Raw genomic sequence first — 60,948 nt, 5'->3', positions numbered from 1 at the left:
ATGAACTCCAGCAAGTCTATTTCTGTTTTCACAATGTCAAAGGGTGAGCACGCTGATTTTAAAGTGTATGAGGGGAGTCACTTACGTTATCTGGCAAGCCCTCCCGCAACGACAAATTGACAATTGTCAAATCATAATGGGTTGGAACAGGTAAGGTTAGATTTTTTTTTCAACAGAATGTTACATAGATAACACTGTTTGTACAATTAATACTGGTTTAGTGATTCACAAGAATGCTAAATCCTAATTAAATTACTCTAAATATTTGGGTTATTTTAGTTATTTTAAATTGTTATTAGGTGCGCTTTGCTGAATTTTGCTTGTTTTGTAATTATTTTTCATTTTATTTTGTTCTTGTATGTTTATTACAGTTTTTGTTTTTGTTTTGTTTTCATTCTTTTTCATGTTCAAATAAACTCAGCCCAATACTGAATTGTCTTCTTTTTTTGATAAAGGATCTAAAATATGGAAAAATGTATCTATGTTTTGATTTACTGTATATAATGCAATGTTTCCAACTGCTATTGTTTTGAACACTACGGCACCATTATTGCTTATGAACAAATGAGGTGGCGTGGAATGCATACGCTATGACACCACATCCCATGACACGGAAACAATCACATTTGTTCTCAAACTCTTATATGGAAAGTTCAGTACAAGTGCCTCAACGCTGAATCAGTGACCGTTGGGCATATTATGCATATACTATAACCACTATTTGTTTGTATTTTGACATTATTAATGTTGTTTTTACATACAACAGAGGCATAATAGGCAGTTTGAAGCAAGAAGGTTTTGTTTGGACGACCTTGGTCTGGGGTCATCCAATTTGAAATCAAAGGAAAACATTCAAGGAAAATATGCATCATATATTAGTTCTTCCAAGACCTTAGCTCAGTAAACATTACATGACTAATTCTAGGTGTGTGTTTTTCTTTTTCTTTGACTTCTTTTTGCAAAACTTCTCAGTATTCCAACTGTGTATCAACACAAGCTAGTTTTCATTTGTTGACAAAATTATGGCAGTGTGTTTTATTGTGCTTACATTTGATATTTGCTCAATCCTTTTTACACTTGTGTGGTTTGTGAGAATGCTAAACATAAAACAACAAAAACCTGAAAACTCACTTGAGAATGCTACCCCGTAAAAGAAAATAATTTGACTGACAGGAAAGAAAACTACATAATTAAAAAAAAGTCAGACACACCCTTTTTTTGAGACAAATATAATCAGCAAGAGCTGAGCAGAGCTGAAACATCCAAGAATTGGGGCGTTCGCGACACAGGGAAACCTGCTCTCCACAACTGCATCAAAATTATTCTTGTTTTTTCCAAAATAGAAAATTTACTCAATCAGACTGCAATCATGACTGCAATTTTTTCAATCATCATCCTACTGTCACTGATGGGCATTCATCCAGTAAGACCACAAAACATATTTTTTATTTATATTATTTTTGGCTTAAACGCCATTTTTTAAATCTTGTGTTAGAGAGAACAAAGATAATCTAATGAAATGCAATTTGTTTCAGATCACATCCCAGGACGAAGACGGCCTACGTAAGTAAAACCTTGCTGAAATTGACACACAATCTTGCTGTAAATACACAAAGGCAGAAATACTTGTTCTATTTTTATTTTAAGCAGCATTTGCTCCCCCAACAGAAAACCTAGGTGTCAGTCAAAGGATTGAAAAGGCAAATACTAACACAAGTAAGAGAACAATATACACACTTCAAATTGACTAATTAATCAAACTACAGTGTTGTTTAATAGATTTGGGCAATGTCTAGCTCATATATTAAAAGTGGACAAATCATCTGACACATTAAAGCGCCTATCATGAGTGTTTGCAATACATGTTTCATCCGGTGCCTGTTTGACAGCAACACGTCTGATACATGGTGACATTGCCCCAAACGTTCAAAGGAATGCAGATCCTTGCACAGCCACAGGATGCAAATGGGGAAAATATGGAAAACATGTCTATGTGCCCATCAGTATAGGCTCTGAATTCAGTAAGTTGCACATCCCTCTTTAAAAACTGTGTGTGCAAATGTTGTAAATTAGAGCATAAGAGAATTGTTCTTTTCATGTTTTTATACACAATCCCAAAAAGCTATATAATGCATACCTCAAGCTTTTTATAAAAGGTTTTACCCATCAACTGTGAGAATCTTAAAGGGACCCTGTACTCTGTTGAACATTGCCACTTACGGACAGTTCTGTACTTAAAAGTACAAAATACCCACAAGAAACGACACAGTAGGTATTTCAGGCTTGTTTTGTGTATCACAAACAATGTTATGAAGTTGTAAGTAGCACCAGCATACAGCAGTGCTTTAAGCTTCACGACAGGAGTCACAATTTGTTTTATTTAACCATTTATTTACCAAAATAGAAATGACATTTCAGCTCGTGTTTTTGTTGTTGTGGGTGAAAACGTCATTTTGTTTTGAATATTACTGACCTCAGTAGATGATTTTCATTTGAGTACCTCTGATATAGTCCATGTGCTGTTGTAAATAAAGTCAATTTTCCTATTAAATGTACAAACTGTAAATGTATGTACAGTAGACCTCTATGACTAAGACTGTGAATTGCATTATTTGTTTTCAGCAGTTCAATATTTGTCTTCTCAGACAGTCAAGAGCACACAATCATCATCCGTGCTTTACTGAGTTTCTACGAAAACACCTGCATTCGCTTTATGTGGAGGCGCTGGTGGCAAAGAAGCTACCTGCACTTCTTCTCTGGATCTGGGTAGGGTTATTCGCACAATACGTTTAAAGCTATAGACAGTATTCACTTATGTCACGGGATGACGGGATCTCACAAGTCAGCGCCATTTGGTGTGTCTAGTGTTACAGAGACTGCTGTTGTTTTTCCACCAAATGTTATTTTGTTTTTGCTAATGTCATCCTCTCACGCTACTTGTAGGCCAATAAACAAGGATAAAGTTTAGATCAGGAATGACGAAATCCGGTCCTTGAGGGCCCTGCAGGTTTAGGATATTTCCCTTCTTCATCACAGCTGAGTCATAATCAGCTCATCAGCAAGCTCTACATAAGCCCGATCATGATCCTGTTAATTGGAATCAGCTGCTGTTCGAGTAGGGAAACCTCTAAAACCTACAGAAATCGCGCTAACAACAAGCACCAGCATGTTTACAACAACAACATTCTTGACTCATCACTTATTTTCATACACTGACAACAGTTTCAACTTTTGGGCTTCTGGGAAACGAAAATAGAGACCTTAAGGAGCTCGTTTGGCGAAATCTCAAACTCGAAACTTTTGACCACTTGATTAGCCGGAGTGGGTCACATATATCACGATCGCATTACGGTGGGATACATTTTAACAATCTTACATTATTACTTACGATAAACAAAATGGTCAGAAGACACTTTGATAGACTTTGTCAGAAATCTTTTCGATATATCCTTGCAACCCATGTGTTTCTTCTCCGGGCATGCCTTTGTTCGTTTACATTCAACATTGGCACACAATGTATACTATCTACAGTATGTCTTCAAAATGGTGTACTTCATTGTTCTCAGTCTATGCACATTTTAAGCAGTTATCTTCAAAAATATTTAATGTATATGATACCAAGTATAGGATTTCACTGTGAAGGGACTTCAAACAAATGACTGCGGACGATCAGTTTGATCAAGTGATTTCCAAACCTCTTAAAAATCCTCTCCGCATGTACTAGGTGCTGGTCGTACCTTGGTCGTCAGTCGAGAGGACAGCCGGTCTCTTTGCAGAAAAATGGCTGTGTGAACCTTGGCACTGTGCAGCATGAAGTTCTTCATGCTCTTGGATTCCACCACGAGCAAGTCCGGTCTGACAGAGATGATCACGTCAACATTATGTTTGAGAACATCATTCCAGGTGAGCCGACCTTATATAACCTCTTAGAAGCTAATGTGGGAGAACTTCAAAGACAGTTTGTGTTCAGAGCGAGGCTTATTCAACTTTTTGATGCAACTTTTTATTCTCGTCTTATTTTATGTGCAGGACTTGAAAACAACTTTGAGAAGGTGGCGACAAACAACTTGGGTACTCCCTACGACTTTGACTCGATCATGCATTACACCAAGTGAGTGATTGGGGAATCTAAAATGAATGATGATAACAGACATTATTTAATACCCTGCATTCTTATTGGGTGATAATTCTATAATGTTAAGTCATTTTCTTCCAGCTCCGCCTTCTCCAAAAACAGACAACCAACCATTGTTGCTAAAAGTGATCCTGACCTCATGTTTGGTCTTTCAACGGAGATGAGCAGTAATGACATTGCACGTGTCAATGCTCTATATGAATGTGGTAGGTTTTAATGCTAAATTTGTGTCATGTGTGATATATACACCTTTACTTTTCATCTCATTTTCTTGTGGTAGTATTTGAGCTGTTAAATGTTTGATAATCAGGAATCTATTAATCTTTAAAAAATGAATCAAATTAAATGTTTAAATGTTGACAACGTTAATACATACACTATATGACTTTGTAATATTTTAATCAGAATAATATTTTTTCTTCCAGATGTATAAATAATGGAGGCGAATATATTGGCGGTTAGATTGCCCAACTCTCATTTCATCATGGTTACAGCATCGGAACAAGCATCGGAAAGGAAATACATGCCTGTTAATATTTGATGACGAGAGCTTAAGTCCCGCTACACTTTCTTAGCCATATCATGCAATTTGCTCTGTATACAACATAGAGAATATGACTGGTATAATAGAAGAGATATGACATCTAAATTATTTTTAGAGTGCTTATAAGACAACAATGCCAAATTAGAATTTTTTTCATCTATCCTCCCTGATAACCTTGCTCTGCAAGATGAATTCTCGCGGTATTTGTGAGTTCACAAACTCCTGAGAATACATCTTGTACCGAGCGACATTGTGACGAAACCAGGAATGCAGCACCGCTGCAATTCATTCTGTTCTTGCATAATTACTCACCGTTTTCTTGTTGAATGTTGTACAGCGAGAGGCGCTTCGTGCATTTTTAGCTGGTAAAGATGTCCCTGCTTTTTTCCCCCCTTCGACAAGAACGAAGACGACATTTTCATCCGTGGCCAAAACAAATGTGTACAATTCCAGCTCGAAGTATTGTACAGAATGTCCCACCTTTCCCGAGCAAATCACCGCGGAGCAGTCCCAGATTGATATTGTGGAGAACTCCCTCGAGTGAATCACAATATACAATACCCCCCTGATGGAATTTTGAGAGAATTACTGGAATTAAAGTCTGCAAAATTCAGCAAATAAACTTGATTATCTTTAAGTACTCAAATACCTTTGGAATGTCTGCTGTTTTCATCGGAAGAGATATTAATATTTAATTCGGGATACACACTTATAGACAATCGGGCTGTCTTTGTCGCCAAGAAATATTTTGTAAAGCAAGTCTTTTCTTGCCAATGTTCCATCTTACAACACTCCCGCCTCTTTACCCTTCGGAAACACTTGGTAAAAATGGGCGGCACACACGTTAGTCTGGTCATCGATGTTTTTGTGAGATCACATGTGATCATGCCAGATCTTTGCCTCAGAGGGCTTGTTTATAGATCTGTGGGTGGTTAAAAAAAGAAAAGAAAAGAATCTTAATGTGTGATGGATTTTTTTTATCTCCATGTGAGGCGTCTTTATCAGACAATTGGAAGAGGCAAAAATTCATTGACAGCACAGGCTGTGCGGAAACCCTTGCACAATGCACGTCATTTCTTAAGAATTGTTAATGTCATTGAAATCCATATAAACGATCAAATAAACTACCATCCATTTCCTGAACCGCTTATTCCTCACATGGGCCGCAGGGGTGCTGGAGCCTATCCCAGCTGGCTCTGGGCAGTAGGCGGGGTACACCCTGAACTTTTGATTAGAACATTTCTCACAACGGCTGATGCAACATGTAATCAACCAGTCGGGATGTGGGACCAGTCAGGCTACACTTGCACTTAAGGTGAGCAAATGTTTTTGCTCCCAATAAAAAAGAAAAAAATCCAATTAAAGTCATTAAACCAGCATACTGTGCTTATAACTGAATGCTTTTTTGGAAGCCTATCAATAAAAAGGGGGTGTGACCTATGTGCTCTTAATTTTTTTCATGCCAAAGACCAGTTTCACATATTGATGAAACGCCACAGCAGACTGGAGAAACAAATAATACAAATAAATAATTCAATGTCTCCATCACGCTATTATATTAAAGATAGTCATTGTTGCTTTTTTCTCTTTAACAGGCCAGCCCCGTCTTGAGTAATCTTATTTTCTTTCAAAAATCTCCAAAGGCAACCTTCAAAAGTTTCAAATATTTTAGTGATCATAGTAGCTATCATTACAGGCTGAAATAACTAGGTATTTTGTTCTGCTGGCTGTTTTGGAAAGGGGACTATTTTTTACCTATGCAATTTGAACATCGTGAACAGAACATGTAAATTTAAAACATTAGAACATGATCATAATTGAGTCTAGTGTCCAGAATCAATTATGGTATTCTGTTCTCCATCTCTTTATCCTCCTCCATGTCATCAGATTGTGGGGAGTCCGTAATTTAGTAGGCTACAAAGAAAGAACAATTAGTCTTAAACATGAGCACAATTGGTACTTTATTAACATATCAGGTCATATTCATGAATTTTGAAAACATACCCAGCGAACACATACAGTTGGGGCCCATATGGGCACTACTTGGTCTAGTTGGGCATTGGCTGGGCACTGGCTGAGAGTGGGCTTCTTTGTTGGGCCCCACTTGGGTGGGCAGTAGATGGGCGAAACTAAATATGGGCAATAAGTGGGCTCTGGCTGGGCTTCACTTTAAATTTTGCACAATAACAGCATGTGCGAGGGAGCTTACTACCTGGCCTATATTTCTTACTTCCTTTTTGAAAATAAATGCACAAAAATCTATATTTCAACTTATTATTGACACCTTCTTAAAATAATCGCCTAAGTCATTTATTTCCACCAACCATTTGCATCATGAGATTATTTAGGCAAAAATTAATAATTTTTGCACAAAGGCAATTCTTTTAGGAGGGTGATATTTTTTGGACTAATGGGTCTTTTCATACAAGTTTGATAGCTCAAGATTAATATTCAAATCTAAAAGAAAGTGCTGCACAGCGCTCCGAAAAGATATGGGAAAACACCTCCCAATCGAGCCAATTAAAGGAAGTCTGCCAACTAGCAACATTTTGCTACCTCAACGTAGTACTTCAGGCTCCAGGTTCATTTGAGTTGGAAAATGAAAAATTCGGTTTGACAGTGAAAGAACAGAACACTGACCATTTGTTGTTCTTTGGCGTTCAATAATAGTAAAAAGGTAATTAATCGTATTATTGGTTTCCTTGTTATTTAAGCTTGTAATAAAATAACTGTGGCATGAGTGCGAAAGAAGCCCTTATAAGTACAATCAGGAACACCATAATTAGCCCAGTGGGCCCCAGATGGGAGATAAATGGGTTGCCCATGTGGGTTTTAGCTAGGGCCCATATGAGGCCCAACTTGAGCCCATCTGAACAGCAAAAATTGGTTAAAGTTAGATGGTGATTGACAAAGAATACACCAAAATCATTATGGGATATTTCAAAAATGAAAAACAAATCTTGGACACACGTGTTGTACATACGGTACCTTCAAGTTTTTATTTCATGTTTTACAAATGCTCAATGTGGCCACCACCGGCAGCACGATATGAGAATTCCTCCCAAACCTCAGAATGTCGCAGCTCACCGTATTGTTGATTATAGCTGTTATTTGATCTTTCATGTCATCGATATTTGCTGGAAGTTTTGGAACATCAACTTTGTCTTTGTCTAACATATTCAGCACCTACAACCCCCCCCCCCCCCCCCCAACAACATGAAAAAGTCACATGCAGTGAGGTCCGGGTATCTGGCAGGCCATGAGTAGAGAGTGAGGTCTGTAGCACCTTACCTACCAATTCAGCGCTGATAAGCTTGAACCCCCAGATGTTAATGGGGCGGTGCTCCAACTTGTTGAAAAATGAATCATCCAATAACAGCTGCAGAATCAACATGGTGGACCATGACTTCCTGAGTCCCGTTTGAGAGGAATTCTCATATCGACTTGATGTTGTCTGTGCTGCCGGTGGTAGCCACATTGGCCACGTGTAAAGCATGAAATAAAAACTTGAAGGCACGTACAACAAGTGTCCAAGCTTAGAGTTTTCGATTGTTTTTAATTTTTTAAATATTGCGTGTTGATTTTTGGCGTATTCTTTTTTTAATCACCCTTGTAAGTAAAAAATTCAGGCTGAGATTTTTGGGAGCAGATTTAAACTCCTGAAGTGTAATTTTAATATTTTCAGATTTAAATGGTGCCCAAACTAGGTGTTATTTTACAGAGTTGCTGATTAGAGAAGTAATTAATTAAGCTCCAACTTCTTCGAATTGGCACTTCTCAGGTTTCCATTTCCTTTTCCTCGCTTGTCACAGGAAACACGGACATTCGAACTAAAGAAATTTGGGCACTGGAAGTAATTTTCATTTATAGAAGAGACTTCCCAAAAACTGGACTGTTAAATGTTGATCTTAAATGATAGGCTGATGTAACGTTAAATGTATTTAAAACATCAAACTTGTCATGTGGCTGTATAGCTAAGTGGTTAGGGCTTCTGACTTTGGTTCCATGGTACCCTATTTCAAAAGCCTCTCATGGTAATCATTTTTTAGGAGTCAACTTTTTGCTTTATTGATTGTTTGTTATAATGTATAGCTATGTTTGGCTTTTGAAACATGACATATTTGTTTGATGAAGCCATACAGTAAATAAATCATAACGAAAAGTCTGTATGTGCGGACACATTTGACTGTAAAATTGATACTCATGGGGTTTCATCTCACTTTCGCTCACATCAATTTTTACAGCCAATGTCAATCAATAAATCATTACTTTCACATCATAGGAAGCAGACACCATGGCTGAGAAGTCATTTTTCACATACCATCCAGAGTCATGGTTTCATGAACTAAAATTCACACATATGTATACCAGTCTTGTTCAACATTTAGAATTGTGAGGAATTAACAGATTTTTGTGTCATTGTGATTTTTAGAGGCGATTTCAATGAATGGACCATGAATTGCAATATATGCAAAGTGGTGTCGGCCGCCGGTGATAATTGATCACTGATTGGCTGTTATCTAGCCAATCAGTGATTGAGATAGAAGTAGATTATAAGGTAGTACACAACAGCAAAGCAATGAATAATAAATAACAATAGCTAGTAAATGAAGCGCCGCAAAAATGTGTTGTATTATGTGGTATATAGGTTTCTGGATATATGTGCATTTTATTTCATGAAACTTAAAAGACTGTGGATGATATGATAAACAATGACATGTCAGTGTCAGCGTGGATTGCGAGCAGATGAACATACACATGCATGCACGCATGAATGCCACTCAGTGAAATGTTGTGTCACCCTGGCCACCAACTTGAAACGTTTGTGGCTACACCCCTAACATCACGTCATCCTCGTTATTCTTAGGCAAGAAGAGAGACAAAGAGATTGTCATGTTTGGATTCTGTTTTCCTTGTGTGTCTTCCTTGGTCTTGTTAAGTGTGATCCAATCAGTGCCCTCAGCCACTTGTGTCTTGCCCCAGGTGTGTCTTGTTGTGTCGTTAGTGTCTGTGTATTTAGTCTGCTGTCTCCCCTCTGTCTGTGTTGGTTCATTGTCTTTTCCCCATGTCATGCTGCTCGTTTTTGCCTTGTTGTTTTCCCCATGTTTTGGTTCATGTTTTGGTTCTAGTTTTGGTTTAGCTTGTAATTTGGAAGATCACCTTTTGTTTGTATAGAAATGAAATCCTTCTTGTGACTGAACCTCGGCCTCCTCGCTCTGTCTTCCCGCATTTGGGTCCTCAAGCTCCCCCGGTCGTGACAGAATGAACCGACACAGACAGAGGGGAGACAGCAGACTACACAGAATACACAGACACTAACGACACAACAAGACACACCTGGGGCAAGACACAAGTGGCTGAGGGCATTGATTTGATCACACTTAACAAGACCAAGGAAGACACACAAGGAAAACAGAATCCAAACATGACAGAGATGATGTTATGTAATGCAAATCAAACCCAGACACAACTTTCCAACACCGGAATGACGCTAGCGCCTATTGTTTGCAAACATTGCAAAAATGTTAACTGCCACTACAATATTCAATTTTCTCGAGGTGATAATTGCCCAACTGCACAACACAGGAAAAAAATTAATTATAAGCCTTTCTTCAAATGACAAGTAAATTACACTTGACAGTAGAGCGCCAAATTCCTTTCAGTCCAAAACATTAGTCATCATTTTAGGTATCAATCTGGAACAGTAGAGTAGACGGAACTCTTTAATGCTGTTTTTTCCCTTTCAGTTTTTCAAATTCCCTTACAAATAAAAAATGCGTGGTGGCAGACAACCATAATTTTTCCACTTAGAAATTCGTAGTAATATGATAGATGGGAGATTCAATAGTAAATGGTCTTTCACTTGTATTGCGCTTTTCCACCTGTTCAGGCCCTCAAAGCACTGCACACTAACATCGCATTCACCTACTGGGTGTTCAGTATATTACTCAAGGATACTTCGAAATGGGCAAACTGAGCCATGCCGCCCCACAATGACTTGTACAATGGAGTTCATGGCATAATTAATTTACTACCCTTAATGACAAAAGACATTATCTGGCATTTAGAACCAATGACAACGCAGAGAATTCACCAATTCACAAAAATAATAATTGAAGAAAGAAAAGATCAATATATACGTATATACACAAGTATATATCATATATACACACACACACACACCCACGCACCCCCCTCCCCCACGCACGCACACACACACACACACACACACACACACACACACACGCACACACACTTTTAGTTGTTATTGTGTTGTTATTGTTATTGATTCATTCCAGCCTCAAGTGTCATTATTCCTTACAACAAATCATGGAAACTTCCATATCAGGTTTGAGGGGATGGAATACACAAGAGACACACCCTCTATCCAAACTATAAAATGAGATGAAGTACCAGTTACCAAAAGCACACCTGGCAGCACTGGTAAGACAAAATGACTCCTTTGTTACCTGCATTGTTTTGACTTCAAATTCTCTCTCACACATACTTACACACTTTTAACGATTTACCTTCAGTTTTTTCTTCATTTTTAGACAACAGCAACACCATGACGCCAATTGTTATCACTGTTCTGCTCCTGTCTGTTGCATCTGTTTCTCCAGTAAGATCAAGTTTACAAACCCATAATAAACAGTTTAACAGTAGATAATTATAGGATTTGGTGTTTTCAAAGTTTAAGTTAAACTTTTGGCATTGTATTTGCAATGTATGTATGGGTTGATTTCATATCATTTGTTCAATGATTGGATGTATGAATGCATTTAAATTATTGGCAGTTGTTATCATTGAAATCGTGTTGTTACTAAGACAAAATAAATATTAAGTACATTAATATTTTTCAAACTTTTAATGCCAAAAAGTATTTACTGTTATGTAATGAACATTCATGATTTACAACGTGTGAACGTTCTGAACATTCTAATTCCATTTTTGGATCTATAGGATTTTTCTCCTGATGCTTAATATGCCTTTACATAAAAATGAACGCAAAACCACTTAAGTGCCAAGAGAAATCCCTTTTTTTTCTTCTTTTTTTTTTAATCTTCTGCAACTGGTCCGTCTTTTTCACTCAAGCTGGTACCGGTAATGCCACTATTGAGACCCTCATTATGTTGTTACAATACACCAGAGGGATCTGTGAGCTGAAGAACTAGGATGAAACAGCCATGAAAACAAGATTTAAAAACTGATTTATCTTTTGTTTGTTTGTTTGTTTGTTTAAGGTCGCAATAAATACAAAAAGCAGAAAGACAACTGGTACGTAAAATCATATGGAACTGTACAACTGCTATAGTGCTTCTTTGTGACTGCATTTTGTTGTCGTTATTTTTCCAGAAGAATCTGGGACTTTTGTGAAAATTGAAAAGGCAAACGCAAATGTTACCTCAAGTAAGTATTTTCATTTGAAAAATCAAACATGTCAATGAAAGGCAGAATTTTGCAGACATATTATGGAAATATTGACCTAATGACAGTTTGAACGGCACTGTCTGTTAAACATGACATACCTCACTGTCTGAATATTTGTTGTCTGTCATTCTACAGCCGCCCACCTGATACACGGGGACATTATGGTTAACACAGACAACGATGATGGTATTTTGAGGAATGCTGTCCCCTGCACCAGTGCGGGATGTAAATGGGCTAAAACCGGAAGCAAAGTCAAAATCCCCTATGAAATCTCCAATGTGTTCAGTAAGTTAAAAATGAATCGTCATATTTTGACAATTGTTTTTATATAAGATATTCCATTGATGAGCTCAAATTTTGTCCAATGTAAGATTTGCTTTTATGTCAAATACATTTTAGTTTAGTGTCAAAGTGATTCATCCTTAAAGGGTTACTTTATGTAGCACTTTGATCAATGAGTGTGTGTGTGTGTGTGTGTGTGTGTGTGTGTGTGTGTGTGTGTGTGTGTGTGTGTGCAGCCAGAAGACAGAAGAGAACAATAAAAAAAGCCCTGAGAGAGTTCAAAAAAGGAGAGCACACAACCTGCATTCGCTTTGTCAAGAAAACTGAAAATGATGAAAACTTTATATCCTTCATATCTGACACTGGGTAAGAATTACATAAGTATTTAGCAACTCTATTACCTTGACTAAACTCGTTCATGAAAGTTTTTATTTTGTCAAAGCTATTGTTTTCCAGCTAAAGTGCACACATAAAAGTCCTCCACTTTGAGTTGATGGACTAGAATTGCTCAATTTGGCATTGAAAATCATGCAGTTAGGATGCTGATTTCCATCCCTCAACTTGATATTTATAGAACACTTTAAAACAACCACCGCTGTTTTTTCAAGATAGAGCCCAGGGGCAGCATATGCAATCAAAACAGCCGAGGCCTCAGAATTGAAACCTGCGGAACACTATACGTTGCATTAGACATGTGAAGTCATATTGCACATACCGATCACTTTCTTGTTTTGCTCAACAATATGAAGGGATTGCAATAATAAAGAAGTCACACATTTTACAATCACAACAGTTAATAGTGAGCAAACCAAATTCTCTGCAGCACAGACAGGGTTATTACAGTTTTGGAATTTTAGTTAGTATTTATTTCATTTCAAGTTTTGTTTTTTACATTTACTCGCAGTTAATTCTAATTCGTTTTCAGGGTGGTTTTGTTGGTTATCATTAGTTTTATTAATTTTTTTAAAAGTTGAGTTTTAGTTTAGTTGTAACTGTAGTTAGTTTCAGTATTAGTTTTCATCTTTTTTTTCATGTGTATTACTTTTGCGCAATATTTAATAAACATCATGGTAAAATGAAAAAAAGTAACACATTTCTTACCTAGCGTCGCATTTGGACTGAGTTAAATGAAAAAGCAGGTGAGCCGAGCCATCAAAAGTCAAGCAGGCAAAATTGGAGCGACGTCATCTGAAGGTGTTTTTCTATTGGCTGATGCTAGACGACATTACTTCTGTGTGACACACTTTCAAACGTCTTTATTCCAGTTAATATCGAAATAAATATACTTAAAATCACATTTGAAATCATCCCCAAAAGCTCATATATTAAATTAATTACCAAAGCCTAAAACTAAGGACATTTTTTGACTTAATTTTAGTTAGTTTTGTAAAGAAAATGTAGTTTCAGTTCATTTGCGTTTTTATAAGAAGCATTTTCATTTTCATTTTTATTTTATTAATGATATTGTTTTTGGAATTTTAGTTTTAGTTTTTTCGATAACTAAAATAACCTTGAGCACAGATAGGCCAAGCAATGTAGCGTGATCACCTGCAGTCAATGATGGCAATGACTGACTCACCAAACATCTGTGGCTCGAACAAACCCAAGTGAAGAACCATTGATTTAAATAGAGTATTTTCTACATCCCCCTCCATTTTGCTGAAACTTAAGAATTCAGATAAGTCAATGAGATCATGACATCACTTGATTTTGTTTGTTTGTGTGCCAGGTGTTGGTCCTACCTTGGTCGACAAGTAAATGGACAGCAAATCTCCTTGCAGCAAAACGGTTGTGTGTTCAAAGGCATTGTGCAGCACGAGGTTCTCCATGCACTTGGATTCCATCATGAGCACGTCCGATCCGACAGAGGCGACAACGTCATCATTAATTTTCAGAACATTCAACCAGGTCAGCTTGTCAACATATCTTGTACAGAACTAGTACTGGAAGCACTTGAGAGCATATTGTAAAATGGCTCCGGAAATTTGCTGGTGTAAAGTAACCACTTCACGCTTACTGTCAATTGGATGATGGATACTTTTTGTCAGAACGGCATTCACATTATCATGTGTCTTACGTCTTACTGAAAGAATTTTAAATGAAGTTCCATGTTTTGTTTTGCTTTATCCTTGTATGCAGGTGTGGAAAGAAACTTTCAGATTGCAAACACAAACAACTTGGGTACACCCTATGATTTTGACTCAGTGATGCATTACGGCAAGTGAGTAAATCTGTCCAACCATGATCCCATCCATTTCTATGTACACGCCTTTAACTTGCTGTTTTCTAACATCCACTCACAACAGATGTTTGATCCATAGATAATATGTACATGTAATATATATTGTAATTTGTTATGTAAAATTTCCAAAAACATGAATGGTCATCTGCAATGGGATGCTAACATTTATTTTATAATAATTTAATATTGTGGTGATGTAAATTGAAGACAAAACCCACACGTTAAATTGTGTTGTTTGTAGATATGACTTCAGCAAAAATGGCCAACCAACCATTGTTGCCAGAGATAGTTCTGTCACAAGTTTTGGCACTGCGACAGAGATGAGTGCCAATGATTATGCACGTGTCAACGAACTTTACGAGTGCTGTGAGTTAACACTTTGTCTGATACTTTATGAAGAAACACTTGCTGTAAAACACACGTCTGCTTTACTGGATAATGTAGCCTGTTAATTGCTTTTTTGTTTTTACCAATCAGAAACTTCATGACAGAGGTCCCATTGAGGTCACCAGTGATGCGTGCGTCACACGACAGCACATTGAAGGACTCAGCATATCATTTTAAACGCATTGGCACTTATTTATATAATGCAGTAATGTAAATATACTCGAATGAAAAAATAAATCAATACATTTTAAAGAAGTCATTGTGTGACTTTTGTCATTAAGGTTCCTTCTCATCATCCTTGTTTTTGTTTTACGTTTGTATTTGACTTTGTTTCATGTTGTGTCTTGTCTTGTTGTTCATGTCTTGTTCTGTTAAGTTTTTTGTTTCCACCTGTTCTCGTCAATCCGATCCCTTGTGTCTTTCAATCAGCTCCCTCAGCCACTTGTGTCTTGTCCAGATGTTCCTCGTTGTCTCATCAGTTTGCTTATATTTAGGCCCCGTCCGGCTTCGTTCCTCAAACAAATCTTGTGCACACAGAAGCGTTACAAGACTTGCGTGTGTCCAAAAGAAGAAGAATCAGCGAAGAAGACGAACACTTTTTTTTTCAACGTTATTGCAATCTACAGAACAAACATGGTTTTGTATGTATCGAAACAACATGAAGAAGACGAACACAGGAGAAGTGACAATGGCGGCTGATTCAAGTACAACACCGCTTGTTGAACGTGGGAATAAAGAAGCAAAATATTATGCTGCAAAAGCATAAGCAAGCAAAGGAGGCTGCGCAAAACGACTACGACACGGCTATCCGCCATTGTTGTTGACAGACTGACGGTTCGCGCGGTCACGCGAGAATTGACGCATAAGTCATCTATCTGCGACAATGTGTCGTCTTCGAGCTGCGACCATGTTTTGTGGAAAACACTACTTCACTTTTATATTTTTATGTAGGATCGTGAGTGGTCGGCGGCAACAATGAATACACAGAGACTGATATGCTTTGCTAGAATAATCGTGCCTTTTAGTCCCCGCAAACAGCAATCAACACCTGGGCTGTGCTAGAATAATTGTACCTTTTATTCCCCGCAAACTGCAATCAACACACTTCAACGGTAAGCAGCAGAATATGATCATCATCAGCGCTTACCTTGACACTAGACCGGAGAGCCCACAGTCCGGGTAAAACGAGCTGCAATAACGGCTGGGCAATGGTATGTATTCCACAGTTGACTCCGCCCGGACCGTGTGCCGCTCCGTCTTTTATTCGTTAACAAAAAGTTTGAGCGCGAGAAACTCCCAGACACTCTCGAAAACATGTTTGCGAAGCAGGGAAGGCTGTTATTTTGAAATAACATGTATGGATTATATATATGGGAAACAATCACTTTCCATACTGGTCGATTATGGGAGGGTCATCAAACAACAAAACTATAACAGGGGTATGGGTCTATAATGAACCCATTTTTGATTTGGACAAATGTGCCAGGTCCAATGCGTTTTCTGTAAATATTTTGAGGTTTCATGAGTCCAGGGGGTGGAATGAAGGGGAAAAAAAAACATGGTTTGATATGTCCTCATGTAACCTCTTATATAAGGATATGTTGTTGTCCTGAACTGTTGTACGAATCCAGGTGCCCAACAATTTGTAAATAAAGAGCGGGATCAGCCTGGGAACTCTTCCTTGTTTATACTATGTTAGAGTAGACAATATTTGTATTCTACTCTTTGCGTGTTCAATTAACTGAATGGTGAGATTCTGGTGAAGAAGTCCCTTTGCAAAGGTAATTAGTCAGAAGCTTCTGATCACACAATTGAAGTCACCCAAGCAGTGTTCTGTTCAAAAGTGTGCCCCTCCTTCAGCCCACAGTACATTTATTTGCAACTCAGTGAATACAAGAAAATCCCCCTTCTCCTCCCATCAGCAAGTTCAGCAAGTTCCCATAGGTATAAATCAGATTAGAGAAAAACAATAATACATCAGCCTGTCCTTGGATTCTTCAACCGACTGAGACCGGCACTAGGCTATACTCCCTTGTAGATAATAGTGGAAGAGAAACCCGTTGCCCTTCTTTTCTCATGAGAGAGACAGATAAGAATACAATACTATTCATTGAGCCATACTGAGTTAACATAATTATACCTACATCTACACAGTTATAACTAAATTCAAAATGGTTAAAATATAAAGTAAAACAGTAAAAATGTTAACAATGTCAACATTCCTTCAATTGGGCTCTAAAAAGAGCCCAAAACAAACATTTTTACAAAAAGATGCCAGCAGGATCCTCGTCCCTCTCATTGGATGCGATAGAAGACACGTATGGTTTAGCAGAAGCCACCATCATATGAGAGGACTTATTTTGTACATCATGTTTTTCAATAGCAGTGGTAATAAGTCTTTGGCAAAGAGAACGAATACATGGTATTAAACAACATCCACAAATCGTTAATAACGCAGTGAAAACAGCCGCAGATATCAAAATTGAGGAAATCAAAGCTTTATAGCGGCCAAACACATTCATCCAATTATCCCATACAGAAGTATCTATACCGGATTGCTCTTTCATTTTCTTATTGAGTGTTCGCAGCCCTTCAATTGCAATTGTCAGACTTCCATCTGGAGCAGTATTGTTAGGAATAAAAGTGCAACACTGATCTCCAAACATTGAGCAAACTCCGCCCTTTTCTGCCAGTAACATATCTAGTGCAATTCGATTTTGGAATGTCATCAAAGATGTAGCGGCTAACTGGCCGCGTACAGCCTCAAAGCCAGACTGAGTCCAATTTCCTAGCCTTTGTACATTATAATGTATATAATTAATTCTATCTACATTTTTGTTTATGGTGCACAACCAGCAAATTATAGATTCGAATCCTGAGAGTACTTGATCAGTTAATTTGTATTCATCTGGCACACCTCTTGGTACTCCAATTGCATCAATGTAGGTGGGAACATTCTGCTCTTGCCAAGAATGTCGTTTAGTCCTCTGAAAAGAAGGAGGTTTTGTTTCCCAATTATCAATCATTTGTAACAGGTTATCAATAGAGATGGGGTAGATTTGTACTGGCATGAGAAGGGTTATGAGGGCACAATATCCTTTTGTATTTAAAGGCAACTTATCAAATATTCTGTTATCACCGCACCACCAGTATATGTCCGCCCTGGATCGTGGTTGGAACTTCTGTCCCACATCTACTATTGACACGCACTGAGTGATGTAATTTAGTTCCCCCAACTGTTCTCCAATACCTGTCATTTTAATACATGAAAAATTACCATTTGCAACTGTGTTTGAAAATACTGGTTTAGTTTTCTGCCAATCGACGAGGGGATACACCTTATCCCATTGCGAGCATTTGACATTGGGGACAGTCTTATTCATTAGTTCCATTGCACAGTGATCATCTATTTTAGCCGGAATGATTCTCAATAAAGGACGCGGACCTACACATACCACACAGTTATTTTTATCAGAGGCTCGAGCCGCTTCGTTCGCCAATAATAGCCAATTGTTACTGCCCCCGGAAAATCCTTTTATTTTTTTTCTTCTTTTTCTGTAAGAGCTCAGTATTGTTCATTCGGAAATGTCATCATCATTGCTCTTTTTTTTAATTTTTATTTATTTTTATTTTTTATTATTATTTTTTTGTGTGTGTGTGTGGGGGAGAGTATGTGTGTGTGCGTGCGTGCGTGCGTGCGTGTATTTGTTACACACCAGAAAACCTATTAGAAAAAATCTCATACCGTTCACCTAAACCGAACACCAGGAGACCCGAGGGGACCAAAGAAAACCAAGGAAGGTGAAATCCAGCACCGACCAGACACCCCCCACCAGAACTTCTCCCCAGCCCAAGAAACATCCAGACCCCAACAAATCCAAAAAACATAAAATCAGGGAGGCCTCAAGAGACCAAAGGAGAGACCGAGAAAAGGAAGGAAGGACAGACGAAGCCGCGTGAGATCCGCAGACACCAGCCTCCACCGATTCAATAACCTGAGGAGGAAACAGATTGCGTCTGAGTTTCGGTAGATGCTGGTGTGGTGGATCTGGCATGCATGAAAATCTCCACCAAAGAGGGGAGCCGTCGACCCCCGCCGGAACAGAGCAAGCGCAACACCTCAGGGCCCCCCAGGCCGCGGCAGCGCCAAAGGACGACCCCCGGGCCCTGCCAGGGCCACCGGCCGGAGAGCAAACCCAGGAGCAGGAGCGCCCCCCGCCCCAACGCGGCCCGCGCCCCCGACCCAACGCAGCAGGACGGGGCACTGCAGGCCCGCCAGGCACCCCACCGGCCCCCAACCCCCGCCCCCCCACGACCCCCCGCCCCCACCCCCGCCACCCACCCCAACTCAGCCCCAGCCGCCCCCACGTCCCCAATCCCCCAGACACCCCCCACCCCCAGCACCCCCCCACCCCGCAACCACCACCACCGCCCCCCCAACAAAGCCGCCCCCCCCCGACCAACCGGCAGCCCCCCAACCCCCGACCCCCAGCCCCCGGGGACCACCCGCACCCAGGCACCGGCGCCGAAGAGGGGCCGGACAGCGGAGCGGAGAGGGCAGCCGCGCCCACCCCACCCCCCGCCGTGTGGAAGGACGGAACACCGGGGGCAGAAGGGGGAGATGGGGGCACCGGAGGGCGGCCGACACCCCCGAACCCCAGGCCCAGCGGGGGAAGGCCCCGGCCGTCACCCCAGCGTTCTTTGTGAAAATTAACCCCTGTTACTGAGTCCGCCAGCTCGCCGACTGGCGAACTCTACCCCTAAACCGTGAATGTGACCCCACCCAGTGTATATACAAGTGTGTGTGTGTGGTGCATTAAAATTAGGAGCAGGTGAACCGGAGCCGATGGAAATGATATTCCCACGTTCCGATCCACCCGCCACCCAAGCATGTTACTGAGTGTATGTGGTGCATTAAAAAAAATAGATAGGGCGGGGGGGGGGGGGGGGGCGGGGACACGGACAGGGGACCGCAGCACTGTTCTATACTGCGGCCCCCAACCGATGGCACCCCCACAAGCCCCCCCCCCCCCCCCCCCCCACAAGTTGTGTGGTGTATTAAAATTGGAGGGGAGTTGTAGGGTGAAGACGGTGTTTCCACCCTACCCCACCCCCCAAAGTGTGTTATGTGCCCTATATGTCTATAAAAGTGTATTGTGCAAACCTAGTGTAGTGAGTTAAGAGGAGTGACCAGCGGGGCCCTCCCCAACTGGGCGGGGGCAGGAGGCGCAACGGCCCACCAAGCCCCCACCCACCCCACCAGGACCCCGGCGGGCATATGGGACCCGTCCGGCGGGGCGATAGGGCTCGCCCCCCGGATACTGGGTCCCGCCCGAGGTGCCAGGACGCCCACTGGAGCGGGGCGGGCACGACATCAAACCCCAGCCACCCCCGCCGGCCCCCGTAGCACCAAGACCCGGGCCATGGATGGAGCCCCCGGCCCAGGGGAGGGGAAGGAAGGCGTACCGGGGAGGGGGGAAGGAGACGACAAGAAGGGCAGGGGGCAGCGGCAGGGACGCAGAGAGAGGGGGAGAGGAGGAGGAAGGGTGACGAGGGAGAAGGGACAGGGAGGCGGAGGACGGGCGGGGAGAGGCGAGGAGGGAGAGGCAGCAAGGGGGAGGAAGGGGGAGGGGAGAGGGAACCACCGGGCAACCCGGCGGCCCACAGACCCCGAACCGCGTCGCCGGGCCCAGAGCGACGGACCGCGCCGGAACGGCGCCGCCCCCGACACCAGGGAAAGCCCCGCAACGCAGCACCCCCCAAGAGACCCAGGGAACGGCCAAGACGCAGCCGCCACCCAGCAGCCAACAGAGGGGCAGACCCGCCCACGCCCAGCCAGGGGGGACAGCACCCACAGAATTAACCCACTGGCATGCCGTGAATCCAAATATCAACCCCTGGTGCCCGTCGGAGGTGAATCCGCTCGATCCCGCTGGCAACAGCCGGGTTCCTGACTATAGAAACACAACCATTAGTTACAAATTGCCTAATACAGAAACATCAATGCAAGTTATAACGCTGCTGTGGCTCTCGCTAACAGGCAGAATTAAAATCCAAGTTTAGGTTAAAAAATTCTATATACGTAGACCATGTTTCTTTAAATTTTGACATTTGGTTTTTATTTGAGGCAGATATTTTTTCCATTAAAATATGATTTATGAGGAGGTTAGACCATTGGTCGATATTCAAAGTTTGTTTATTCTTCCAGTTAACAAGAATTGTTTTTTTTGCGATAGTAAGGGCTACAAGTATAGATTGAAATTGTTTATGTGGTAAGTCAATTGTTGTTAAGTCACCTAGTAAACGCAAGTTTGGAGAGAACGGTATCCTACAGTCCAAGACAGCGGAAAGTTTGTCTAAGACTTTAGTCCAGAAACACATAACCGGAGTACATAACCATAAAGCATGAAAATAAGTGTCTGTAGTGTTTTGTAAACACTGGAGACAAATGTCGGAGTCTGAGAGTCCCATTTTCTTCATCATATATTGAGTAATGTATGTTCTGTGAATAATTTTATATTGGATAAGTTGTAAATTTGTGTGTTTTGTCATTTTAAAAACGTTTTCACAAACTTGAATCCAAAAGACAGATTCCGGAGCTATAGACAAGTCTGTTTCCCATTTTGAGATGGGTAAAGACGTTTTATCAGTATATGAAAGTAACTTATATATTTTTGAGAGTTTTTTTGTTGTTGAAAGCTTGGTAATATCTTTAGCTAAAACAGGCGGTTGGAGCGTACCCTGGAGTGTTGGAATTTGTTTCTTTATCATACTTTTAACTTGCAAATAATGTAAAAAGTTTCCGTTTTTTATTTTATATTTTTGGAGCAAGGATGTATATGATATAAACATATTATCTGAGAAGAGATGGTGGAGATGTGTAATTCCTTTCTGCTCCCACACATTCAAATAAAACGATTGGTTGTTAATTTGAAAGTCGGGGTTATGCCATAGGGGAGAAAGCCCGCTGGGCTCCACTTGGGCTTTTGTCATTTCTAGTGCCTTCCACCAGGCAGTCAGGGTGGCGGAAATCATTGGATTTTTAAAGCAGTTATGTCGCTTAATCGATGTTGTAATAAAGAGTAAATCTAGGAGTCTGAGGTTATTACAATCCTTCTGTTCTAGTTCCAGCCAACAGTTAGTATCTCTATTGGGTTGTGCCCATAAAATAATATATTGTAGCTGGTTGGCTATATAATAGTGCATAAAATTTGGTGCCTCTAGACCTCCTTTGGATTTATTTTTCTGAAGAGTAGATAGACTAATCTTTGCTTCTTTTTTTTTTCCAGTAAAATTTTGTAACGGCTGAGTCCAACAACTGGAACCAGTTAGCCGTAGGTTTAAATGGAATCATTGAGAAAAAATAGTTTATTTTGGGTAAAACTTTCATTTTAATAGTGGCTATTCGTCCTATTAGAGAAATAGGAAGATTATTCCAGCGCTCCAAGTCACTATCAATGCTATCCAGAAGTGGAGTGAAATTTAAATTACCTAAATCAGTTAATTTAGGTGAGATTTTTATGCCTAAGTATTTTAAATTACCTATAGGAAATGAGTAGTATGGGTCCTGGCTTGCAGGGTTCCATGAATTTTCTGTAATAGGTAGAAGTGTTGATTTTGTCCAGTTAATAGAATAGTCTGATAACTGTGAGAATTTAGTTATTAAGTTAAATACTTCCCCTAACGAAATAGCAGGCTTTTCTAAATAAAGTAAAATATCATCGGCATATAGATTAATTTTATGTTCTGTTACCCCAGAGTGAATTCCTTGAATCATTCTTTCCTGGCGTATGGCTAATGCAAGCGGTTCAATAAATATTGCAAATAATAAAGGCGACAGTGGGCATCCCTGTCTTGTGCCTCTCTGTAGAGTAAAACTCTTAGATATAATCCCATTAGTAGTAACAGTAGCTTTAGGAGAATCATATAATACTGACACCCAGTGAATAAATGACTTCCCAAAGCCAAATTTATTTAAAACAGCAAAGAGGAAGGACCAGTTAACTTTATCAAAAGCTTTTTCTGCATCCAATGATATAATAACTGCCTTTTTATCATGCCGCTGTGACATACTAATAAGGTTAAAGAGCCTTCTAATATTATTAGTAGAGTGACGCTCTTTAATAAAGCCTGTTTGGTCGCTATGAATGATTGTCGGGATTACTGTTTCTAATCTAGATGTAAAAGCCTTAGTGATAATTTTAATATCAGTGTTAATTAGTGAAATCGGACGGTAACTTGATGGAAGGGTGGGGTCTTTTTCTGGCTTTAATAAAAGTTTAATTGCTGCTGTATTCATGTGTGGGCGTATGTGACCATTAGTTTTAATTTCTGTTACTACTCTTAAGAATAGTGGAGCAAGCATTGACCAGAAGTGCTTTAAAAATATAGCCGGATAACCATCCGGGCCGGGTGCTTTGCCATTTGGCATACTATCTAGAGCACTGTACAACTCGTTTATAGTAAGTGGTGCATCTAAAATATCTTTATATTCAGTAGTTACCTGAGGTATATTTAAACTACTGAGGAATGCCTCAATATGCTCTGGGTTAGGTTTATTAGTTTCTGAGTATAGGTTGTGATAATAATTATAAAAAATTTGATTAATTTCTTCTGGTGATTGTGTACATTCACCAGTTGTCCCTTTAATAGCCGTTATAAGCGATTTTTCCCGATTACGTTGAAGTTGGTTTGCAAGAAATTTACCTGATTTGTTATTATATTCAAAGTTGTTGTATCTCAATTGTTGTATTATAAACTCTGTCTTTTTAGTTAACATATCGTCTAACTGTATTTTTGTATTTTGTAAGTCAGTCCATATTTGGTTATTTGGGTTTATTGCGTACTCATCCGTCAGTTGTTTAATTTTATCTTCCAAGTCTTTTTCTAATTTTTGATCCTGTTTCTTTTTATAAGATGAATATGATATAATTTTACCTCTAATTACTGCTTCCCCAGCTTCCCAGAGAAGAGCTGGAGATAGGTCTGGAGAGTCATTTATTTTCAAAAAGTCTGCCCATTCTTTTCTTATAATTTTGTCAAATTCTGCGTCGTTTAGTAGTGAGATGTTAAAACGCCATGTAGTTGGTGGTTTAAAGGTATAATCAACTTGTAGGGAAAGGGAGACTGGTGCATGGTCGCTAATAATAATAGGATGTATTTTTGTAACGGTTTTATCAGCAATAGAATTATTTGTAAGAAAAAAATCAATTCTTGAAAAGGACCGGTGCACAGCGGAAAAGAAGGTAAATTCCTTCTTATTTGGGTTTTTAAGTCTCCAGCTGTCGACGAGGCCAAAGTCATCCATATATTCCCCTATTACTTTTGTAGATTGTGATCGCCTTATACATGTTGTTTTATTAGAACGATCTATTAATGGATTTAAGGTTGTGTTAAAGTCTCCTCCAATAATAATAGTAGAGTTCGCTGCTAATTCAAACAGCTTAGAGAAAAATTCATGGAAAAAAGCCGGATCATCATTATTAGGGGCATATAAATTACCGAATGTATATATTTTATTAAATATAGTCACCTGAATAATAATGTATCGGCCCTCTGGGTCTGTTATTGTATTATTTAGAGTAAAGAGTAAATTCTTATGTATGAGTATACAGACTCCCCTTTGTCTACTGTTATAAGTACGCTTGGCTAAAATTTTTATCAATAAGTAATTTTTCTTCAGATTTTTGTAGGTGGGTTTCTTGTAGGAGGCAAATATCTGCTTTTAATTTTAAGAGATGGTCTAAAGTTTTTATTCTTTTTGCCTGTGAGCGAGCGCCACAAACATTCCAGGAAACCAGAACTAATTTATGCATACAAATAATATAAACTCAGTCCTATGTATATATCTGTATAGGCCATTTGCCACCACTGGCATGTTATAGGATAGAATCAAAGTGGTTAGGTGATTTATATAGTTTGTATAAAATATGAGGTAACGTATAAGGTAACGTGTAAGGTAATGTGTAAGGTAACGTGTAAGGTAACGTGTAAGGTAACGTGTAAGGTAACGTGTAAGTAAATAAAACAGTGCAAAAACGAGTAGGGAGGTGAAAGTGAAGGAAATTAACAGGGGATTAAACATAACAATACACCAGTAACCCAAGCGAGAGATTTTTTTTTTATTTAAATATACTTTAGATATAGTTGTGTATTAATATTATATTTATAATATAGCCTAAACATAATAAGTATTCATATTTTTGGTTTTATAACCACATATACAGTATATGTATACACCCAGTAATCAAACTAAGTTTAGTTCCACCAATGCTAATTAGAACAGCCAGGGAGTGGAATTGGGGTTCCGGAATAGTTGGCCATCGATATATAACTTATCAACGGCCATCGTAGTCCGTTTACCCTCCTGCCTGTTTTGTTTCATTATAGGAAACAGTACCTTTCGCCGCTCATTGATCTCTCTCGGGAATTGATCATTCATTCCAAATGAGGTCCCTTTAAGCTCCCGTCCTTTACTTTTAACAAATAATTTCTGTTTAAAATGCTCAAACTTGGCAATAATAGGACGGGGTTTGTTGCCTCTACGGGCTCCAAGCCGATGTACCCGGTCAAAAGAGATGTTATTTACCGTCTCCTGAGGAATTTTTAATGACGTCGTCATAAATTTTTTAATCTCAACCTCTGGGTTATCAGAGGTATTCTCAGATATACCTGAGAATATTAAATTCTCCCGCATACTACGGGATTGGACATCTAAAACTGTTTCTTTTAGCGTTTTATTTTCCTTTTTCATAGTTTCCAGCTCGGCTGAAACAGCCGTGAGTGAAGAATGTAGCTCGGCATTTTCCTGTTTAAGGACACTTACCTGCTGACTGACGAATTCCAGGCTTACCTTTAATTCTTTGACGTCCTCGAGGATGAGGCCGAGGACGTCAAGTTTTTTATTTATGGACTCCAGCACACTGACCGAAACGTCCGTAGTGGTTAGGTCGTCCGTGTCCGTCGCTGAGTCGTTTTTCTTCTTCTTCGAAGAAGGTTTCTTCGACGGTTTCTCGACGGAAGGATCCTCCATCGCGCAGTTGTAAAAATATCCGTCGATGAAACGTTCAAGGTCCTCCACGTTGGGTGGTATTTCAGATCTGCCGGATGAAAGAGAGAAGAGAAAAGCCAAGATATATGATGGTTAAATTTGGATTAGTTTAGTATAATAGAGCTAGTTCTATCTTAGCAGCAGGGCGCCGCCATGTTAGGGTTTCTGGTCTCGCTGTAGGAAAATCCTGTTGTAACACGGAACCTTTCAACTATTCCATCAGTCGGTACGCTGACCGCCTTCACTCCGCTCTCCATTGTGTAGTTAGTCATTTTTGGCTGTTCTAAATTACTCATTGTTTTATTTACGCATACTAAAATGGGGAAATATGGGTCATTATCCGGAGAACCAGGCCCACAACAGAAATCCAAAACAGGAGGCGTTATCAATTGTTGTGTTAGGCGACCGTAAATTTCCTTCTGGAAAAGTAAAGGTCATATAGAGTCGACCCCCCATATTACGCAATGTTATTCTTTTGCTAAAGAAGATTGCCTCCTCACTAGTTCCCGGACGCCAGTATCGTCCATCCTGTGTTGTTATTAGAGCATTCCAATCTCGTTGTACATGTCCTGTCAAATACCACCAGTAATTTATCCAATCCTCCCCCTTAGTCTGTCTCCCCCTACCAAATCCCTTTAAGGATTTAATAGGAATTTTAACAGAAGTGTTTGTATTTGGAGCAACTGTCACAGCAATTGATTTATTATAAATTCAGAATATGACCCAGGGATTATATGGAGAATTAATACTTCGCTTAATACGATACGTTGTAATTGCGTTCAAAGTTGTGTCAAAAGGCTGACAAAAATACCAAGTCAATATGAGAAGAAATGTCGCGATGCAGCAGACGGATATATGTTTCTGCTTTGAAGCCATCTCGTGATGAAGTTCTTTGTTGAATGAAAAAAGTGTCGCAATAGTTCGTCTCTTCTTTTAAGGTCTCGGGTAGACTGCCGAGACCTTCGATATGTCACCGGGATTATTCTGCCCGAAAATGTGACTCTTCGTAAAATGATTGCCCAGAAAAAGGCACTTGATTTGATCTTAGTTGACTGATGTCCTCAAACGGCAGCTCCGGAACCGGGCACGGATTCAGCTGACGTGGCTCCCAGGTCGGGACATCCGGTGATCGCAGGTCGGATTGCTGAGCCAGCAGGTGTCCCGGCCGGCCTGGTAGATGACAGGTGGTACCAGGTGTCCCCCTTCTTATGCAAGTGCAAAGGTAATTAGTCAGAAGCTTCTGATCACACAATTGAAGTCACCCAAGCAGTGTTCTGTTCAAAAGTGTGTCCCTCCTTCAGCCCACAGTACATTTATTTGCAACTCAGTGAATACAAGAAAATCCCCCTTCTCCTCCCATCAGCAAGTTCAGCAAGTTCCCATAGGTATAAATCAGATTAGAGAAAAACAATAATACATCAGCCTGTCCTTGGATTCTTCAACCGACTGAGACCGGCACTAGGCTATACTCCCTTGTAGATAATAGTGGAAGAGAAACCCGTTGCCCTTCTTTTCTCATGAGAGAGACAGATAAGAATACAATACTATTCATTGAGCCATACTGAGTTAACATAATTATACCTACATCTACACAGTTATAACTAAATTCAAAATGGTTAAAATATAAAGTAAAACAGTAAAAATGTTAACAATGTCAACAACTACAATCTTCCCTGCTTCGCAAACATGTTTTTCGAGAGTGTCTGGGAGAGGGCTTGGACAGCCCGGTTTCTCGCGCTCACAACATTTTGCTAACGAATAAAAGACGGAGCGGCACACGGTCCGGACGGAGTCCGCTGTGGAACACGTACGATTGCCCAGCCGTTGTTGCAGCTCGCTTCACCCGGACCGTAGGCTCCTCGGTCGAGTGCCAAGGTAAGCGCTGATGATGATCATATTATGCTGCTTAACATTGTAGTGTATTGATTGCTGTTTGCGGGGAATAAAAGGTACAATCATTCTAGCAAAGCAAGTTGTGATTATTGCTGTTTGCGGGGAATAAAAGGTACAGTCATTCTAGCAAAGCAAGTTGTGAATATTGCTGTTTGCGGGGAATGAAAGGTATAATCATTCGAGCACAGCGCAGGTGTTGATTACTGTTTGCGGGGGATAAAACGTACGATTATCCTAGCACTGTATAAATGTTGATTGCTGTTTGCGGGGAATAAAAGACACAGTTGTTCTAGCAAAGCATATCAAGTCTCTGTGTATTCATTGTTACCGCCGACCACTCACGATCCTGCATAAAAATATAAAGGTGAAGTAGTTTTCCACAAAACACATACTACTCAACAAAATAATATAATATTTTGTTAATATCAAAGCAGGGATCACTTCCCATTTTTAGCACTTTTTTTGTAATCCATTCAACAACTGCAACAAAGTCAGACTGTTCTAATAAGATGATTTTATCAAAATTTTTAACAGCAACCTGTTACGTCATGTTTCAGCATTTTAAAAATACGGCTGGAAAAAAGACACTGCACTCTCAAAAGAGAATTGTTGAATCAATTTAAGATTACGAATTGAATTGTTGACAACTTAAAAAAAAAACTTCAACTGGTAAAACATAATTGAATTATATTAGTCCAAAGTGAATATTGAGTTTAATTGTGTGTTATGTGTTCATTAAACTATTATATATTCACCTGAATTAAGTTAATCCAAAGTGACTCCAATCCAAATAATTAAACTTAATGAACTCATAATTAATTCAACTTAATATATTCACTTTAGACTAACTTAATTGAATCATGTGTTACCAATTGAAGCATTTTTTTTTAATTGGTCAACAATTCAATTTGTAATCTTTAATTGGTTCAACAATTCTCTTTTTAGAGTGTGAATGTGACACAAGATCTCCATGACAACACAACCTTTCATGCAGTGCATGGGCCAGGTTTGGGCCAGTAGCACATCTTAAAATTTGATATCAGTTTGTCATGTATGGGCCAGAGCTGGGCCAGCAGCAGAGTTTTCATTTGAAATTGGTATGTCGTGTATGAGCCAGAGGTGGACCAATTTATTATACGTAAAGTAAGACAGCATGTGGACCAGAAGTGAGCCTTTTTCTGTTGTCAAAAACACACTGGGCCTGTGAGTACACACTCACACACACGCACACATGCACACACATACTCATGCACATACTAAATAAATAAAAATAAAAATAAAATAAAAATAAAAAAGAGCAATGATGATGACATGTTGAATCGGTAAAATTACAGAATGAACAATACTGAGCTCTTAAAAAGAAAAAAACACACTGGGCCATGTCAGGCGCATTCATGTTTAACCGTAAAGTCATGCCGTGTGTGGGCCGGACTCGGCCCGTGGAAACAGCCAGAGGAAACACAAGCATGCGGCCCAAGTATGAGCCGAATGAATTTTTCTACCTGGGGCCCCCCTCGCTCCCCATTGGATGAGATGGCCCAAAAAAAATTGTCACTGCCATCTAATGGCCATAGTTAGTCATTACAGTACATGATCAGTTTCATACTGAGAGCACAGCTTGCCAAGACATTGCTCTGCAAATTCCCATTAAAAATGTAGTTTTCGGGAATTCCTGTTGGTGGCGCTATACGTTAGGGTTGTAGTGCTGGGAATTTCTGAATCCGGTAGACAAAGAGTTAACCTCTAAAGCCTGGTTCACACGGCAAGATTTTAAAATTGTTGGCTGACTTCCAAACTGTGAGAGACAACAGGTGAAGAGAAAAAATCACGGGAGTAACAGTTTTGAACGTACCGTGTGTGGTGTGCAGCCACACTGCACAATCAACAGACCACACACAAGCAGAGTTCATTCATGAAAGTGACGGGAAGACTCGCAAAACCTCTCGAGATTAAACGTGACTTCTGAGTCAACACACATGCAGGACCAGTCGCGATACTTCCTGGTTTTCAGCCGATAAAGCAGAATAAATAGAAAAGCCGTTGTTTAAAGGAGTTTAAATTGGCTCTGGGTGGCGAGGCATCACTTGCACTTGGTGCTGGCGGCAAGGGTTCGTGTCCTACCGGGAAACGGTACGTACGTTCATTTGTGCAGTATGTGTGTGCTTATATAAAAAATATAATGAAATAAAATTTTAAAAAGGAGTGTAATGGCTCAAGCACGGACTTTCTGTTGCGTCATGCTGTTTTTATTTTGGAATCCGCACCGGCTTTCTCGCTGGCTCGCTTTCTGATTGGCTTCGCATCACTGTCAACTGGCTGTGCATTGGTTTGTCCTTGGGGCACACCGCACATGGAGTGAAGTCGGGCCAAAACAATCTAACATGTTGAATATCCCCGATTTCAAGTCGGAGGTCCTTCGGAGCGCAGATATTGGGATGTGCCGTGTGTGGTATCAACACTTACGGCAAGATTATCTGTTAAGATTATCGTTTGCGAGTCGGCGAGTCCTTACGATTGTTGGGAGGGCCAATTCTCCTGTCGTGTGAACCAGGCTTAAGCTGAACAAAGAACTCACAAAATTGTTAAGGACTGGACTGTATTGTGCTATAAAAATTGTCAAGTATTGGCATAATTTATTCATACCCACTCAGGTTTCATCTATTCTTCCTTTGAGAAAGAATGAAAAAAATTGTCGCAGGCCTGAACAGGTGGAATAGCGCAATACAGGTGAAAAGACCATTTACTATTGAATCTGCCATCCATCATATTACTACGAATTGCTTGGTGGAAAAATGATGGTTGTCTGCCACCATGCATTTTTAATTTGTAAGTGAATTTGAAAAACTGAAAGGGAAAAAACATCATTAAAGAGTTCCGTCTACTCTATTGTTCCAGATTGATACCTAAAATGATGACTAATGTTTTGGGCTGAAAGGAATTTGGTGCTCTACTGTAAGGTGTAATTTACTTGTCATTTGGAGAAAGGCTTATTATTTAGTTTTTTTCCGCGTTGTGCAGTTGGGCAATTATCACCTCGAGAAAATATAATATCCCCTCAAATCAAGCCCTTATATGGAAGTTTCCATGGTTTGTTGTAATGAATAATGACACTTGAGGCTGGAATGAATCAATAACAATAACAACTAAAGGTGTGGGGGGGGGGGGGGGGGATGGGTGATTCAAGTTATTGCACTTTGCTCTAGTTGAGATGAATTATTCTGACGGGTTTATTGAACTTGTTTTATGCCTAATTGAAAATTAAACTTTATTATACTGTTATTTAGAGGTTAATATTGGCTAATTCAAGTCTGAATGGACAAGTGTAAATTATAATAAATCAGTTAAATCAACAAGGTGGTCTGAATGTTCATTTGCACTGAATGGAAAATAATTACATAAATGTCATGTATTTTGAATAATTATGTGTATTAGATAAGATAAATAAAATGTAATTCAAACAAGTATATGCTATTCATCTTGTATAGATAACCTGATTATTATGCAATTCAAACAATATACTTTATGTGTTTTAAATAAATACTCTCATTATTACTTAATTGGAGTAATTATACTTTATTAATACTAAATACATAAATCTGAGGATTATGCATTTCAAATAAATAGGCTTTAATACACTAATGAATATGTACCACAAACGGTTTATTTGCCAGGTTTGTGTTAAAATTATGTAAAAATGGTAAATGCTAATTTGTCATGTAATAAAATTAAATAAAACTTCAATGTTAGGCTTAAATATTTCTGTGAGTTACTTGGAACATAAACGTAAAATTATTGTGTAACAGTGAATTCTACGCATAATACAGGACAATTGCCGACCCAGTACAAGAGCCCAACACAATCTGTACAAGTCTGCTTACTAGTACCTCCTACTTCATTCGGTTCCTTCTCCTCCACCTCCTCCTTCAATGAGGCCAACACACCTTCCTCTTCCTTCTCCTCCAAGAACGGCACCACCTCCTCATCACCATGACTTGAGTCACTCAGTCCTTCAATACTTCCTCCACTAGTGGCCTTAACAGCTGATGTTTCTGTTGCTAATAATAAATGTATATGTAATCATAATAATGTTAACTATTGTCTTAAGACACACAGCAATTGATGTAAGAAAACCACACACACACACATAAATATCTCTCTCACACGCGACCCCCCTCTCCCACCACACACACACGCGTGCTTATGCGAAAGTAATTCAGCTAATTTGTCCACATATCAATTAAAATGGAAGCATTGCTTAACTGCTAACTGTGTTGTGATCAAATCACAGATGGAGGTCTTCTTGATGATTTCTTGATGCTGAGCATTGCAACAACAATCAATCAATGATGCTCCATTACCAAATCCTTTGCATTAAATGTATGGACTATTTGGTCTAATATTGAACCATATTAAATGTGCTTTCCACGGGGCCTACCTGTCGACGTGCTGCTGGAACCTGCCTCAGCATCTATGGGCCCCCTTCCTACACTAAAAAGCTCGGTCATTTTTGCACATTTGGTTGCACTTTCATGAAGTATTTATATTTTTTCCCATCTTATTTTTTCGGCACCACCCATTTCCTTCACTTACTACACATAAGAGAATCTCTATACAAAGTTATACAAAAAAATTATGCCGCGTGGATTTTTTTTTTTTTAACACTCAGTTTAGAAATATTAGTTGGAATAAAGCATGGCTTGTTCCTTTTACGTTCTTCATTACAAATAAAGTCAAGGAACTACATTTAAAAAATATTACATAATATTTACCCAACAAACATGTATGTTTCACATTTTGTAAATATTGATAACAAATGTTGTTTTTGTAAAGTTGTACCGGAAAGTGTAACACATTTATTTTTTGATTGCCCTATTAGTGCTGCTTTTTGGAAGGATATTGAAAAACAAGATTATTTTGAAAAGCAAAAACATTTTGAGTTTAAGAACAAAACATTGTCAGCTTTGGTTAACTTGTATGTTTTAAGGGGAAATTTTTTATATCCATAAATGTACATTTTTAAAATTGAAACCTTTGTTCAAATTGTTTCTGATTGAAATGGAAAATTTCTTTAAGTCTCTTAAATTTGTAACAAATAAGAAATATCATTTGATAATTAGTGATACTTAAATGTTTTTCTTTTTATGTTTTTTTTTTTAATTGTATTTTTTTTAATGTGATTCATGTAAATTGGATTGATTGATATTTGTATTCATTTTCTATGTTCAATAAATAGTTAAAAAATAGGATAGAGAAGCTCAAAGACAGGTTGGTGCTATGTCATTTAAAGATTTGAAAACAAATAGAAGAAAATGCACAGGCAGCCAGTGGAGGGAGGCTAAAATCGGGGTAATGTGGTCCCTCTTTCGTGCACCATTTTGAACCATCTGTAGACGTGCTATAGAAGACTTGCTAACTCCAAATTACAGTGCATTACAAGAATCCAGGTGACTCGTGATAAAATGCATGGATTAAAATTTGAAAGTGTTCATTTAAAAAAAAAAAAAGGCCTAACTTTAACAAGTTGCCTAAGTGATCAAAAGCTGGATTTTTACTACGGCACCAAAGTTCAACTGCTTTTAACCAAAATGGATGAATTCAGACGAAGAAAAGTGAGGTTGAGAGGAGGGAATCCATGTAGGACGAGCAGAAGATTGAGGTTGAGGAAGAACTGAAATAGGAGAACGTCCTCAAAGAAGAAGAGGACCAAATTTGTCAAATGCAACTTTGCCGTCCAACACTATTTGATAATGTCATCAACCTGCATTGATTGATGCTGAGAAAGGCCTTCCAACAAGACAATGGGTTTAAAAAAGAAAAAAGAAAAATAATCTAACGAGGATATTGCCTACGATGTTGATGAAATTTGCTGGTCAGATCTAACGAGGCTAGGGGTAAGGCAACCTCAGCCTTGCATGTTTTAGAGTTTTAGTGTTTTAGTTTTAGTTAGATGTTTTAGTCTCCTTTTCCAACACAGGTGATTCAAATGATCAACTCATCAGCAAGCTGTGGAGAAGCGTAGGAGAAGAATCCTCACCTTACTTGGAGGAAGGAGACATCTCAAAGACACAGGACTGCGGCTCTCTGGAAACAGAGACCTGAACTCTGCGATTTATTTAATTTATTTGTATTTTTTTTAGGAGTACAGTATTTTTATTTGTCTATTTTCTGGGCATACAGTGTTGGGACACATTTTGTTGTGATTGTCTAAACTGATTTTGGTTATATGAAGACAAATTAATCCTATTTTCAATGGTGTGTAGCATTGATCTTGTGTTTGACTAAGTTACCATATTGTGTTTTTTACTTTCTTTGTGTACTTCGCTGACTGTAACTTCTGAAAGTTGATTAAGTAAAGAATTGCAGTGTGTAACTGGTTCAAACAGAGTTCAACCTTATGACACGTGTGTATGTCATATGGCAACATAAGATGTTTTTTTTATACATGTGTTTAGAGTTTTGCACAGGATCTCAGATGTTCTGCATCTCATGTGCATGGTTCTGCTAATTGTGTGTAGTGTTTTTAAAATCTGAGCCCTGTTTTGGATTTCGTGCTTAAGCAATCGTAAAAAACTAATATCGTGGCATGACAACGACGATATATTGTGGCAGTTTTAATATTGCGATATCACAATATTGCCGTTATCGTTACACCCCTATGGATGAGCGGTGCTCCCTGAAACAACTTTTAGGGATCAAAACATGCATTGACAAGCGAGGGACAAGAGCATAAAATGGTTTTATAAATCTCACATTTTTTCTGCGTACGTAAAGTTTGGGTTTCGTTCGTAAGTACTTTAGTACTTTTGCTCACGCACAGTTTTATAAATGAGGTCCCTGGTGTTACTGTGATGAACAAATGTTGCTGTGACTGTCTTACTGACAGTGTACGCTAAATAAGCAAATACCCAGGCATAAAATGAAGGAAAAAAATGATATTATGCTTTGCAGGATGATAAACCTTCTAATGGTTCTAATCCCGCAGTAAGAGAGCTCGTACCAGCCTACTAACTAGCCCAGTAAGTTTCATAGTTCACAAAGCAAAGAAGTGGCTCTAAATGTTTATTTTTCTCCACCATAAAGATTTTATAGGCTTGCACAAAATTGTGAAGAAAAGCTTGTGATCTTCACAGGCATGCAAAAAATGCTCGTCCCTCTGTACTATGTTTTGTTTATTCTAAGAGATGTTCATATAACTCATTGTAGCTCAACAGTGCCACAATTTACAGCATCCGAATCAAACAGCACATCTTTCAAAGTGATAATCATCATCCTGTATCTCTGTCTACTTGTGTAGTCATGAAGTAAGTGTCGGATTGAGGAAGAGAAGGTGGCTTGATCTGCACTAGTGCACCACAGCCACTCTGCTCACTCTGCACACATGATATAATTGGACACAGAGGAGCTAAAAGATCCTCCAAATGCCTTCGGGCATTTCATTCTGCAGATTCAGTGCAGCATATCGTTGTAACTTCACATCACCAACTCAAGGCCTGCTTATAATGTATATGGACTAAGAAAAAAGGGTGAATTATAAGTTTATTTTAAGGGTTTGTTGTATTTTATGTCTGGAGGCATAATTACAGTAAAAAGAAAGAATAATACTAATAAGGACTTGTATTCGGCTGTTCGGCTGTAAACCTGTTAAAGTTTTAATTTATTATAAACAAATAATTAGGTCTCTGGAGTGTGTTAGATTATTAACATTGTTTTTCTGTTTCAATTTATATTTTAATTGTTTTTGATATTAGTTAGAGATGTGTAATAATAAGACAACAGTTCATTCAGATGTTAGTCAATCTATAGTCTTTGTTCTCTTCCCTGGGGAAGTAAGGTTTCTGATTCAATCTAAATGAGGGGATGTCTGTAAATGCAATCAGAGGTCTGTCCATAAAAGTTCCTGGTGCGAGGGGCCGCCGGGGGCCAAGTGTTTACCCACATCTGGAGTGGACTAAGATAGGAACTGAAGTAAGATAATCAAGTTGTATTTCACTCTGCTGACAGGACAAGATGAAAGGGGCGGAGTAAACTGTTTTTGTATAAGTAAGGGAGAAAGGAAAGAGGGGGCACACTTCTAGACCAGATGCTGTTTGAGCAAGGTTCTTAAGTGTCTTCAGAAATTCTGAAAATAAAGCTGACAAAAAACTTCTCCACGAGACTTCAACATTGAGTTTTATTTTGAACACGCAGAAATCAAAGAAACGATTTCCAACAATTGGTGAACCCGACGCTGTATTCTTGAAGGAATGGTGACGTTCTAGATGTTTGCGAGCTGCAGCGTTCACGGACGGGTGGAACTTCTAGGTCTAGATGAATAAGTACGGTAAGTGGAGACTTTTATCCACGTAGGGAAGTTCTGTCTATTTGGGACCGCTGCAACTGGTTTTCGTCTTCTAAATTGTCTAAATTTTTACATGAGGTTGTAGTTTGATGTCGTTCTATTAAGAGAGGGACGCGGAGTCCTTGATTTGGGATTTTTCCTACGACATTGAACTGTACACGTACGTGGGGTGGAGCATAGAAAGTGACGTATATGCTGGCCTGAAATGTTTTGCGCAGTTTGATACAGGAAGAAGCAGCGACTTATTAATTTGTTTTGTTTTATTGAGTCCCGCTGTCAAGGATCCGATAGACCATAATTGTTGTTTTTATGAATATTAAGAGATTATGGTAGCGCGCCTGCCTCTGCAGTTTTTGTCCATGAATGATGCCACAAACACCTAAATAGTGCTTTACTTCTATAAAACACTACCACCAAGAATGAAAAAGTGTTTTTTGATAGCAAAATACGTTTATTTACATTCAACAGTGTAACAATTTGACAACAATTTGGCAAACTGTTTACAAATGTGTGCAACTGTGGTACTATTTACAATTATGTGGATGTTTCAACGACAGTTTTTCTTTTTGTGAAACACTCCCTCCCCTGCGTGCAAGGAGACGCAACATGATTTGCACAACAGATTAGTTTCACTGCGATTGCCTCTTCGCGTGCAGAAGCTAAACTTTCTTGCAGGCCGTTTTTTCCGGGGAATAGCAAGTATATACTGCAGTGTGTGTTGCCATAAAGTCTAATATCAGGATCATGTTACGGTTACGTTACGGTGGTGTTACGTCTGGCTTCCTCATGTCCTTCAGTTGCTATACCGGGTGGTAAGAGATGTTCTGATCCATCTTATCCACTCCATTCATGGTGGCATCGTAGTCCAGAACCAGTGTCTTCTCCGTGATCAGACTGTACCCGCTCCTCCGATGAATATGCATTGGACTCGGGGTACTCTTCATTGTCCGACCGAATGTCCGCTTGTGCAGCTCTGGCGTTAGCAGCGCTAGCTGGTGAGGCTTTATGACGTAAGAATAAAGGCCGCGTCCAACTGTGGCGTCAACCTCGGGATTCACCATCATCATCATCATCAATGTGCATTGGTCGATGCTTTTCGACAACTCTCCATCGCCCGATCGAATCTCCGCTTGTGCAGAAGTACCCGGTCGGTTGTGCTGCGCGTTTTCCGGCGTTAGCAGCGCTAGCCGGTGAGGCTTACTACGTGATCATAACGGTCGCGTCAAGGCTTCCAACTTTGGCGTCAAGCTCGGAGTCATCATCATCGTCGACATCAATGCGCTTTTTAGTATTGATCGATGCTTTCCGTCTTTGAAAAAAATGCTCAAGCGTGAGCTGCTTGCAACCGGTCGTCATTGTTGCATCATCAGCCATTGTCTCCTCAACACTCTAGCTCCGCCTCACGTCTTCTACTGACGCCCACGGTGGGCGGCCCACCTAACCTTGTGCAAAGAGAGTCATCGCTGCCATCTAGGGGCCAGCACGAGTCATTAAACTAACTAGATCTGCTTGATACTTGATACACAGCTGCCCAAGGCTTTCCTCCACCCGTTTCCAAAAAAAAAAAAAAAAACCATAGTGAACGTCTTTTAACGTCCTCCGCACCCCTCCGTAGGTTTTTACTAAACGTTTTATAACGTTTATGGCGGTCAAAGAGTTAACTTGCAAATAATGTAAAAAAATTCCGTTTTTTATTTTGTATTTTTGGAGCCAGGATGTATATGATATAAACATATTATCTGAGAAGAGATGGTGGAGATGTGTAATTCCTTTCTGCTCCCACACACTCAAATAAAACAATTGGTTGTTAATTTGAGAGTCGGGGTTATGCCATAGGGGAGAAAGCCCACAGGGCTCCACTTGAGCTTTTGTAATTTCTAGTGCCTTCCACCAGGCAGTCAGGGTGGCGGAAATCATTGGATTTTTAAAACAGTTATGTCGCTTAATCGATGTTGTAATAAAGAGTAAATCTAGGAGTCTGAGGTTATTACAATCTTTCTGTTCTAGTTCCAGCCAACAGTTAGTATCTCTGTTGGGTTGTGCCCATAAAATAATATATTGTAGCTGGTTGGCTATATAGTAGTGCATAAAATTTGGTGCCTCTAGACCTCCTTTGGATTTATTTTTCTGAGTAGATAGACTAATCTTTGCTTTTTTTTTAATCCAGTAAAATTTTGTAACGGCTGAGTCCAACAACTGGAACCAGTTAGCCGTAGGTTTAAATGGAATCATTGAGAAAAAATAGTTTATTTTGAGTAAAACTTTCATTTTAATAGTGGCTATTCGTCCTATTAGAGAAATAGGAAGATTATTCCAGCGCTCCAAGTCACTATAAATGCTATCCAGAAGTGGAGTAAAGTTTAAATGAATTAAATCAGTTAATTTAGGTAAGATTTTTATGCCTAAGTATTTTAAATTACCTAAAGGAAATGAGTAGTGTGGGTCCTGGCTTGCAGGGTTCCATGAATTTTCTGTAATAGGTAGAAGTGTTGATTTTGTCCAGTTAATAGAATAATCTGACAACTGTGAGAATTTAGTTATTAAGTTAAATACTTCCCGTAACGAAATAGCAGGCTTTTCTAAATAAAGTAAAATATCTTCGGCATATAGATTAATTTTATGTTCTGTTAACCCAGAGTGAATTCCTTGAATCCTTCCTTCCTGGCGTATGGCTAATGCAAGCGGTTCAATAAATATTGCAAATAATAAAGGCGACAGTGGGCATCCCTGTCTTGTGCCTCTCTGTAGAGTAAAACTCTGAGATATAATCCCATTAGTAGTAACAGTAGCTTTAGGAGAATCATATAATACTGACACCCAGTGAATAAATGACTTCCCAAAGCCAAATTTATTTAAAACAGCAAAGAGGAAGGACCAGTTAACTTTGTCAAAAGCTTTTTCTGCATCCAATGATATAATAACTGCCTTTTTATCATACCCTGTGACATGCTAATAAGGTTAAAGAGCCTTCTAATATTATTAGTAGAGTGACGCTCTTTAATAAAGCCTGTTTGGTCGCTATGAATGATTGTCGGGATTACTGTTTCTAATCTAGATGTAAAAGCCTTAGTGATAATTTTAATATCAGTGTTAATTAGTGAAATCGGACAGTAACTTGATGGAAGGGTGGGGTCTTTTTCTGGCTTTAATAAAAGTTTAATTGCTGCTGTATTCATGTGTGGGCGTATGTGACCATTAGTTTTAATTTCTGTTACTACTCTTAAGTATAGTGGAGCAAGCATTGACCAGAAGTGCTTTAAAAATATAGCCGGATAACCATCCGGGACAGGTGCTTTGCCATTTGGCATACTATCTAGACTATTGTACAACTCGTTTAGAGTAAGTGGTGCATCTAACATATCTTTATATTCAGTAGTTAACTGAGGTATATTTAAGCTACTGAGGAATGCCTCAATATGCTCTGGGTTAGGCTTGTTAGTTTCTGAGTAGAGGTTGTGATAATAATTGTAAAAAAATTGATTAATTTCTTCTGGTGATTGTGTACATTCACCAGTTGTCCCTTTAATAGCCGTTATAAGCGATTTTTCCCGATTACGTTGAAGTTGGTTTGCAAGAAATTTACCTGATTTGTTATCATATTCAAAGTTGTTGTATCGCAATTGTTTTGGATTTAGTGTATTTTAGCATCCTGAAGATGATTCCAGCATTTATTTCATTGTGCGCAAGCTCATTTAGAAAATGTTTACAGTTTCACCTGAAGTGTACAATAAGGAGGCTGAAAACGCGTTTTAAACTATAAAAAGTGAATCTTGACTCTCACACCTAAACCAAACTTTTATTTAGTACATATATACATATATATATGTATATATATACTAAATAAAAGTTTAAATATATATTTTTATGTAGGTAATTTAATTAATTACACATTTATTTAATTATTGGTTTATTTAATTCCATATTTAAATAATAAATGACACATAAAAAAAATTCATGACACATTTTTTAAATTATTTAATGATTTATTCATTTATTTAATTTTGGCACTTTTGGTCCTCCATAGTTTTGGTCCTCCATATAACTGCAGCCTCTGTGTTATGCTCATGCACGGTGACTGTGCTAGTACGTCCATATATTTGGTACTGCTAACAACATTCAATAACATTTTCTCGACACGCTGAATGGAAAATTAAGCTGCCAGAAAATTTTACTGCTGGCAAAATCAGAACATAAAAGCAATGCCAGGTGCACTTATGGGGATTGCACAAAACATAATTATAAAACATTGAATACGCTCACGTCATTCTTTTATGCTTCAGTTTGAAGGTGGATGTCAAACAGCTGTGACCTGCTTGACTGGAAATATTACAGGATCTTCAGATGAAAAGCGTATGTTCCAAATCTTAAAACCAGGTCAATTACAGGTGGCAGTGACTCGGTCCATAAACATTACAGGGTAAAGTTTATGGTCACTGTGGGATTGAGTGAGTTGCTTGAGATGGTGTTAACCGACCAGAGGTGGGCGCGCCACTAAATTTTGAGCGTCCGTCATTTGGCAATCGTCAACAGTCGGGACACACTTCCGTCATCGTCAATCCGTCATTCGTTGATTGCTCAGCAAAATGAGCAAACATCAATGTTTCCGTCATTCGTCAATCCCTCAGCAAAATGGGACGTCCGTCATTGACGGATTGCCGAATGTATTAACGGATGGACAATTACATTGACGGGCCGTCAATGCTTAGTTCGTTAATCTTTCGAAGTTTCCCGTCAATCGTCAACAAATTGTCTGTCATTGACAGATTGAGGGACCTTCCGGCTTCCATCAATATAGACGGGAAACCGACGTCTGTAACCAACATTGAAATTTGGTTCCAAAAACACACAGAGGCACCTTAAGCAATGCATTAAGTTTGGTCCATATTGAAGTGTTTGTGAAGGGTCCGTTCTACCGCCAGTTCATATCTTATTCACATATTTATTTTAAACCTGTCCTGTTTAGGTGCTAGGTCATGCAGATTAGGGAGGGGATTTGATTACCTTTTAATGTCTGAAAAACTGTTTTTGTGTGCAAAAAAGGGTGCTTGATATACTCTGGTACATGCAGTTGCACCAAATGAGGTTTGAGAGGGGGCAGACAGAAAGAACAGAGAGCACATGGCGAAACACATACAGTTGCACACAAAAGACAGCACAATAGCACTATACTGTAATTTAGGACGGAAGACTGTAGAACAGGACAGCATGGGACATGACAGGGCAAGGCAGGTATAGTCAACCAGTCAGTGCTACTAGTGTGTGGTGGTTATGGGTATGCAGAACCACTACACCTATAGAAACTGAGCGCAAGAAATAAAGAGACCAGGTGTTACGAAAGTAAGAAGTGGCCCCACACCAATTAACTCAAACCCAGAGGCTTGAATCAACACCGTCATTCATGCTAGTCATCAGCGGTGCCCTGAAGTTGCCATGCAGGCACAATGAGGACAGGTGGACTCCGTCCTCACCCATCCAAGAAGGCGGACAGGGCAGGGCAGGGCAGAATCGGGGTAGAGATCCAGATAGGGCTACTGGTCTATGAATCAACACAGTCACAGATGTATGTTCTTCAGCAGTGGTGTCCTGGAGTTTCTGTGCAGGCAAAATGAGGACAGGCAGACTCGGACCTGTCAATCACTCATGATGCACTCATGCGCATACGCTGTTTCAGATTACAAAATGCAGCTTCCTTCAGAGCAGTTTAGACAACTACTACTCTCACAGATGCTAAATTTTAAACCAAAATATTACAGCCCACACTGAGATATACTAAAGACAGTGCACTCAAAGAAAGAGAACATTAGATTTAACTAGGCGTGCAATTTCTGGAGAAATTGCGTGCGAATGCTGAAAGCTGCATGCGAATATTTGAGTGCATGTTGAATGCTTTATTATAACAATAATGTCAGCTGTCATTAAATAAAATGGATGTTAAATAATTGGACAATGATTATTATATGAAGTTGTATTGTAATGTGCTCCGAGTGGGATTTGAACCTTTCCCCCACTTTTTTTTTTAATTTTAATTTTAACTCTCCAAAGTCAGTTGAGGGCTGAGAGATGCAATCATAATAAGCTATATTTTATTTAAAATATGCAACTTTTAAAATTGTCTCATTAGATGCATACCTTTCAAAACGTGTTGACAACGCCACCGTGTAGTGTAACCTGTTTGTATCCCCTTATTCTTACATGTATCAGATTCACACAGTAACAATTGCATTTGTGAACCCATTTTACCGATGCAGTTAAAACTATAATTCTAATTTTGAGGAAACTTTGATGTAAGAAGAAAAATATTTTCTTTATGTTTGAATTGAAGTTTTGTCCACAAATAACAAAAATATACTGTAATTAGGTATAGTACTGTCGAACATCTGTTAAAACGGACTTCAGGTAACTACCTTTTGAAGCTCATCGGGAGAATGCCAAGAATGTGCAAAAAAGTAATCAGTGAAAAGGGTGGCTATTTATTTATATATTTATTTAATTATTTTCAACTTTTTTTTGTTTGGTACATAACTCTAAATGTGTTTGTTAGTTGTCATAGTTGTCATCATAGTTTTGATGCCTTCAGTGAGAATCTACAATGTACAGTCATGAAAATAAAGCAAATGTATTGAATGAGAAGGTGTGTCAAAACTTTTGGCCTGTACTGTACATATAGTTCATACAGTAGTCTGGTCGCTAAATGGGAGTGATAAGATGGCCGCCGTCCAGCTTCCGCCCTGTGGCTAACGTCTTTGATTGGCAATGGAAAGAAAGCATTTTGGTTGGCTAATGACAATGGACGAGGAGGCAGTGGAACGAAATGAAAAGAAGGCAGTTTGATGGGCTAATGACAATGCAACGAAATTGAACCACACCACACAGGACACGGTCGAACGCCTTCTCCAAATCCTCAAAAAAAATGTAGACTGGTTGGGCAAACTCCCATGCACCCTCGAGGACCCTGCCGAGGGTGTAGAGCTGGTCCACTCTTCCACGACCGGGACGAAAACCACCCTGCTCCTCCTGAATCCGAGATTCGACGTCCCGACGGACCCTCCTCTCCAGTACCCCTGAATAGAGTTTGATCCCTCTATAGTTGGAACACACCCTCCGGTCCCCCTTCTTAAAAAGTGGGAACACCACCATGATCTGCCAATCCAGAGGCACTGTCCCCGATGTCCACGTGATGTTGTAGAGGCGTGTCAACCCCGACAGCCCCACAACATCAAGAGCCTTTAGGATCTACGGGCGGATCTCATCCACCGCCGGGGGCTTGCCAACGAGGATTTTTCCAACCACCTAAGTGACTTTGACGTTTCTAGCTGACCCTCACAATTCGTTTAGGTCTGCCAGGTCTGATCGGCATCTTTCCTCACCATCGGAGCCGACCCCACCAGGTGGTGATCAGTTGACAGCTCCTCCCCTCTCTTCACCCGAGTGTCCAAATCCAATGACACGACTACAAAGTCGATCATCGAACTGCGGCCTAGGGTGTCCTGGTGCCAAGTGCACATATGGACACCCCTATGTGTGAACATGGTGTTTGTTATGGACAATTTGTGACGAGAAGAAAGAAGTCCAATAACAGAACACCACTCTAGTTCAGATTGGGGGGCTGTTTCTCCCAATCACGCCCCTCCAGGTCTCACTGTCATTACCCATGTGAACGTTGAAGTCCTCCAGCAGAACGAGGGAGTCCACAGAGGGTGCGCTCTCTAGCATACCCTCCAAGGACTCCAAAAAGGGGGGGGGGGGGGGTACTCCGAACTGCTGTTTGGTGCATATGCACAAACAACAGTCAGGATCCCTCCCACCCCACCTGAAGGCGGAGGGAGGCTACCCTCTGATCTACCGGGTGAACCCCAATGTACAGGCAGGCGTCAAGCCGGGGGGCAATAAGTATGCCCACACCTGCTCTGCGCCTCTCACCGTGGGCAACTCCAGAGTGGAAGAGAGTCCAACCTCTCTCTCGGAGGATTGGTACCAGAGCCCAAGCCGTGTGTAGAGGAGAGTCCGACTATATCTAGTCAAAATTTCTCTGCCTCACACACCAGCTCGGGCTCCATCCCCACCAGAGAGGTGACATTCCATGTCCAAAGAGCTTGCTTCTGTAGCCGGAGATCGGACCACCAAAGTTCCCGCCTTTGGCCGCCACACAGCTCGCTACGCACCCGACTCCTTTGGCCCCTCCTACAGGTGATGATCCATTAGGAAGGGGGACCCACGTTGCCTTTTCGGGCTTTGCCCAGCCGGGCCCCATGGGTGAAGGCCCGGCCACCAGATGCTCGCCTTCAAGCCCCGCCCCCAGGCCTGGCTCCAGAAGGGGCCCCCGGTGTTTTTACTCATTATAAGGGGTCTGTTTGAGCTATGCTTTGTCTGGTCCCTCACATAGGACCTGTTTGCCATGGGTGACCCTGCCAGGGGCATACAGACAACATAGCTCCTAGGATCATTAGGACACGCAAACCCCTCCACTACAATAAGGTGATGACTCACAGAGGATGTTAAATAATTAGACAATGATTATTTTTCGAAATTGCACTTTGACTAAAGTCTGGTCCAACCAGGATTTGAAACACGTTGTGTCTCCGTATCTATGTATATATGACTTGGTGTCTATGTCTGCGTCTGTCTCTGTGGCTGACTGGAAAATGGCCATATGTACACAAACAGGGAAAAAAAGAGGTTTGCCAAACTGACCTAAAGTGCTTTATGTGTTTGTCTGCTTCTGTGCCAGTCTGACACTTTATCCATTTGTGCCAAATGGCAATAAAATGTACAACGAAAATTGCCCAAAAAATCTGTGGAACACTCAAACCATGTGTTCAGTGTAGTAATGGTGGCCACTCTCCTCTCACCGAATGTTAGTGCGCAGTGCGCATTCGTCAGGTGAATGAAAAACATTGGGAGATGAAATACACTGCTATTATTTTTACTACTAAAAGTGAATTTATATTTTCAACATAAATACAATACACAAGAAATACTACCTCAATTTTCCATTTCTTTGCCTGTGCAATGCTGATAAGCAACAAGCATAATCAGAAAAAAGGAATGCACAGAACAATATGTGGCCACACTGCATTCCTGTTAAAAGAACTGCACGTTCTGAAACGCTGTCTCAGGAAGTTGAGTTCACATTGCAATTATAAGTCAACACTTTAACTGACAGCTTCTAAAGCTTCCCACACTGACTCATGAATCCATCTATCATTCTTTTATTTTATTGTCAATTGTTATTATTTAAAAAAATTCAATACAAAAAAATGAAAACGATGCATGATTTTATAATATTCAAATTTTAGGCTGAGATTAAAATGGGGGGGGGGGGGGGGGGGTTAATATATGAATTTTATTCTTATATTTAATTCCTTGTGTTTTTGTGACCTGAAATTTTGTCAAAGTGCAAACATTGATAAAGCTGCATTAACTTGTTAGCTGCCACAGTCAGTCAGGATAATAACCACACTTCATCAAATTATCCATCAGACATCATATCAAGGATAAATGTGTTTAAAACATTATTGTATTTAGCTTCACGGCACGTTATGTCTGATACCGAAGACATGCTTTCACCACTGTTGGTCTGTCCGTTCCGAAATTGCAGAGATTCACCAGACTCACCCAAAGGCTCCTGTTGACACTTCTGCTTATTCCTTATTCTGTAATTTTGTAAATATAAGATACAACTGACAGAAATGAACACAGTACCGTTGTTTTGTTTTGTTTTTGGTCAGATTAGGCACATGCACACTATGATAATGTTTAAACTAAACTACAAAAACAAGCATTCACCATTTCAATTTGTTTTATGTCTGATGGTAATTTAGCTTCAGGCAAGTTAGTAAAAATCAAAACTATAAAAAAAAATTTTTTTTTAAATCATCCTTGATTTCCTTGTTTATTAATAGACTTAGTTGTGCTTACAAATTATGCTGGATATTATGCAAAAATAATACCTGGAAAATCTCTTTAAGGTACATTTGTTGAATTCAAATAGTTAATCTGATATTGATGTGCACTAATGAAGGAGGTATTCAGAATTCAGAACTCAGACACACCCTTCATGAAAGCAATATAAAGATGAAGAGCTGAACAACGGCATTGAAGAATCCAGGCCCTGAGACAACAGGTACGCCAAGTTTACTGTAGTACATTCAAGATACGGCCGAAATGAGTTTCCTACGCAGGGTAGCCGGGCTCTCCCTTAGAGATAAGGTGAGAAGCTCGGTCATCCGGGAGGGACTCAGCGTCGAGCCGCTACTCCTCCACGTTGAGAGGAACCAGTTGAGGTGGCTCGGGCATCTGGTTCAGATGCCTCCTGGGCGCCTCCCTTGGGAGCATGTCCTACCGGCGGGAGGCCCCGGGGACGACCTAGGACACGCTGGAGAGACTACGTCTCACGGCTGGCTTGGAAACGCCTTGGGATCCCGTCGGAGGAGCTGGCTGAAGTGGCTGGGGAGAGGGAAGTCTGGGCTTCCCTGCTAAAGCTGCTGCCCCCGCGACCCGACCCCCGGATAAGCGGAATTGAAGACGGAACGGAACGGAACATTCAATATACGTATTATAAACAACTTACGTTTGCTTTATTCCCCCAGATTTGAAGATTAACAACAGACTACAATCAAACAGCAATCATCACTCCAATCATGACTCCAGCATTTCTCTTTATACTCCAATTGTTACTGATGGGTCTTCCTCCAGTAAGACTACATAGACTAGATAAATATGTGTTAATTCAATTACTTTTTATTTATTTTGTCTTATTAAAAATGTGTAATATAATGATTATTTTGTGTTTCAGACAGTATCTGTGAGTGGCGATGACATAGGCAAGTGAAATCATTCACAAAACAATTTTATAGCATTCCAAAAAATTTTTGTGATATTCTTTAACTGTTGGATCTTTCCCTCACACAGAAAACCTGGACATCACTGGAATAATTGAGAAGGCAAATGCTAACACAAGTAAGAGAACACATTTCTAAACAAGTAAACAATAAACAAAACAATTGTTTGATAGATTTCAGGATTTTCCGTGACGTGTTTTAAAAGTGGAAAAATGCAGACTAATTAATCGACCAATCTTGATTGCTTAATAGAAAAATGCTTCTGCTTGTTCTTTGACAGCTAAACATCTGGTACATGGTGACATTGCAATTAATCTGCTCAGGAATGCAGTCCCCTGCACAGCCATAGGATGTAAATGGCCTAAAACAGGGGATTATGTCTATGTGCCCATCGTTATCTCCAGTGTATTCAGTAAGTCTGTTGTTATTGTACTACATGTATTATGAGACAAAAAAGCTGAATATTGTCTTCAATCAGACATTTTGAGGCATGATAATGAATTAATTGCCAATCCCTGCTCTAAATCAAACCACGACACATCTCGATACACTTTGTTATGTTATAATTGCAACAGCAGAAATACAGGTATCTAAATCATTAACAGATGAACCATTTGAACCCTGCCCATCACAGAGAGCAAGTGACATGGAGCTAGGAATACCATCTCTTGATTTCCCAAGTTAAAATATTTACGTTGTACCAACATATGAATAACTAATATACATATATATAATATTACAATTTGATACTCACCACATGCAAATCTCCAAGCAAACTGGTTGTATGTAAACATCTGGAAACATCAGAATTTCCATTTATCAGAAGGTGGCTTTTGCAAGAAAAAGTTTGCACACCCCCGGTTTAAATAAAGGAGCTAACCAGTTATTTTTATATTAAATCATCTAGACATCTCTGTGAATTTTGATTCTGCAACTTAAAAAATAAATACAAATAAACCTTGTTATTATTTGTTATGTTTTATTTTGTTCTTGTTCAACATTTGACTCCACAGGCTCGCAAGAGCGCTCCATCATCATGCAAGGCTTGACCAGTTTCCACGAAAAAACCTGCATTCGCTTTATGTCGAAGCGCTGGTGGCAAAGAGATTACCTGCACTTCGTCTCTGGAGAAGGGTAGAGATATGCCCACAGTACATTAACTGTAGATGCTATGTGTTGGTGGCCTTTTTAAATGTGATTGGACTCTAAAGCCCCTCTGTGCGTCGTTACCTTACAGTGGTGGAGGGGTTTGTGTGTCCCAACGAACTGAGGCTAGGAGCTAAGTTCTCTGCGACTTTTTGCCCCTGGCAGGGTCACCAATGGCAAACAGGTCCTTGGTGAGGGACCAGACAAAGCATGGCTCACAGACCCTTTATGATGAAAAAGATTATTGGATCACGTTTTTTTAACTCCCTTAAACCCTTACATGAGATGTGTAAGAAAGGTTCCAAGACTACTGTTGTAAAAGATATACTTAAAATCTAGTCTTCCTCTTTGAAGTAATCAACCTGGGGTCAAACACACTTTCATAGCCTTTCACTGAACGAAGCAACCAGCCGGATCTCTTAGTGGATGCACGGGTTGACCATCTGGACTACATAGAGGGCAACTTGGATAGGGGAAAACTCTACTGTAGTTTGGGTTTGAAACATATCTTTGATGACACATCTCCTATTTGCTCAGGTGTTGGTCGTTCCTTGGTCGCAGGCCGAATGGACAGCAAATCTCCTTGCAGAAAAATGGCTGTGTGTTCTTTCGCACTGTGCAGCACGAGGTTCTTCATGCTCTTGGATTCCACCATGAGCAGGTTCGGTCTGACAGAGATGATCACGTCACCATTAACTTTGAGAACATCATTTCAGGTGAGCCTTCCTGATATAACCTCAAAGAGGCCGTATTTAACCACATTAAAGTACATCAAAGACAAAGTTTGCATTCAGAGCTAAACACTTCACTGCATTCAGTGTTTAATGATGCAACTAAAGTGTCGGCATACACTTTTGCACTCCCACAAAAACACTTAATAAGTGAGTGTTTTATTGTTGTTGTTTTATCTAGTTGAATTATCAATTTAGCATGATTATGTTGCGATGTGTTAATGTTGGTGAGTGTATATAAGGTATTGTATAGTACCAACTTTAAGGATGCAGTATTATAGAAACGTTTTTTTTGAGAGAGAGAGAGAGAGAGAGAGAGAGAGAGAGAGAGAGAGAGAGAGAGAGAGAGAGAGAGAGAGAGAGAGAGAGAGAGAGAGAGAGAGAGAGAGGATTGTACTAGACAGCATCACCATTTCAATATTTTATTCCTGTCTCCTTTTGTGTGTAGATCATGTAGACAACTTTGTGAAGGTGGAGACGAATAATTTGGGTACTCCCTACGACTTTAACTCGACCATGCACTACGCCAAGTAAGTGTTTGGCAAATCTAAAATGAAATACTTTATCCATCTACAAAACGTATCAGGAATTCTGGCATAATTCTTCTTTCTGTAGAAACCCTTCAAATTTTAAACAATTATTGAGGAGTTATCATGCCACGCTCAAGATTGCATTAAAATGTTCAAGACCCAAATAATAACACACAAAGTTATGTTGACAGTTTTCTGGGATATAAAAGGAACAATAGAACAATAAATCTGGATTTCCTAATCTAGACCGCCCCTGTATAGATTTGACACCACGCCTCATGATAGATCAGGCATGAAAATAGAGTCCGTGGTCTTTATTTCTTTAAATAAAATTGCAAGGTGAAGCAATGAATCTACCCCAATGACAAATAGAAGTTATAATTAGCTTTATTTATAATTAGTAATTAATTAAATTAGAGAGAGTCCTTATAACATAAGGTGTACAAGTGTCTAAACATTTTTTTAAACAAGAACAAATATTCAGCAAAGGCGTGTTTCTGTGTTAATTTGTGGAATGATTTTGGAACTGACCTGAAAAGATGTCAGTCACTTGCTGAATTTAAACAATTGTTTAAAAGCAAAGTTAAAAAAAAAAACTTAAATCAGACATGAGCTGTTAAAATTGTATATATGCTGTAATTTCTTTGGATGTGTCGGTATGAGTCTAATGAAAATGGTATATGTGAGTAAGGGGATATGATTTATAAATGTATTATGATATATGCCTATGAATTTCATGTACATGTGTCGCTGGCAAATGTGCACTTGTATATATGACTAGATATATACATTTCCTTTTGTTGAAATACATTAACCTTATAATTTTATCAACATAAAACAAATAAGTGGTTGACTAGATACGTTTTTAACTTCCTCCTACCCCTTTTGAACATATCAACTCTTTTCTCTCTTCCTAGTCTTGTTTTTCTTTTTTTACTTCAACTTATATTTTAAACTTGTAATGTGTTTTCTTTATGTTTATATGTTCAGTAATTCCATAAACCGAACTGCTTTTCATTCATATATATATCCAAAGCTGTTTATTTTGATATTATCTTTCATGCAGATTTTCCTTCTCCAAAAACGGACTACCAACCATTGTTGCCAAAAGTGATCCTGACCTTACATTTGGTCTTTCAAGAGAGATGAGCAGCAATGACATTGCACGTGTCAATGCGCTATATGGATGTGGTAGGTTTGAAAACCACAGTTTTCTTAAGTGTGATAAGTTGGTCAATAACCTTGCAGATAACGTAACTTCTCATCTAATTGCTTGTAATCTATCTAATCAAACTGAAATGTGTAGTAATCTGTGTTTCATATTGTGTGCATTGAAAACGTGATATAGTAGTTTACATTAACAAGGATATCGTCATTTGGCAATTCAATCATACATTCACACTTTTTTTTCCCAGGTAAAAAATAGAGGGATTGCCCATCAGATTCTCCCAAGTCTTTTTTTTCTCATCATTATTACACAAGATGACATCATCTGCCATGGAAATGAACTGAAGAAGGGAAATCCACGCTGTGTTCGCTGAAGTCGCGTTCCACTTTCTGATTAGCTTTATTATGCCGTTTGCTCTTTTCCTTTTTGTACACTGGCATAATACTGTATTTGCCAGGTAAAGGAGAGATGTGCCCGTAGGCTACATTCCTAAAATTATATTTGTATTTACTCAAACACTAAAAAACTAAGAAACTCTTTTAACGAGTGTATTTGTAACCAGGGTAGATAGATACAAGATACAGTTTTACTTAAAGCAACAGAAAGCTTAAAATGAACACTGGTGCCTCACTAGAGCAATTTAAAATGGCATCTTTTCTTTTGAAATGTTTTGATGTCCTTAGGCATATTTGTCCAACATTACAATAATTACATTTGAGTGATGTACAGTACATGGTGAATGGGGATGTTCGGAGAATAAAAGAAAATTGATGAGATGTGTTGTGTATTTTTATCAATGGTGCGTATTCCCTTCTCTAATCAAGCTGTGAAATTATGTTCAAGCAACAGCCTGGGGTTTGAACTCAATGTCATGTTCATTGTAATAATTACTATAGGGCTGTGCAATTATTTTATGCCACAATTAAAAAATCGACATAATCATAAAAAATAAAAAAAGATTAATACTAATTTTGAGTTACTTGAATTGATATATTTGCACTTTTTTTTTTTATGACTTATAAATCTTGTTTGGTCCAAAAGGAACTTGCATAATTATAGTGTTTAAAATAAATGTATTTGTCTTAATATTTTTTACATGTTTAAACATTTTCTTGTTTTTTACCCAAAAAAACAAATGATTGTATGAATCATGATTGCAATTATTACAAAATTAATAATTATTAAAGAATCTTTGTGCAGTTTGTCACTTTTTTACTCATGACTGCCACCTCTGGCCCAAAGCGTAACTGCAGCATCTGTATCAGGCTCGTTCATGGTGCGCGTGCGAGTACGTGCACGATCTTAAAGCGACAGCCACAGTTGACAAAAGAAACTGTGGAGTGTGCAGGGTTCCGCACACTCTACTATAAAGGCAAGATAAACGCTGATAGGTGCAGTCAGAGTAAAACAGTCAGGGGTCTTCGTGCTCATCTGAGCATTGGTGGAGCATGCATGATGTAGAAAAAGCTTTAAAAAACAAAACATAAACAAAAAAAACGATAGAAGTAAGCTTCTGAGCTGGTTGAAATGATACACTACTTCACACTACAGACCATTAAAAGATAAATTAAATCAAATGACTTTGGGTGTTTCCTGTGTCTCAAAAGCTGCATGAATAAAAAATGAAGTGTTCCATTCTAACTCAAATTGGAAACTACTACAGAATGTTTTGGTGTGTCATTTTCAGATGGCTCACGTGCACATCACAGAGAAGGACCGAGTGCTTTGCAGCAATATTGTACAGTACAATACAAGCAAATGTTGCACATGTCTTGGGATTCCTCTTGCAAGTAGTTGAGGCACACAAATCGCCTCAACTAATACTTAACCAAAAAAAAAAGTTTCAAGGTATCAAATTTAAATGGATTCTTAACTCATTGAGCCATTTTCATTAGTAAAAAGTAAGTGTTTTGTCCAGTATGAATTTGATAACTACATTATTTTACTATTTTTACCACTTGCCATTGACTCAAGATGGCATCACCTTTGCTGAGGAAGTAGGTAACGACCAATCATGGCTCATCTGTTTTCTGCGTTTGGTCAGCAAACTGAGCCATGATTAGTCGTTACCTACTTCCTCAGCACAGGTGATGCCATCTTCATTTGATAGCAAGTGGAAAAAGTCGTTTTTAAAGGTATTAATTCAACATGAAAAATAATAAATTTATCAAATACATTCAGGACAAATTATTAATTTATTGCTGCTGAAAATGGCTCAATGAATCAAGTATCCCTTTAAGTTTGAATCTGAAGCAGAGAGTTGCTTTTTTTATTAGGCAAATTAGTTTGGGCTGCTGAAAATATATAATTAAAAATTGGGTATTTGTATTTTCTGTGCTTTCTGTTTCATCAAGTAAATACACTGAGTGATCCCATGCTGGCCAGGTATTTTTGTATTATTTTTTTTTAAATGTAGCCTTCAGTATAATATTAAGTTTAATTTAGAGCACTAGTTAACAGGATTTAGTGATCTTACAGAAATTATTGGTCAGGCTTATCCAATCCAAGTTGCTTTGATAGCAAAAAAATCTGAATACACTGTTGATCCAGATTACACCATTTGAACATCGTGGCCTAGTGTTTGTAATTGATGTACAGTACTTCTAAATGGACAGACACTTTGTATAATTTTTCAATTCTTCATTGTTCATTAATTTTAAAACCCATTCATTTCAATGATATGCAAAAATATATCACATCAATGTACTTTTAAATAAAAAAATAATAATAATTTTAAGTCTAGCAATTGCTAATTATATTACATAGGTCGTCCTGCAACAGGAATAGTGCCCAGTGGACTGCTGTTGCTTTTAAAAGTTGCTTTCTCCTATAGGAATGACTGTTGAAACAAAAAATAAACCCTTAAAAATCCTGATGTAGATTATTTTATTGGATGATACAATGCTGGCTGTGCAAACTGAGGCCAGTAAGAGAAGCCCACAGTATATTACTCTGTGCCTTTGTCCTGGAATTAATTTAAGACTTTCAAATTGGCCATGATGATCTCTTTGTTTTGTTTCAAATTAAAAGATGACAACAAATTTTATGCCAGTTGCTCCTGCTCTGACTTGTAGCACACACGGACGCACGACTGGGGGTGGAAGGCGTTTTCCAAGCGCCCATCCACAGTGGCCAAATGTACATCATCCACAAGTGGAGGTCTTTTTGCAGTTCCTTTGAGATGTGCTCTGCCCATGCCGATCTCCTGCATCTACATGATATGTAGACTGCACGGTTCTATCTCTGCGATGAATTTAAAGAGATTGTGGGGAGCTGCTTCAAGGCGGTGTAGCGATTATTTGGGTTGCCGTAATGGCTTAATGAGAAATTTAGACGGTACTAAGGGGTGTTGTAATTTCCTTAGCAACCTCTGGGGCACCACGTTGACTTTGCTTGTTTGTAGGAGCAAAATAAACGATAAAAATCCTATTATCAAGTATTCATAATCTGAAGTTGCTACTTTAGTTAATCATGGAGTTCTTTGCTTTCATAAGAGAATTACTTATCCACTCAGTAAACACAAATGATTCGGCAGAAATTGAATTTTTAGACAACAAATGTGTTTAGTAAACACACATATATCAGTCATAGCCTAACCTATTAATGAAACGGAATAAAAATGTGAATCAAAGATAAAAAGAAAACTTTGAAATGTACTTTATTGAAATAGTACAATATCGCTTTTACTTTTGCGAAAAAACTAATGAAAACGCAGCTATTGTCATATAAAAATTGTAACTCAGCAAATTTGCATCTCAATTCAAGTCGCCACCTATTTGTGCACAGCCAAAAACCAAACAAAAACCAGACGATGGCATAATTTGCACCCCTGAATACGCCCAAATGACATGATGATATTATCAATGCTGTGAAGGATTTTTATTTAGATTTTTACATGAAAACACAACAGATAGTATGATGGGTACCATAGCTGCCTCACATGATGAATAATTATTTTGGGTTGTGACCTTCTGTATGGGGTTTACAAGCAATTCGTCTTTCAACACACAAATCGTTGAAAATGACTACCTGAACAAGAAGTGAAGTGAAGAGTGAAGTCTAATCACTACCCACTGTGATGGAAAGAAGAAATGGAGAAATATTTTGTGGAGTGATGAAAGCAACATTTTTCTTTTTGTGTGCAGAAAGTTGGCCATTACAGTACACTGAAGAAAGTGGTGTTACAAGCAATAAATTGCAACATCAGAATGTTTCCCTCACTGTGTTCTTGGGCCTATTTATCACATTCGGTGGATCATGGATCAGCTTGCATGCATAAAAATATTTTGAGCAGCATCTTGGTTATACACCCACAAAAGCAAGTTATGGCGTGGTAAACCCAATCTCTGGACCTTAATCTAATAGAAACGTTTGGGGGTAAAAAATAAATAAATAATAAAGAAACGCTGTGTCTGTTTCTCATCTTTATTTTCATGCTATAGTTTGGGAATTTTGGTGAACAGAGGGGTTATCATTAGACCAGCTAAAAGCAAGTCTAATTTGTGGTGCAGGTGGTGTGACCTAATTTTTGTGGAATTGATCGAGGTGCAGGCAAATTCTGAGCTTGGTGGATGGATGTCATCGTATTTCATTCATGAATATGACAACAGCGTGCATCGAATCCTCGTAATCATCATACAAATTAACTGAACTGAATTGAATTGTTATTGGTGTTATTATTATTAATTCATTTATTTGATCAACGATCACATTGGAAAGTGATTAAATGCGCATTCCACAGCAGCAATCTGATCATCCTGCCTAACTTTACATCATCCACCCGAGGAGGTCTGCTTCGATTTTTCGCATGAACTCCAGCAAGTCTATTTCTGTTTTCACAATGTCAAAGGGTGAGCACGCTGATTTTAAAGTGTATGAGGGGAGTCACTTACGTTATCTGGCAAGCCCTCCCGCAACGACAAATTGACAATTGTCAAATCATAATGGGTTGGAACAGGTAAGGTTAGATTTTTTTTTCAACAGAATGTTACATAGATAACACTGTTTGTACAATTAATACTGGTTTAGTGATTCACAAGAATGCTAAATCCTAATTAAATTACTCTAAATATTTGGGTTATTTTAGTTATTTTAAATTGTTATTAGGTGCGCTTTGCTGAATTTTGCTTGTTTTGTAATTATTTTTCATTTTATTTTGTTCTTGTATGTTTATTACAGTTTTTGTTTTTGTTTTGTTTTCATTCTTTTTCATGTTCAAATAAACTCAGCCCAATACTGAATTGTCTTCTTTTTTTGATAAAGGATCTAAAATATGGAAAAATGTATCTATGTTTTGATTTACTGTATATAATGCAATGTTTCCAACTGCTATTGTTTTGAACACTACGGCACCATTATTGCTTATGAACAAATGAGGTGGCGTGGAATGCATACGCTATGACACCACATCCCATGACACGGAAACAATCACATTTGTTCTCAAACTCTTATATGGAAAGTTCAGTACAAGTGCCTCAACGCTGAATCAGTGACCGTTGGGCATATTATGCATATACTATAACCACTATTTGTTTGTATTTTGACATTATTAATGTTGTTTTTACATACAACAGAGGCATAATAGACAGTTTGAAGCAAGAAGGTTTTGTTTGGACGACCTTGTTCTGGGGTCATCCAATTTGAAATCAAAGGAAAATATTCAAGGAAAATATGCATCATATATTAGTTCTTCCAAGACCTTAGCTCAGTAAACATTACATGACTAATTCTAGGTGTGTGTTTTTCTTTAACTTATTTTTGTAAAACTTCTCAGTATTCCAACTGTGTATCAACACAAGCTAGTTTTCATTTGTTGACAAAATTATGGCAGTGTGTTTTATTGTGCTTACATTTGATATTTGCTCAATCTTTTTTACACTTGAGTGGTTTGTGAGAATGCTAAACAAAAAACTAAAAAAAACTGAAAACTCACTTGAGAATGCTACCCCGTAAAAGAAAATAATTTGACTCACAGGAAAGAAAACTACAGAAAGGAATTACACATCTCCACCATCTCTTCTCAGATAATATGTTTATATCATATACATCCTTGCTACAAAAATATAAAATAAAAAACGGAAACTTTTTACATTATTTGCAAGTTAAAAGTATGATAAAGAAACAAATTCCAACACTCCAGGGTACGCTCCAACCGCCTGTTTTAGCTAAAGATATTACCAAGCTTTCTCCGACAACAACAAAAAAACTCTCAAAAATATATAAGTTACTTTCATATACTGATAAAACGTCTTTACCCATCTCAAAATGGGAAACAGACTTGTCTATAGCTCCGGAGTCTGTCTTTTGGATTCAAGTTTGTGAAAATGTTTTTAAAATGACAAAACACACAAATTTACAACTTATCCAATATAAAATTATTCACAGAACATACATTACTCAATATATGATGAAGAAAATGGGACTCTCAGACTCCGACATTTGTCTCCAGTGTTTACAAAACACTACAGACACTTATTTTCATGCTTTATGGTTATGTACTCCGGTTATGTGTTTCTGGACTAAAGTCTGAGAAAAACTTTCCGCTGTCTTGGACTGTAGGATACCGTTCTCTCCAAACTTGTGTTTGCTAGGTGACTTAACAACAATTGACTTACCACATAAACAATTTCAATCTATACTTGTAGCCCTTACTATCGCAAAAAAAACAATTCTTGTTAACTGGAAAAATAAACAAGCTTTGAATATCGACCAATGGTCTAACCTCCTCATAAATCATATTTTAATGGAAAAAATATCTGCCTCAAATAAAAACCAAATGTCAAAATTTAAAGAAACATGGTCTACGTATATAGAATTTTTTAACCTAAACTTGGATTTTAATTCTGCCTGTTAGCGAGAGCCACAGCAGCGTTATAACTTGCATTGATGTTTCTGTATTAGGCAATTTGTAACTAATGGTTGTGTTTCTATAGTCAGGAACCCGGCTGCTGCCAGCGGGATCGAGCGGATTCACCTCCGATGGGCACCAGGGGTTGATATTCGGATTCACGGCATGCCAGTGGGTTAATTCTGTGGGTGCTGTCCCCCCTGGCGGGGAGTGGGCGGGTCTGCCCCTCTGTTGGCTGCTGGGTGGCGGCTGCGTCTTGGCCGTTCCCTGGGTCTCTTGGGGGGTGCTGCGTTGCGGGGCTTTCCCTGGTGTCGGGGGCGGCGCCGTTCCGGCGCGGTCCGTCGCTCTGGGCCCGGCGACGCGGTTCGGGGCCTGTGGGCCGCCGGGGTGCCCGGTGGTTCCCTCTCCCCTCCCCCTTCCTCCCCCTTGCTGCCTCTCCCTCCTCGCCTCTCCCCGCCCGTCCTCCGCCTCCCTGTCCACTCTCCCTCGTCACCCTTCCTCCTCCTCTCCCCCTCTCCTTGCGTCCCTGCCGCTGCCCCCTGCCCTTCTTGTCATCCCCTTCCCTCCTCCCTTCCCCTCCCCTGGGCCGGGGGCTCCATCCATGGCCCGGGTCTAGGTGCTATGGGGGCCGGCGGGGGTGGCTGGGGTTTGGTGTCGTGCCCGCCCCGCTCCGGTGGGCGTCCTGACACCTCGGGCGGGACCCAGTATCCGGGGGGCGAGCCCTATCGCCCCGCCGGACGGGTCCCATATGCCCGCCGGGGTCCTGGTGGGGTGGGTGGGGGCTTGGTGGGCCGGTGGGGTGCCTGGTGGGCCTGCAGTGCCCCGTCCTGCTGCGTTGGGCCGGGGGCGCGGGCCGTGTTGGGTCGGGGGGCGCTCCTGCTCCTGGGTTTGCTCTCCGGCCGGTGGCCCTGGCGGGGCCCGGGGGTCGTCCTTTGGCGCTGCGGCGGCCTGGGGGGCCCTGAGGTGTTGCGCTTGCTCTGTTCCGGCGGGGGTCGACGGCTCCCCTCTTTGGTGGAGATTTTCATGCATGCCAGATCCACCACACCAGCATCTACCGAAACTCAGACGCAATCTGTTTCCTCCTCAGGTTATTGAATCGGTGGAGGCTGGTGTCTGCGGATCTCACGCGGCTTCGTCTGTCCTTCCTTCCTTTTCTCGGTCTCTCCTTTGGTCTCTTGAGGCCTCCCTGATTTTATGTTTTTTGGATTTGTTGGGGTCTGGATGTTTCTTGGGCTGGGGAGGAGTTCTGGTGGGGGGTGTCTGGTCGGTGCTGGATTTCACCTTCCTTGGTTTTCTTCGGTCCCCTCGGGTCTCCTGGTGTTCGGTTTAGGTGAACGGTATGAGATTTTTTTCTAATAGGTTTTCTGGTGAGCTAACAAATACACGCACGCACGCACGCACGCACGCACGCACGCACGCACGCACATACACATACTCACCCACACACACAAAAAAAAATAATAATAATATATATTAAAAAAAAAGAGCAATGATGATGACATTTCCGAATGAACAATACTGAGCTCAAAAAAAAGAAAAGAAAAAAAAAAAAAAAAAAAAAGGAAAGAAAACTACATATTTTTAAAAAAGTCAGACACACCCTTTTTTTGAGACAAATATAATCAGCAAGAGCTGAGCAGAGCTGAAACATCCAAGAATTGGGGCGTTCGCGACACAGGGAAACCTGCTCTCCACAACTGCATCAAAATTATTCTTGTTTTTTCCAAAATAGAAAATTTACTCAATCAGACTGCAATCATGACTGCAATTTTTTCAATCTTCATCCTACTGTCACTGATGGGCATTCATCCAGTAAGACCACAAAACATATTTTTTTATTTATATTATTTTTGGCTTAAACGCCATTTTTTTAAATCTTGTGTTAGAGAGAACAAAGATAATCTAATGAAATGCAATTTGTTTCAGATCACATCCCAGGACGAAGACGGCCTACGTAAGTAAAACCTTGCTGAAATTGACACACAATCTTGCTGTAAATACACAAAGGCAGAAGTACTTGTTCTATTTTTATTTTAGGCAGCATTTGCTCCCCCAACAGAAAACCTAGGTGTCAGTCAAAGGATTGAAAAGGCAAATGTTAACACAAGTAAGAGAACAATATACACACTTCAAATTGACTAATTAATCAAACTACAGTGTTGTTTAATAGATTTGGGCAATTTCTAGCTCATATATTAAAAGTGGACAAATCATCTGACACATTAAAGCGCCTATCATGAGTGTTTGCAATACATGTTTCATCCGGTGCCTGTTTGACAGCAACACGTCTGATACATGGTGACATTGCCCCAAACGTTCAAAGGAATGCAGATCCTTGCACAGCCACAGGATGCAAATGGAGAAAATATGGAAAACATGTCTATGTGCCCATCAGTATAGGCTCTGAATTCAGTAAGTTGCACATCCCTCTTTAAAAACTGTGTGCAAATGTTGTAAATTAGAGCATAAGAGAATTGTTCTTTTCATGTTTTCATACACAATCCCAAAAAGCTATATAATGCATACCTCAAGCTTTATCAAAGGTTTTACCCATCAACTGTGAGCATCTTAAAGGGACCCTGTACTCTGTTGAACATTGCCACTTACGGACAGTTCTGTACTTAAAAGTACAAAATACCCACAAGAAATGACACAGTAGATATTTCAGGCTTGTTTTGTGTATCACAAACAATGTTATGAAGTTGTAAGTAGCACCAGCATACAGCAGTGCTGTAAGCTTCACGACAGGAGTCACAATTTGTTTTATTTAACCATTTATTTACCAAAATAGAAATGACATTTCAGCTCGTGTTTTTGTTGTTGTGGGTGAAAACGTCATTTTGTTTGGAATATTACAGCATTGACGCATATGTGGTATGACTGACCTCAGTAGATGATTTTCATTTGAGTACCTCTGATATAGTCCATGTGCTGTTGTAAATAAAGTCAATTTTCCTATTAAATGTACAAACTGTAAATGTATGTACAGTAGACCTCTATGACTAAGACTGTGAATTGCATTATTTGTTTTCAGCAGTTCAATATTTGTGTCCTCAGACAGTCAAGAACGCACAATCATCGTCCGTGCTTTACTGAGTTTCTACGAAAACACCTGCATTCGCTTTATGTGGAGGCGCTGGTGGCAAAGAAGCTACCTGCACTTCTTCTCTGGATCTGGGTAGGGTTATTCGCACAATACGTTTAAAGCTATAGACAGTATTCACTGATGTCACGGGATGACGGGATCTCACAAGTCAGCGCCATTTGGTGTGTCTGGATTTACAGTGACTGCTGTTGTTTTTCCACCAAATGTTATTTTGTTTTTGCTAATGTCATCCTCTCACGCTACTTGTAGGCCAATAAACAAGGATGGATGTGCGGAA

The 60,948-nt window shown here is 39.4% G+C and overlaps 3 protein-coding genes across 3 annotated transcripts; all 3 read left to right on the top strand.

Moving 5' to 3' along the window:
- Positions 1-1,366: 1,366 nt before the first annotated feature.
- Positions 1,367-4,352, top strand: LOC147177537 (high choriolytic enzyme 1-like). The gene is made up of 8 exons (XM_086070935.1): positions 1,367-1,423; positions 1,536-1,563; positions 1,669-1,716; positions 1,890-2,021; positions 2,646-2,766; positions 3,725-3,903; positions 4,030-4,111; positions 4,217-4,352. The coding sequence occupies exons 1-8, from the start codon at positions 1,370-1,372 to the stop codon at positions 4,350-4,352; spliced, it is 780 nt and encodes a 259-aa protein (XP_085927061.1). The 5' UTR covers positions 1,367-1,369.
- Positions 4,353-11,111: 6,759 nt separating this feature from the next.
- LOC147177536 (high choriolytic enzyme 1-like) lies at positions 11,112-15,276 on the top strand. The gene is made up of 10 exons (XM_086071530.1): positions 11,112-11,123; positions 11,234-11,301; positions 11,924-11,957; positions 12,036-12,089; positions 12,246-12,395; positions 12,629-12,758; positions 14,122-14,300; positions 14,532-14,613; positions 14,876-15,000; positions 15,112-15,276. Coding segments are annotated over exons 2-10 (810 nt in total). The 5' UTR covers positions 11,112-11,123; positions 11,234-11,247; the 3' UTR covers positions 15,114-15,276.
- A 31,074-nt stretch (positions 15,277-46,350) lies between these two features.
- On the top strand, positions 46,351-51,372 carry LOC147177535 (low choriolytic enzyme-like). The gene is made up of 10 exons (XM_086071620.1): positions 46,351-46,425; positions 46,892-46,996; positions 47,098-47,125; positions 47,214-47,261; positions 47,424-47,555; positions 48,157-48,277; positions 48,827-49,005; positions 49,469-49,550; positions 50,617-50,741; positions 50,966-51,372. The coding sequence occupies exons 2-10, from the start codon at positions 46,943-46,945 to the stop codon at positions 50,974-50,976; spliced, it is 780 nt and encodes a 259-aa protein (XP_085927746.1). The 5' UTR covers positions 46,351-46,425; positions 46,892-46,942; the 3' UTR covers positions 50,977-51,372.
- The last annotated feature ends 9,576 nt before the right edge of the window (positions 51,373-60,948 follow it).

This window comes from Leptonotus elevatus, chromosome 3, assembly GCF_054856555.1.
Source record: "Leptonotus elevatus isolate MCC_2025b chromosome 3, RoL_Lele_1.0, whole genome shotgun sequence".
In the NCBI taxonomy this organism is placed as follows: domain Eukaryota; kingdom Metazoa; phylum Chordata; class Actinopteri; order Syngnathiformes; family Syngnathidae; genus Leptonotus; species Leptonotus elevatus.
This window is presented reverse-complemented; position numbering and strand designations above follow the sequence as displayed.

Coding starts and splice junctions, on each gene's coding strand:
- LOC147177537 (XM_086070935.1), top strand. CDS start 1,370: ATGACTGCAATTTTTTCAATCATCATCCTACTGTCACTGATGGGCATT. Junction 1,424..1,535: donor CACTGATGGGCATTCATCCA/GTAAGACCACAA, acceptor AATTTGTTTCAG/ATCACATCCCAGGACGAAGA. Junction 4,112..4,216: donor TCGATCATGCATTACACCAA/GTGAGTGATTGG, acceptor ATTTTCTTCCAG/CTCCGCCTTCTCCAAAAACA.
- LOC147177536 (XM_086071530.1), top strand. CDS start 11,248: ATGACGCCAATTGTTATCACTGTTCTGCTCCTGTCTGTTGCATCTGTT. Junction 11,302..11,923: donor CTGTTGCATCTGTTTCTCCA/GTAAGATCAAGT, acceptor TGTTTGTTTAAG/GTCGCAATAAATACAAAAAG. Junction 14,301..14,531: donor TTTTCAGAACATTCAACCAG/GTCAGCTTGTCA, acceptor CCTTGTATGCAG/GTGTGGAAAGAAACTTTCAG.
- LOC147177535 (XM_086071620.1), top strand. CDS start 46,943: ATGACTCCAGCATTTCTCTTTATACTCCAATTGTTACTGATGGGTCTT. Junction 46,997..47,097: donor TACTGATGGGTCTTCCTCCA/GTAAGACTACAT, acceptor TTTGTGTTTCAG/ACAGTATCTGTGAGTGGCGA. Junction 49,551..50,616: donor TCGACCATGCACTACGCCAA/GTAAGTGTTTGG, acceptor TCTTTCATGCAG/ATTTTCCTTCTCCAAAAACG.